Raw genomic sequence first — 72,089 nt, forward strand, 5'->3', positions numbered from 1 at the left:
TCTTTTAGCAACTTTCAACTATTCAATGCAGAATTTTTAACCGTAGTCATCATGGTGAATATTAGATCCCCAAAAGGTATTAATCTTATAACTGGAAGTGTGTACCCTTTGATTATTTTCAGCCATTTCTCCCATCCCTCCCTACTCCCACACCCTGCCACAACCCCCCTCCCCCAGCAACCACCAATCTACTCTCTGTTTCTATGCAGGGGTTGTTTGTTTTGTTTTGTTCGTTAGATTCCACACATAAGTGAGATCATACAGTATTTGTCTTTTTCTGTCTGACATTTCTCTTAGCATAATGTCGTCACATCCATGTTTTTGCAAATAGAAGGATTTTCTGCTGTTTTATAATAGAACAATATTTCATTGTGTGTGTACACAAATAATGTAATTGTAAATAATGCTGAAACAAACATGTAGATACAGATATCTCATCTAAAGAATGATGTCAGGGCACCTGGATGGCTCAGTGGATTAAAGCCTCTGCCTTTGGCCCGGGTCATGATCCCAGGATTCTCGGATCGAGCCCCACATCGGGCTCTCTGCTCAGCAGGGAGCCTGCTTCCCCCCTCTCTCTCTCTGCCTTCCTCTCTGCCTACTAGTGTTCTCTGTCTGTCAAATAAATAAATAATATCTTAAAGAAAAAAAAAAAAGAAAAAGAAAGAATGATGTCATTTCCTTTGGCTATATATCCAGATGTAGGATTGCTGGATCATATAACACTTCTATTTTTAATTTTTAAGGGACCTCCTTATTGTTTTCCATTGTGACTCTACCAACTTACAGTTCCACCAATGATGTATAAGCCTTCACTTTTTTTCATATCATGTCTCATGTTTTTGATAACTCCCATTCTAACAAGTGTGAAGTGATACATCACTGTGACGTTGAATTCAGTGTCTTTGGTGATTAGTAATGTTGTTTGTTTTCATGTACCTGGAGCAAATTGTATGTCTTCTTTGAAAAAAAATCTATTAAGGTCCTTTGTCAATTTTTAATCTGTTTTTTTATTTTGTTATTGAGTTATATAAGTTCCTTATATATTTGGATATGAATTATCTATCAGACATATGGTATACAAATATTTTCTGCTCTGTAGATTGCCTTTTCATTCTGTTTTGTCCCCACCCCCCCACCTCTGTCTGTTCAGAAGCTTTTAAGTTTGATGTTGTCTCACTTCTTGATTTTTGCTTTTGTTTGTGCTTTTGGTATCAAACCCAAAACATTGACAAAATTAAAGTTAAGGAATGTCTTCCCTGTGTTCTTCTAGAACTTTTATGGTTTCAGGTCTTACATTTAAGTTTTTAATCCACTTCATGGTTTTTAACAAAGTTTTGATATGTGTGTGTGTGGTTATCTGTGACTGTATTTATGTGTGTGTGAAAGAGAGATATTTCTCTTTTGAACAAAGTGAAATGATATGATTATAGTTCTAGTTAATTGAGACAGAGTCCACAAATCTGATATTGAATCCTTTGTCATTTAATAAAAGAAAATAAAAATTGAAAAATGCATTCACTTGGAGAAATGCTTATGTTGCTTTTTGATAAATGTAAACATATTATTACTGACTAATGTTTTGCTGTGATGTCATAACTTTGAGGGTTGTCCTAAAGCTGTAGGTGTGCAGCCCATAAGTGCTTCAGCCAATTTCTGCTTTTTCCCTTCATTCTCCAAATGCATGAAGGTTTCTACTTTCTGTACTGACCAAATGCATAATTATGTAAAAAATAGTTAAACAGCAAAGCCAGAGGCTATGGGAGCCAGGGATGTAATTAATCAAGGCAACAGAGGAAATTAGTATTGATTTTTAAAAATAATGGGTGAAGACTTTCTGAAATAGTACTCACCGTGGAAGATATTATTTTGTGTGTCTCTATTCAGTACGGTCATAAATACCTCTTCATTAACAACTTTCTATGCAGAGCCCAGCCTTTACCACCACCTGCGTAACCTCATCGGTATAGAAGAAAAAGACATGGCTCGTGGTTCCAGTTAACACACGCAGTGAACATCCTTATACTTTCCAGATACACTAGAATACAAACTCTACAAGGCAAGATGTTTCATTTTATTTTGTTCACTCACGTATCCAACACCTTGTACATAAAAGGCCCTCAGTAAATATTCACTTTTTTTCTGATACAAGTAAAAGATCAAACCAACAGCAATTTAATTTTCAGCTCAAAACTCCAAAACATAATAACACAGAATCAAAAGTATAACACAGAATCAACTATGAAATAAGAATTGGTTTGGTTTCAGTGTAGGTGCATAGACTTCCCTACACCATAAGTGGTACACACACACACACACACACACACACACACACTTTTATACCCCATTAACTACTTAGCAAACAATTTGTCATTTTATAATTTCAACTATTCCCTCTACTGGTTTTCAAGAAGTTCTTAAAAATGGTGATTCTCGAACAATTTTCCTCAGGATTTGGCAGTGACTTGAGACATTTTTGGTTGTCAGAACCAGAGGATTACTATTATCACTTAGTGGGTAGGGGTCAAACATTTGACATTTGCTAAACATTTGATAATACTGGTAAACATAAGAACAGGGGGCACCTGGGTGGCTCCCTTTTCAGCTACTGCCTTCAGCTTGAGGTCATGATCCCAGGGTACTGAGATTGAGCCCCACATTGGTCTCTTGGTGACTGGGGAGCCTGCTTCTCCCCTGCCTGACATTTCCCCTGCTTGTGCTGCCTCTCTTCTCTCTCTCCCTCTCCATCAAATAAATAAATACATATTTTTTAAAGATTACATAGAACAGTCACCACAACAGAGAATCATATTGTCCAAAAAATCAATAATGCTGAGTTTGAGGAATCCTGCTATGAAGAAACACTTATCATATTTTTACGGGGAACTCTTGACTGAACAGAAGAGACATTGCTGAATAAGACTCTGGTACTCTGGTAAGGTTATCCAAGTAAAGGACACAGTTCTCTTCAAGCATCTCATTATTACATCTAAATGAAACACGTAGACACATATAAATTTAAAATAAATTTAAAATAATCCTGGAAATTTTTCTCAAATTAGAGACATTTTGACTGTCATAAAAATCAGAATTGAAAATTTCTTTCAAGGTAGTAATTACAACAATGAGGCCATGTGAATTATGTGAAGTTGTGTCGGTATAACATATAACAGGACCTCAGTAATTGAGCATATGAATAATTGGATAGATTAAATGCAGCACTTGATTTTCTTTGAATTACATAAAATCATATTAAGACCTAATTCCTCATCTAGTTGACATCAGTTATCAAGAATGATATATTCAAAATGATATACGTTAGTTTAGTTCCTTCTAGAAGCAAAATCCAAAATGGAATGAGAGGTACACAAGATTTACTGGGGGAAGTGCCAGAGAGGATGATAAGAGCAGTGAGACTGACTTAAAGTTCTGACAACTATAAAGGAGGGAGGGATGCAGAAGGTTGTGCAGGAAGCATCTTGGGCTCCAGCACCCTTCCAAAGAAGGTTGGATCAGGCCAATTAGGAATCTTCAAGCCCAAATATTCCATTCAAGGAGTACCCTGTCTGGTAAGAATGGAGCTGCATTTGAGTTCCCGTTGACTTCCATAGGAGCAGCCCACAGGAAGCTTGACCTTGTTGTGGATGCAGTGTTAGGCCCAGAGAAGAAGCAGCAGGGCTGAGTGTCAGTCTGTTCCCTATTGCTGGAGATGGGGAGAGTCCATGGTTATAGCTGGCGTATCACTGAAGATAAGAAGAGAGAATGTTCTCCAGTGTATTTGTACATATGAGGCATCAGAAACACTGAAAATCTCTATGAGAATATTAAATGCACACACAAATAAGAATCTGTATTGTCTCTTTCCCCACCCCCTATTTTTGCTAATGTCCTATAGCCATTAATACTTTAAGGAAAGAATTATGTTGTGAGTTTCATATCAACTACCAATAACTGATACTTCTGAAGTCATTAAAGGATATTAGGAGCTAGTGTGTACTGGTTAATATAGAATCCTGCCTGAAGTTTTTGAAAGGATAACTGAAAAGAATATTTGGCATGTAGGCAATAGACACTATAGCCATCTAATAATGCAGTGATTACCTGATTTGTGTAAATGTGCTTATACCCAGTTTCTGATTGAAAGGTTTAAAAATTTATTCTGCTTTTGGGGTGCCTGGGTGACTCAGTTGGTTTAGCACCCAACCCTTGATTTCATCTCAGGTCATGGTCTCAGGTAGATGATGGAGCTGCAGGTTGGGTTGGGTTCCATGCTCAGGAGAGGATGCTGAAAATTCTTTCTCTCTCTCTCCTTCTCCCTCTGCCTCTCCACTCCTTCCCCTCTCTCTCTCTTTCTCTGTCTAAAAAAAATAAAATCTAAAAAAAAAAATTCTTTAACTTTTTCTTTTTAACCAGAAAAAGTGTTAGAAGTGGTTTTAATGGGGGTGTCTGGGTGGCTCAGTGGTTTCAAGCCTCAGCCTAAGGCTCAGGTCATGATCCCAGGGTCATGGGATCAAGCCCCGCATCAGGCTCTCTGCTCAGCGGGGAGCCTGCTTCCCTCTCTCTCTGCCTGCCTCTCTGCCTGCTTGTGGTCTCTGTCTGTCAAATAAATAAATAAAATCTTAAAAAAAAAAAGTTGTAAAAAAATAAAATTTTAAAAAAAGTGGTTTTAATATAATAATACTGGGATTTCTACCTCTGGGTTCTGTGATAAACCAGAACATTTACTGATAAAATTAGATATGAAGTTATAAGTTATATATACTGGTTTTGACACAACTTGATTTAGGCTTGAACTTTCCTGTAGAAACTAGTTTTCATGCTTCACATTTTCATGTATCTCTTAATTCCTTCCACGATTGTTCTTTCTAACAGTACTTCACATTTGTGAATGCTACATGTGCTAATCTGAATCAACATGCATCACCAATTAGATTAACTAAGGTTTGATGTAATGAATTCACCTTCTTTTGATACTCATCTTTAGATCAACCTAATTTTATTTTATCTTTCTATTTTATTTTATCTTTATCTTTCGAACCAGTGCTCCTTATATGTGTAGTGGGCATGCTGTTATCCCCGCTGAGAAAGAGATTTATGCTGGGGCAGAATGAAATCTCCAGCACTTTAGGGCACACTGAAAATAGCACCCCTGTGACAGCCCCACAAGATTAATTCCTATATCTAACCATTTACTGTAGATTGCTATCGTTTGCACTCTTGAATTTATACTGTTTCAAATACTACATTTTGTGTGCCTTTATTCTAAGGCACTTAATAACTAATAGGCCTATTTTAAAAAGGGAACCTTAGGAAGCTCAGAAGTCTGGTGGGCAATATTTTAAGACTGCACCTGCGTTTGTTACCTTATTTTTCTAAAGTGTTTAAGTTATTTTTATGTAATTTTTTGAGAAGGTATTAGCCTCATTTGTTTCATACCTTACTTTATTCTTAACTTTCTGCTTTCACCAAAGTGTAGAAGGGGTAGGGGGAGATAATCAAAGCACAGTTAAGACAAAAAGTCCTACAAATTCTAATTCATCCCTGTTAACAATAGACTTTGAGAAAGTCTTAAACTCTATACCTTACTTAAGCCTACAGTATTCTTCATGGATTACTATGGAAATCTCTCAAACTCATGTTGCATTATTCCACAGAACAGTTTCCTTAGAGACCTTCTGTCTGTCATTTTGGCAACCCTTTCTCCATTTGGTCTTTTCCTTTCTATCTTATATATCCTATATGCAATGGTTACATCCTTATTCTTTTACCCCAAAAGAGCATGAGCCTATTAGAAATAAGTATGCTAAATATTTTCTATATATTATTTAATTTAATCCTTTCAAAAATCGTCTGATACAAGAATCACTGTATCCTTACTTTGCAAATAGAGAATCTGATAGGCAAATAACTGAGTCCTGCCAAAGGTCATAAGCTAGTAAGTGACAAAGACTTGTACTCAATTCAATCAGATTTAAAGCCTAGATTTAAACCCCTTATAAAATGCTACCTTCTTGAAGTGAAAGTCTGACAATGGTGTGGATTCATGTAGCAAATATACCTATTAAAAGGAAATATACCAGGTCAAGATCAAAGTAATTTATATTACAGACAAAGTCCTTTAGATATTAATATGTAAAACTTTATCAATGAAAACAATGTAATATTCAATTGTTAGTTGAGATAGAGGAATTGTTTACATAACTTGCCCCCTCCATATAACTTCTATTATCAGAACAAGAACAAACCTATAACAAAATATCTTAATAAAGTGATTAGCTAACAACTGAAGACTTCATAGTTTCTTTCCTTTTCTTTTCTTTTTTTTTTTTTAAGATTTTGTTTATGTATTTATTTAGAGAGAGAGCAAGAGCAGGGAGAGGGTCAGAGGATGAGGGAGAGAGACTCTCAAGCAGACCCTCCTCCAAGCACAGAGCCCAGCTTGGGGCTTGATCCAACAGCTCTGAGATTATGACCCCAACCGAAATCAAAAGTCGGTCACCTAACCAACTGAACTACACAGTTCACCCACACAGTTTCATGTAAATCAAATTTGGTATAGAAATATATCAAGAATTTGGAAGAACAACATTTACCAATTTTCTAAAGTCAAAGCCACGTGTTACCCAAGTCCTTGGAATCAGTTAATTTAATTAAGTTAAATTTATGAGACAATACAGTATCTTGGTTGAGATTAACAAACTTTCTTTGGATTTAAAACCTGCAGTTATGGGGCGCCTGGGTGGCTCAGTGGTTTGGGCTGCTGCCTTTGGCTCGGGTCATGATCTCAGGGTCCTGGGATCGAGCCCCGCATCGGGCTCCCTGCTCCGCAGGAAGCCTGCTTCCCTCTCTCTCTCTCTCTGCCTGCCTCTCTGCCTACTTGTGATCTCCGTCTTTCAAATAAATAAATAAAATCTTTAAAAAAAAATAAAAAAAAAATAAAACCTGCAGTTATAATATTAATATTCTCTCCTGGAATAGTCTCTCTTATTCCAGTAATTTACCTGTGTTTTCACAGCACTGGGAGGATGTCCCATCTTTATAAAGTTAATTAGTAGGAAATTCCTAGCATTTCTTCACATAGCAAACTTGCCTTTCTCTTGAACTTTAGTAAGTGCTATTTAAAACATAAGAGTCCTTTGCTAGAGGGAAAATAGGAGATAACTATAGCTGGATATTTTAAAATTCTATTATCCTGTTTAAAATTTTTGATCACATCAATGACAGAGAAACTTGATGATGCTGTGTAAAACATTCATGCAAATATATTGTTGTTTTGATTTCAAAGATCAGTTACCATTTAAGTAATAGAAGGTTATGCTCAGAAATATGGAAAACAAGAACCCAGAATAGCATCACATTGTACTAACAAATTTGAGGAACAGGATAATCATGCTATTGTCCTAATGGATGAAGTTCATTTAAATTCATTCCCATATTCCATCATAAACATGACTCAACTCCTCTGTCTCGACTTCTCTTTGAATTTCATCTTCTAAATATCAACATCTTGATTATTCTATTTCACATTCAACCTCTCATAGAGAATTTAATTGTTAAAAACTAGTCATCATTATCCCTGATGGGCTGGGAATTTAGGACTTTAGATCATTGGACAATATACACATTGGATATCCTTGAGTCATATACTCCCAAACACCAGCTAGATAGGCAAGTATCATGATAACTGAAAATCTCAGAGCCATTGCCTTTATATGGAGACTAAGGATAGGAACAGCTGGTATAATCTTGGCAGATATCATGTTTGCCTTGATCAACTCATTGACTGCAATAAATACAACCTTAAGGGAGGCTTAACAAAATTAGTTAGTTGCACATATTTAAAGATTTTTAATCAAATTTGCTCTCTATATAATATGGATTGTTCACGATTAACTATTTTATTTGTAAAGAAATCTACAAAACTTGGCCAGAACTAAAAATGTTGTTTTTTTCAATTAGACTAGAAAATGAGAAGATTTACATGTTGAAGTCACTCTCCTTTTCCAAAGAGTGCAAAACTGTATTATTGATGCAGAGGAAGATACATCTTTTCAGCTTTGGCAAAAAAGGCAGATGTGTGTATGTCAGTGTTCTTGCTGTGACCTCACATTGCTACCTCTAGTTAATTGAAAATACAAATCAGTATATTTAGATATAAGTTAAAGGTAGTAAAAGCTGAGAAAAAGCCCTTCTTTGTGTTATTTAAGGCAAAATTGCTCCTGTTCAGTGCTTGCTTGCACACCCTGATTCTGTCAGGGAAAGACAGGCCGTTGGAAGAGTCATTACATAATCGTTTAGAAACCTGAACTTAATGTAACTCAGTCTGGGAGTGATTTCTCACAAAGCCTTAAAAGCTGTTGATCACTTAATAAGTGCTACAAAATTATCCATATTCAAGAGTAAAGCAGAGAAAATTAACATATTTCTGCATACTTATTCTGAATTTTGCAGGAAATATTTTTTTGTTGTTTTTGTAATCAGCAAATTATTTGTGTTTTTATGTTTCTGGCAATCTTAAATGAATGAAAAACTAAAAAGCCCAGTCTTTCAATTTGCTTTATCATAGAAGAGAAAGAGCCATCTAGTAGTGCAAAAGTATTAGAGGAAAAAAAAGAAACAATTTTTATAAATAAATCAACTTAGCCACTCCCCACCTTCTGGATGGGTTGCACTTACTGACTTAATTTTACATAGTGTAAGGAAAAGGGGAAAGTAACTTCGCAGTGAAAAAACCTAACCAATACTACTTTGGCCAAGTGATCAAGGTTAACATCAGTGATCGGTCACGCTGGCAGCAAATACAGACGACATGGTGTGGTATTTGGTCCCCCAAATATAATGCCCGTCTTGACTATGAGACAGAAAAATCCAAATTGAGGGGAACTCTGCAAAATAACTCACCAGGACCCCTCAAAAGTGTTCAATTCATGAAAGTCATGAAAAGTTTGAGAAATAATCACAGGCAGGGGAAAATAAGGAGACTTGACAACTAAGTGTGATGTGATATTCTGGATAGAATCCTAGAACAGAAAATAGGGGAAAAATAGATAAATGGTGAAATTCAAGTTAAGTGTAGATTTTAGTTGATAGTATTTGAATAAAATTGGGTTGTTAGTCATCGCAAATGCTCCATGCTAATTTATGTAAGATGTTCACAATATGGGAATCTGGGTGAGAGGTACAGGGTAGCTATCCATATTACGCCTTCAACTTTCTGTGAATCTAAAACAAAACAAAACAAAAAAACTTTAAATCAAATAGTTTACTAAAACCAGAGTGAGAAAATATTATTTTTTTTATTTTTGGATATTCTATTTCTCCACCTTCTTGCTCTATTTTAAATTTCTTAGCCATCATCTATCTATTCTTAGCATTCCAGTCATTGAAATAAAACCAAATCAAACAGAAGAGCTGTTTTACATATCAAGATGGCAAAGTAAGAAGGTGGAGCACAGTGATTTTTTTTTTTTTTTCACTTTGAATCCTTAGATTTATCTTTGGCTTCTGTTTAGCATAATTTTTTGTCCTTCGATCTCAATAACAAGGAGATGAGAAAGTCAAGTCCATGACATCAGTGCTATCAATTTAAGGCTGTAATCAGTGTTAAGGGTTGAGTTATGCTTCCCTCAAAACCCATACAGTGAAGTCCTAACCCCTGAGGCCCAAGAACATGACCCTTTTTGAAGATAGGGTCTCTATAGTGATAATCACATTAAAGTGATGTCATTAGTGTGGGCCCTAATGCAATATGACCCATGAATCTGGAGAATTTGGACAGAAAAATATAAAGGATAGGTAATGAGAAGAAATGCAGGGCGAAGTGGCCATCACCAAGCCAAGGAGAGAGGTCTGGAACAGATCCTTCCCTCATGGCCCTTAGAAGGAACAAGCCCTGATGACACCTTGATTTTAGATTTCTAGCTTCCAGAGCTGTGAGATAGTAAATTTCTTTAATTTTCATAAAATTGAACACCCTGATCTATGGTATTCTGTTAGAGAACTCTAGGAAATTAATATAGCCACTAACTAGTCATTGGGGGGGAAAAGAACATATTTGTGGTTCCAGTGGAGACAACTTCAAGTGTTATGCAGAGTGTCAAGGTGGGAGAGAACTTCAGGATCAATGTTCTAAGCAGGGATAACAGGTCATTGTTAAGTGGTATGGGTAGAGTGAAAGGAAGGTATTGGGGTTTACTAGGCTTATGGTTCTACAGCTACTCAGAAATAAAGTATCAACTCCAGGGTGGAAGAATCAAGACTCAGCTCTATCTTGGATATGCAAAGGACTGCTAAACAAATGGGGGGAACATATCTGTACAGGGTACCTAACTGGTGGACGATTGCTAAGATTTGTACGTTGAGATAATCTAATATAACTGAAGATAGAAGAAATAAAAAGAGAATCTTAGGTACTAAAATCAAGCTGAAGGGAAAAAAAATAGATTCAAAGTTTTAAATAACAGAAGGGTTCTTGATGGCTTGTATCATGAGAAATGAAGAGAACTAAAGAAATCCAGACTTAGGATAGTTGTGGGAGACATGGCTACACTATCGCCTGTTTTAGAGGGGTTTGATAAGTATGTGCCCATTGTTCTTACCTGCTCATGTGCGCATTCTTTATTTTTTCAAGATTTTATTTATTTGTTTGACAGACAGAGATCACAAGTAGGCAGAGAGACAGGCAGAGAGAGAGAGGAGGAAGCAGGCTCCCCATTGAGCAGAGAGCCCGATGTGGAGCTGGATCCCAGGAGACCGGGATCATGACCTGAGCTGAAGACAGAGGTTTTAACCCACTGAGCCATCCAGGCACCCTCATGTGAGCATTCTTGTTAGCCAGGCCCTTAGCTCTCATGTATTTATACACTCAAGAAAGATTTATTATGGGGTGCCTGGGTGTCTCTGTCAGTTAAATATATGCCTTCCGCGCAGGTCATTATCCCAGGGTCCTGGGATCAAATCCTGCGTAGAACTCCCTGCTAAGCAAGGAAACTTCTTCTCCCTCTACTCCTCTACCCTGCTTGTGCACGCTCGCTCTCTCTCTCTCACTCTTTCTCTCAAATAATTTTTTTTTAAAAATCTTTAAAAAAAAGAAAGAAACAGTCACTATTACCTTCTACTACATTTACAGCCCCAATGAATCATGTGGAGGACAGAAACAAAAGAGAAATCACAGTCCTCCCCCTCAAGTTTTCCAAAAAATACTTCCAGGAAACAAACAATGGTTGAGCATCGGCAGTGTATAATAAACCCTGGTAAGAACTACACAGTGCATAGTAGTATGATTCAAGAGATTCTTAGTTATAAATTAGCAGTGAAACAAAATAACCTATAAAGAACTATAATACAAGCCATTAATTTTCAAAAATTGATTGTAGTAATTTACGAAATTATACTATATAATAGGTAATTTAACTTCTATTTTTGGTGTGTGTGCGTACATGCATAAGCATGTGCCTTGAGCTAAAGGAATTTCATTGACTACATAGAAAAGTTCTAATGAGTACAACTTCTGCATCTATAACAAGAGGTTAGTACACATTTAAGGTGATATATTCTAAGTAATGCTAAAGAAATAACTTGATAGATAAATGATAGACAGATAGATAATAGATAGATAAAGACTCAGATTACATTTTAAAATAGCTTAATTACATGACAGTGAAAAACTATCCAAAAATGGAATGAAAGCAAAGTCAAATTCCTTATTAAAGGCACATTTGGCTTCAGTGTTATATGACCAAATAAAGAAAGAAAATATCTTCAGATTTGGCAGCTGAATAACATCATGTAATACTGCTCACAAGCCCACAGGTCGAGTGGACATTTCATGCTCTGGACCAGACTTCTCTGATCTTAATGAGGTTCGTGGTAGACAGGGAGGAAGCTGATAACCTAACTTAATTCAAATGCCTGGCACCTGGTTGGTGGTCTGCTAAGGTGTAAAGGATGACAGGGTCTCCTGTCACTTGTCATCCAGCAGGGGAATCGCTTTTGTTTAAGGGGGAGGCGAGTTTGAAGAAAGAGAGATGTGCACAAGGTTTCTGGAGGCCTGGGCTGGAAACTGGCAACAGTGTCACCTTTGGTACATTCTATCAGTCAAGGTCAGAGCACATCCAAAGGCAGAGAAATGCAGATTCTACCTCTTAATCGAAGGAGTGACAAAGGGCATAAACATTGTAAAGGATGAAGGATTGCACCCATTTTTGCAATCTACCACAGCTATTAACAAAATAATGTTCTGCATTGCCACATTTAAACAAGTAATCCTGGATGGTCTTTTTCTATTTATGTCCTCAACTTGAAGAAATGTGGCCCAGGGTGGTGCCATACATACACTAGATAGAAATGTAAAACATACCAAGATCAATACAAATACTTCACCCTGTTGTAAAAATTGGTATTCAACTTTTCTAGAAACTATACATCTGGGGATATTGCTATAAAAATTGAAAAAGACAAGAAGCTATTAGTTTTTTCAGGCTGCCATTACAAAGTACCACATCCTTTGTAACTTAAACAATAGAAATTTACTTTTTCACAGTCTTGGAGGCAAAACTGAAGTCAAAGTATTGGTAGAGATGATACTGTCCTAAAGCTTCTTTCTTTGGTGTGTAGATGTCAGTGTTCTTGCTGTGACCTCGCATTGCTACCTCTAAGTCTGTGCAGCTGTGTCCTCAACTCCTCTTCATTCAAGGACAGGGGTTGAATGGGTTTATTCATCTCACCTTAATTACCTCTTCAAAGACCCTCCTCCCAATACATCCACGTCTGAGGTAGTGGGGGTTAGGACTTCAATATATAAATTTGGATGGAGAGGGACACAATTAAGGAAATAACAACTTTTATACAAATAAAACTAGACAGTCTTTTCGTTGTTTGGAACTATATTATAGAGTTCTGCAAGTAGATTATTTGTATTGGTATTAATATTCCCTCCACCATTGTTGTGTTCACACCTCTCTCACTTGAGACCATTGGGAATGAATATTATTTTCTACTTATTTTATTGAGAATTATTTGTATCTTACTTTGATATACAGGTTTTTCTTGCCATGCTTCTGGAACATTTACGGTTTGGGAAATATCTATATGGATAAAATATTTCATCACGTATCATCATTAAAAAAAAAAATTTAAAGGCTTTATTTATTTGACAGAGAGAACAGAAGTAGACAGAGAGGCAGGAAGAGAGAGAGGGAGAAGCAGGATTCCTGCTGAGCAGGGAGCCTGAGGTGGGGCTCAATCCCAGGACCCTGAGATCATAACCTGAGCTAAAGGCAGAGGCTTAACCCACTGAGCCACCCAGGCCCATTCAGCAAGTAGTATTTGAAACTTCTGGAAAGACTTAACCTATTACATGTATATGGAAGTATTTATAAATGCACACATAATATAAATGCATTTATATTTATATATATAAATATAAATATATATATTGTATATATATAATTAATTTAATTAAATTTATATATATATATATATATATATAAATGCATTTATATGCATTTATTTTACTCTCCTCATTCCCCAGAAAGAGGTAGGGATAGTAAAATTCCTTTTTTTTTTTTTTTTTTTTAGTATATAGATACAAACAGATTTTGACAGAGATAGAGTTAGTGTAGGGATTGAGATTAAAAAGCCCAAACCTCAGTCTTTCTTCTACTACCATTTTTATTCTGTAATAATTAGGGAATGGCAGTTGCCTGGTGCTATAAGGATCTATATCCATCAGAGAAAAGAAAACCTTATTTCTACACCAGGCTGTATTTTTCTATACCAGGCTGTATTTATAGACTTCACTGTGTTAAATTAAATTTTCAACATGCAATTATTTATCTTGATGACTATATATATTATTTTTTTTTTTCTACAAAGCTGAGATTGTTCTTTAATTAATGGATACTTACATATCCGTCCTGAAAGTATTTCCTAAAAGACGATTACTTCTTACTCTGAGGAGATGGGGTAAATAAAGCAAAATACTCTACAACTAGTACATTGACAATTAGAATTCTGGGATTTTCTCCGAGCTACTCTAGAATTAAATGCATCCCCATCTTTATTGCTCCATCGATGACATGTTTCCCTTACATTAAAATATTCTTTATATAATTTGAAAAAAAGTACAAAAAAAAAGATATGAAAGATGCCATATGTAGTTAAAAAAGAAGCATGCAGCCTTTCTAAATTTGCAAAGAGGGGATTCTAAATAGCTATTTTTTTCCTGCAAATCTCAGCATATTTATTGACAATTCTGGATCTTGAGTTCAAACTCAGGGCTTTTTGGCACCCAAATCTGTGTTATTTTTACTATGCCATATTGCATGAAGCATCAGACTTGGTCATGTTACTTTCCTGACTTATCTCTCTTGGCTTAGAAATTCAGCTCAAGGACAGGTAACTATCTTCCCTTCGACAAAAAGAATGAAAATAATGTACTGGACACCTAGGATGTTGTTTTCTAATAACTATGGCATTTTTCTTAAATTGAAAGACTTCTGATAGAGACCTGACAATCTTAAAAAATGTTCAACAGGAACTTCCTATGGTACACTGAAAATTTATGTGCCACAAACATTTGTAAATCTATGGACTTTGATATTTTTTTTAACACTTGACAACAGACATTACCTCACTTCATTTAAGTCTAGCATTTTTTCTAGATTATTTATGTCTCAATTCAAATTTTAATGACTTCAATTAAATTTTTCATGGTTATCTCCCCAAATTCACTGACTAGACTTCTTTGAACTTATGGTTTCTCTTAGTATTATTTTTGTCCCCGGGGCAATGACCATTTAAAGCTAAGACAACATTACCTTGATAATCTGTCAGTCTGAGGTGGTGTGCTTGGTTTGTTACCCATACACCAATATCATCACAGAAGACTGGGATATTTAACAAAAGAATTAAGGAATGGTACCATGTAGATTATACATTTGTTTTATTTCCAGTCTTGTCATCTTTCCTCCAAACTCTAAGAAACTCCCAGTTGATGGTAAATACATCTGTATCATCTTTCTAAATCAGGTAGGGTTTAAAGTTTTTTGTTGTTTTTGTTGTTGTTTTTGTTTGTTTGTTTGCTTTGTATTTATTTATTTGACAGAGATCACAAGTAGGCAGAGAGGTAGGCAGATAGAGAGGAGGAAGCTGTCTCCCTGCTGAGCAGAGAGCCCGCTGATGGGCTCAATCCCAGGACCCTGGGACCATGACCTGAGCTGAAGGCAGAGGCTTTTTTTTTTTTTTTAAGATTTTATTTATTTATTTGACAGAGAGAGATCACAAGCAGGCAGAGAGGCAGGCAGAGAGAGGAGGAAGCAGGCTCCCCACTGAGCAGAGAGCCTGATGCGGGGCTCCATCCCAGGACCCTGGGATCATGACCTGAGCCGAAGGCAGCGGCTTAACCCACTGAGCCACCCAGGTGCCCTTCAGGTCGGGTTTAAGACAATTTTCTGCATTACAAAGGATCCCAATTTCTAGTTGGCTCATAAAACAAAGTGTGTTTTTGCATGTGCAGCTTGTCTAGCTAAGTTCAGCAAGGGTTGTCTGCTGATTATTATTAAGGAACCATTAACTGATGGAGACTTCGGTTTGAAACATGCTTCCATATTCTACTACAAGGGAAAGAAAGGTCTGGCAAGCTGCACACTGGCTCTTCACCCTCCAACAGAGGTGCTAATGTCACTTGTGCTCCTATTTTACCAGTCAAAGCACAGCCTATAACCAGAACTGAGGCCAGTGAGAGGTGAGTGCAATTATCCCCCAGATAAGAAGTCAATATTTGCCGAGAAAAATGGAACCTATGTAGGCTACCACAGGTTTACCCTTCCTGTGTCAAGTGTTCTAATTCCTTTACACTTGACGAGCACATTCCCTCCGACTTCCTCCACCCACCAACAAAATCCTCTTTCAGTTATAGCACTAGACTCAAGATCTGGGGTCTTTAAGTCCTCCTCAATGGGTCTTTATGTTCTAGTAAACAACAAATAAAATTGTCAAGTTATATGTTCCCTATTTGTATTCCCTTCAGCACCTTCCGTCCTCACTTGCTGAAGATATGCTGAGAGAAGAGGGTCATCATAGCCACAATAATCACACTCACTGACTTCACGTATAAGTGGAGTCTAACAACACAAAACAAAAAACAAATGAACATTGAAACAACAGCAACAAAAAGAAAGAGTCTCACAACTATAGAACACACGGGTGGTAGCTAGAGAGGGGATGGGTGAAACAGGTGAAACTTCGGGTTATAAAACAGATAAGTCGCAGGGATGAAAAGTATGGCTTAGGGGAATTTTTATCGATAATATCATAATAACTTCGTATGACGACAGGTGGTAACTACACTTACCCTGATGAGCACAGTGTAAAGTACAGAATTGTCCAATCACTATGTTGCACACCAGAAACTAATCTAATGCTATACACTGGCTATAACTCAGTTTTAAAAAGCAGAGAAAATGGGATTTACACAGCATCTTAAGGCACATGACGATTCTAAATTCTTGCTAAACAGGCAGATATTTTGAAGGTCTTTTCCTTCAACGTGTCACTAGAAATGTTAGTTGTGCCAAGAAAACATCACACCATCAGTGCTTTCATAGTGCAAAGATAAATAACACAAAATAAATGTTAGCAGCAAAAATGAAAGCAACGTAATTTCCCTGAAATGGTATCTAAATTAATTGATAAATTAAGTAAGGCAATTGCCCTAAGGGATGTTAAATCCTTTTCAGGCCCTTTGGAACCTTTCTTTTTAGAGAAGCTACTTTAGCAAGGCTATTTTTAAACATCTTATTGCTTATTACTTTGATTTTCAACCCTGACTCCTGCTGCTCTTTGCCTAAATGGCTTCTTTGTTTTCTTCCCTGCTCTGTGGTGCACCAGAGGCTGCCTTCCCTCTGACAGGAACCTTTTACCTGAGTCAGGACTTGAGCCTTTGCTCTTTTGTAGTCAAACCATAGATGCATTGTTCACTCTCATTCCTACTTGATTTTTATCATTCATCTCACACCCTTTCAGTGAACATCTCTGTGGATGGTCTTTTTTCTTGAATGTAAAAGCACTTTTTTTTTTTTTTTTAATTGTCCTGATCCAGTTTGGATGTACTCATCTTCTGATTTTTGTTTTCTTAGTTGTTCGTTTTTTGCTTGTTTGTTTTCCTGAAGTCTCTGTTCTGTTTTACTAAGAGATAACTCTGACTGATTTGCTGAAGAATGTTTATCACTGTTTTCATTATGCATCTTTGAATTGGAAAAATCAGCCTTGATATCATAGGAAATCTGAGATGCTGACTGTTTAATGCAGCCTGGGAAGACTTAAAAGCAATACCATTGCAACACACACACCCTTGAAAAATGCAGATATCTGAGTGACTTGTCATCTGTGATCTCTGTTTCTCCTCCCCCACCCATATGCACATCTTGATTTTTATCCAACTGGATCATGGACTATAGAAGAATGTTAATTACTCTCCCACTACATTGTGTTCCATAGCCAGGAAAGTAACAGATAATTCCTGAAATTGTATTTTGGTTGTACTGTAAAACATCTTTAGAAGACCAGTCACATCTGTGGCCTTCCTGGTCACACATTCATCTGTTTTGTACATCGAATTTACTACCTTTATTTGGGAAGTGGGAAGCCTATTGCGGTTATTTGAAATCTGAATTTGGGGCACCTGGGTGTCTCAGTGGGTTAACCCTCTGCCTTCTGCTCAGGTCACGATCTCAGGATCCTGGGATCGAGCCCAAAATCGGGCCCTCTGCTTGGCAGGGAGCCTGCTTTCCCCTCTCTCTCTGCCTGCCTCTTTGCCTACTTGTGATCTCTGTCTGTCAAATAAAAAAATAAAATAAAATAAATAAAATCTTAAGAAAGAGGGAAATCTGGATTTGAAATATTTGTCTATATCTCTTTTCTTCTCACTTAGTCGAATTCACCAGGAGAAATTAGATGCAAAGAGACGGAAGGTAGGCACCAATTTATTTCCACTGGATATTCTTTTAAGCTCATGGATCTAGAAGACTATTTAAAAGTAACAGTCAGTATAGCATCTTATGCACTTACAAGCCATCCCCACCTCTCGTTGCTTTCTTCCTATCTCATTCTTACTAGCAATGAGAAGATTTCAGGGAATTAAAAGCAATTTCTTCCTAAGGCGATGTTGAAGGTATATGCTACAAAGTTGAGAAAATAGATGTGGATTATTTTCCTGGACAGAGTAACATGGAGAAGCCAATATCTTAGAAGTCTCAGATTCATTCAGCTTAAGTAAACCATTCCATTGAGACTTGACCAGGTTTTGCATGTGAATTTTCTCCCTTTAGCTTCTGTCTGGTACTTTAAAAGCCCAAGTTGCATGAAAAACAGAGGGTTATGAAGGTACCTCTATTAAGAAGGAAGTATAAAGGGTTTTTTTTTTAATTGCTCTTTAGGCACAGATTATTAATGCTATAATGACACTAAAGAGTATTAAATGCAAATTTGCAAAGCTCTACAGAGTTTTATTAAGATAAGCGACATTTTGTTGAGTCAATTCAGTTGTTATTTTAATGAAAATCTGGCTAAATAAATCTCCATGGAAGCCACCACAGATGTTGTATCATGCATTCTGGGGAATCAGCAACAGAATTTGGCAGGATGGCGAGAGAGGAAAACCTGTAAGGAGGAGGAGAATGTTGGGAGAGGGGAAGTACAGGGCTCTGATCTAGGCTTTAGAATGATCTGCTCCATGTAAGTTACGGAAATTGCAAAATAGCATTGAGTCATTAATACTAAGTGACATCTCTTTTTTCTAAGTAAAAGAAGGCATTTCTTATCTTTTCTAAGTGAAGTAAATTGTGTGTGAATGTGTGTGTGTGTGTGTGTGTGTAAATTTGAACATCAAGAGAGGAGGGAAGGAAAGAAGAAAAAAGAAAAAAAAAAGTAAAGAGGGAATTAAAAAGAGGAAAAGTAAGAAAAGGAGCAAGGAGTAAGGGAATGGTAGAGTAAGGGAGGGAGAGAAGGAAGGAAGGAAGAGGGAATATAAGAAGGCAGTGTTTTGAATGGTGGTACTTAACAAGATGGCCATAATGTTTCCCTCAACTTGAATAAGTCTTAACAGGCTTCTTTTTAACCTAATGCAGTGGGTGGGGGCCTAACTGTCCTTTGCTTAGAGCATTTACTATAGAAACGTTGCAGCTGTGATTTTTTTCTCTGTTCCTCTGAGATAGATCCTCTACAGTCTAGGAATGTCTTTCTCAAGGACCTGAGAGCCATCATTTCTTTTTTTTTTTTTTTAATTATTTTTTTAAGGATTTTATTTATTTATTTGACAGAGAGAAATCACAAGTAGATGGAGAGGCAGGCAGAGAGAGAGAGGGAAGCAGGTCCCCTGCTGAGCAGAGAGCCCGATTGGGGACTCGATCCCAGGACCCCGAGATCATGACCTGAGCCGAAGGCAGGGGCTTAACCCACTGAGCCACCCAGGCGCCCCGAGAGCCATCATTTCATATGTATTCAAGGAGAGTAAGGTCCTTATCTCCTAACCTCTGTGGAATGAAGGAGCCTAGCTTCAATAAGCCACAATTACTGAACACAGATGGTCTCATCACATTGACCAAACTCTCACTATCTAAATTTTCTGGTACTGTTCCATTAGCTCACCACAGTGTTTAAAAATCTTCTGAGTACGGGATTCCTGGGTGGCTCAGTCAGTTGGGCTTCTGATTTTTGATTTCAGCTAAGGTCATGATCTGAGGGCCCTGAGATTGAGTCCTATGTGGGGCTCTGCACTCAGTGGGACATTTGATTGAGATTCTTTCCCTCTGCCCCTCCCTCTGTGCCCTCTCTCAAAATAAATAAATAAATCTTAAAAAGAAATATATATATATTTCTTAAAAAGAAATTCTTAAAAAGAAATATATATATATATATTTTACAATATATTGTAAATATTGTATTGTAAATATTATATTGTACAATATTACAAAATATTATAAATATATATATATTTCTTTTTAAGAATTTCTTTTTATATATATACATATATATATATATACACACACACACACATATATGAATAGATAGATAGATTATCTATCTATCTATATATAACAATTCCTCATTGGTTTGCTCTGACCAACACATTGCACAAGGATTAGTACTTCTGTAACCTGTCCACCAAATGACAGGAGTGTCCCAGGAATTATGATAATATAAACTCTATCACCTTGCTATTCAAAGGGTGGTCCTCAAAGCAGAAGCATAATTACCTGGGGAATATATTAGAAAAGCAAAATCTTAGACCCTACCTCAGACCTGCTGAATCAATTTCCCCAGATGTTGCATACACAAATTAGAGTTTAGGAAGTATGTCTTCAGTGTACTTTTTCAAAAGATGTCAGATTGTGTGTGTGTGTGTGTGTGTGTGTGTGTGTGTGTGACAGAGAGAGAGATTAGATTGAAGACTACTAGATCCTTGCTGATTTCTAAGGTTTCTTCTGTCTTTGATTTAGTTCTTTTTAAATATATATATATATATTTTTTTAATTTTATTTATTTATTTGACAGACAGAGATCGCAAGTAGGCAGAGAGGCAGGCAGAGAGAGAGGAGGAAGCAGGCTCCCCACTGAGCTGAGAGCCCCATGTGGGGCTCGATCCCAGAACCCTGGGATCATGACCTGAGCCGAAGGCAGAGGCTTTAACCCACTGAGCCACCCAGGTGCCCCTTCAAATATATTTTAATGATGTTTTATAGTTTTCTGTCTGGTCATCTTACTTAGTATTGTTAAATTAAATCATTTTTATTTTATATATTACTGTGCCTACCTATTTTTAAAATGTTATTTTATAATTCTATATTGCTAATGTATACAACTTTTGTATAACAACTTGTGCAGCCAGATCATCATGTTTACTTAAGATTTCTAATGGTGCGACTGACAATTATTTAAAGTCTTTTGAAAATAATGACATTTTTATTACTTCTTTTCAAGTCTTTCTATTTTTATTTTTTCTAGTTTCTAGAACTGTTTTGAAGTGATTATGACAGGCATCTTTGTTTTACTTCTATTCCTAAGAGAAAAAAAAAATATCCTTTTGCCATTAAGTAAGGATATAAAAAGTACCTTTTATTCTATCAAGAAAGTTTCCTTAAATTCGTATTTTTTTTAAGATTTTATTTATTTATTTGACAGAGAGAGACACAATGAGAGAGGGAACATAAGCAGCGGCCGGCCGTGAGAGAGGGAAAAGCATGCCTCCCCCAGAGCAGGAGGAGCGGGAAGACCAATGCAGGGCTCATCCCAGGACCAAACTGAGCTGAAGGCAGATGCTTAATGACTGAACCACCCAGGCTCCCGGGGCGTTTTTGTTTTGTTTTGTTTTTAAGATTTTTTTTTTTTTTTAATAAAGAGTATGCACAAGCAGGGGGAGCAGCAGGCAAAAGGAGAAGTAGGCTCCCTCCTGAACAAGAAGCCTGATGTGGGACTCAATCCCAGGATCTTGGGATCATGACCTGAACCAAAAGCAGATGCTTAACCAACTGAGCCATCCAAGTGTACCAAATTTCTAGTTTGCTTAATGTTTATTATCATCAACTTTGATTAATAGGTATTCAGTTAAGTTTTTTTCTGCATCCACTGAGATGAATATAATTTTTTCCTTTAAGTTCGTGAATTAAATTGATTCATTCTCAAGTATTAAATATATCTTATGTTCTCATTATAAATCCAGCCTGGCTATGATCTATTTTTCTTTATACAAATTGCTATATTAGGTTGCCAATATTTTGCTTAGAATTTCTAGTAAAAATAGTCTCTGATTTTTCTTTCTTGCCAAGTCCTTACCATGTTTTAGTTCCATAAGATGCTGGTATCATAAAGCCACTTGTGGAGCACTACCTATTTTTATAGACTATGGAAAAACTTTCATAAGATTAGCCTTTTTAAGTTGTTTTTGTTTTTCTACTGCAGAATTCGCTTGCAAAATTAACTGTACCTACTATTTCCTTGATAGGAATATTTTATTGCAATTGAACTTATTTATTATTTACTAAAATATTAAGATTTCTATTTCTCTTTCATTTTGGCAGATTTTGCTTTTGTAAGCATTTGTCCATTTGTCTAATTTTCCCAAATAGTGACATAAAGTGATATTACATAATAATATTATTTTATTGTCAATATTATTTAATACTTTATTTTTAATTGTTTTATATACTCTATTTATTATTTCATTTTTATAAAGACTGAAGTACTGTCACAAATTCTCCATTCTTACTGTGATGATAATTACTGATCTTTTTCTCTTCCTTCTTTTTTACTTGATCAGTTTCAGAATGTCTTGTTCTTTGCAATATTCTTTTACAAGCTTCAACATTTGACTTATTTTTTCTCTCTCTTATGTACATAATTGCTGCTGTGTTCATCTCTAGTCCTTATTTTTTCAGTAATTTCTTAATTCAATTTGCTGTTTTGTTTTGTTTTGTTTTGTTTGTGGTTGCTCCTTTTCTAATCTTTTGAGATAGATACTTAGCTTATGATTTCAAACTTTTCTACCTTCTAAAAATGGTATAGTAACACTATAGTTTCCTCTAAACGTGGTTTTAGTTGGATCTCACAATTTCTGATATATATTAATTCAGTTAAAACCATTTAAAAATATTTTATTTGAGAGAGAAAGAGAGAGAGAGAGCATGAGTGTGAGGAGTGGTGGGGGTAGGGGGAGGAGCAGATTCCCCACTGTGCAGGGAGCCTGACATGGTACTTGATCATGGACCCTATGAAGGGTCCTGACATGGTACTCGATCATGGACCCTGAGTTGAAGTCATCAGATGCTCAATTGATTGAGACACCCAGGTGTCCCTAAAATGATTTTCTATTGATAACTATAATTATATTTACTATATGAGTTAGTTATATTTTCTTTTTTTAAAGTGAAGAATTTTTTTTATTAACATATATTATTTGTTTCAGGGGTACAGGTCTGTGGTTCATTAGTCTTACACAATTAACAACACTCACCATAGCACATACCGTCCCAATGTTCCTCACCCCGACAACCCATCCTGATCAGGGCCCCACTCTTCAGTAAGTCCTCAGAGAAAAACTGTCAATCACACCCGTATCCCTGGTCTCCAGCTGCACTCTGAGCTAACTCAGCCTGCCGCACAGCCCTGTTTGGAGTCTCCAAACCCAACAGATTCCTGCAGTGTGCTCCCATGCCACTCCTCCCAGTGGAGGAAATGGGAGGGTCTCCACAGATCTTTCACTTATGGGGTCCCTATTCTAAGAGCAGTGGCCCGACTGTGTCAGGGATCATGGCTTATGTCAACCCCAAGCTGAGATCCCACTCCCTGGTTCCAGTTCTGTCTTTGCAGCCAGCTCCCCTGAGAACTCTGCCACACTCAGACACACTCAGTCTTTCTGTGACCCCACAGGTCCTGTGACCACACTGTCCCAGCAAGGTCTCCATCCCCCCAGTTTAGCCTCTGGAGTGACGTCCCACCGTGGAGCAGACTTCTATAAGTTCTTATTTTGTGCTCTGCTGCTCTACCACTTTCTGGGAGCCAGCCCCTACTCCTGTCGTCTATCTTCCCATATATCTCCTCGGGTCCATTTTTTCCACACGTCCTACTTTCCAGAAGGTGGTCGTTTTTCTATGCCTAGAATTGCTGCTATCCTTTTCTTTGACCTCCTGTTGAGTTTGTAGGTGTTCAGAATCGTTTGATAACTATCTAGCTGAATTCCTGGGACCTAACGAAATTTAGGTCTCCTACACTTCTACCATCTTGCTTCTCCTTTTTTTTTTTTTTATTTTTCATTTTTAAACATATGGATATTTTAGCTTTTTGTTTAGTTTTCTGTTATCCGTTTGTTATTAAATCTAAGTATATTGTTGTAGAGAATTTATTCTACATGATGTAGGTTCTTTGGAATTTGCTGAGATTTCCTGTGGGCCCCAAACAGAGTCAATTTTTGTAAATATTCTAATATGCACCCTACATTTGGGAATGATATTTTACGTATATCCATTAGAGAAAATTTGCTGATCAAGTTGTTCAAATTGTCTGTATCCTTACTGATTAAATTTCTTTTTTTTTTTTTTTTTACTGATTAAATTTCTATCAGTTGCTGAGGCAGATGAAGCTTTCTCTCAATGATTTTTGTTTCACTGATATCTCCCTCTATTCTTTGTCACAGTTTGCTTTATATATTATGAAATGAAATATATTGTGAAATGAAAGGTTATATGGTACATATAGACATAATTTGTATAGTTAATCTTTTCTATTCACTCGTCAAATTTTAATCAAGCCCAATGTTAATTGGTACTTGTTTTGAAGGTGAAAGAAACAAAAAACAGTTTAACTCTAGTTAACACTCTTCCCAATATATTCTATTATATTCATGTAATTTAGTTCCATATAAAATTTAAACCCAACTAAATATTACTCAATTTTCATTGGTATTTACTCATACATTAGCTATTTTCCCCCTCCTCCTCCTCCTTCTTCTTCACCCTCTTCCTCTTCAACCTTCAAAGATCATTTACCTTTTCTGTAAAACTGTCTGTGGTATTTTCTTTACTAGTATGTATTAGTTTTGTTCACTTCCCCCTAGACTGTAATTGTAATATTTCTCCTAACTCCATGAGGTTTTCAAAAACTGACTTGACTCTCTAGGACTTTGCCCTCTCCCACATCCTGAACCAATAATTTTCCATGAGCTTATTATCAAATACCTTTAATCAGATATTTTTATGCATTTTTTTTTTTTCCCTTGGCAGGAAGGTCCAAATTATCCCATTCACCACTGCCGGAATTGGAAGTCCCTACTAGATAATGTTTTACCAAGTGGCTCACTCTGCCACAAAGGCTTCAGGGTTTCACTTTTCTTTTTTCTTTCTTGCCTGCCTGTCTATTTGGTTTAGTGAAGCATATATCCTAGCAGTTCATACTTGGATTTCTTGTTTTAGCTTCTCTTCAGTCTGTACTAATGGACATTGTGAGTATACAAGCTTGCTCTAGAGTTGCTTGGAATGCCACTGTCCAAGTCACATTCTCAGGAAATACTAAATTCTCTAACAGTGTGTGTGATAATAAAAATTAGGAAAAGTTTTGTCATTTGATAGGAACAATGATTAGCCTAATCAGTGCAGAACCTCTAAAATATTGCATGCCAAACTTTGGAAAGTATTGTACAATCATAAATTAATAAATGTAGAAGGGGTATTTAAAATTCTATAGCCAGTTCTTTTATTTTTAGTATAGAGATAACTCTTTTTTTGTGTGACAAATTATGACTATTAGCCAGCTTTTCATGTTGGAAATATTTAGGTGAGTGAATGAATGATAAAATAAATGAATTAAATTAAGTTAAATTAAAGGGTAGATATTAAGTATATTATATGTCAAACACTGTCATGTACTTTAGTACAGCAGTCATGTGAAGAGCTATAATTTCCTAAATTTGAAGACTAAAAAAAAAAAGCTTTCTGACTCCAATATAACAGTTTTCTAATATTTTCTGGGCAGAGTAGATGAAGAGATCAGACATTCAGGCAAAAAGTATACATGTTATATTACCTCTGCTAGTAATAATGATGGGAGTTATTATTAAAATAATGACAGAATGACATTTTTCATGATGCAGCTGAGGGTATAACATTATATTAAATTCTAAAGTAAATATTGCCAAATTGGTTCACACACTGTGTTCTCAAACTGTCAACCAATTTATGTTACTATTAGCAGTGTATGGAACTATCCCACTTTCCTATTGCTCCCCTCTGATCAAGAATCCATACATAATCAAACTGTTTCTGATATTTGTCATGTAAGAAGTAAAATAATAGCAACACATTATAGATTCTATGTGAAGCATGTTTGAGAAATTTTACATATGCTTAAAAGTTGTTCATATTTTCTTTTCTAGGAACTATCTATTCATATATTCTGTCTATATGCCATAGAGATTTTTGTTCTTATTAATAAAGAATTTTTAAAAATGTATTGAATAAACTTCAGCTCTTTGTGATATTAATTGCAAAAAAAATTTTTACCTCTTTGTTCTATATCTTTTACCTTTCCTTGTGAGATTTATGTCAAGAATCATTACTATTTTTAATGTAATCTTTTCTTTTGCAGCTTTTTATGTAGCTTTTTATTTTAAAAAATATTCTCTACTCTGATATAATAATAACAAATCCCCCATGCTTTCTTTTTGTATTTTACAGATTTCTTTTTTTCTTGGCTAAAATCATATGCCAATCTGAAATTACTTTTGTACAAAATTAAAATAGATGTGACTTTTTCCAAATGACTTTCTAATTGCTCTAATACCACTTAATGAATAATTCATCTTTTCCTTGCTTATTTGAAATGAGTGGGTTACCATTGTTTTCAATGCTTCTTTGGATCCATCTCTTAGAACACTAATGCATATCTACTCACTCTTTGTAACCACAAAAATCCTTGCTCAAAAAGACCAAGGCATTTTAATTTTAGCTTAAATCCAATAATACAAGTTACTTTTTTCATAAAATTTGGATTTAGGAGGTTTTTTAAAAACTATTTTTATTTGATATCTGCCTAACTACCCGATTAAACCAATTTTATAGATTGGCTATATGCTAAGACAAGGTTTGGTTGATGCAGATCAACCATTCCTGTTTCTGCAAATCATAAGTCTCTCTACTTATACTTACCAAAAACTAGCCCTGAATTTGAAACAATAAGTAAATTTGATAGAGGAATATATGGCTTCACATGGTACAAGTGAAGACAGTGAAAAAGTGATCAGGGTTGAAATTAAAGCTCTGCTATTTAATATCCCTGTGAATTTGGGAAAATTATTTTACCTTTCTGAATCCTCATTTTCATAATTGCAAAACTGAAATGTTAATAGATCCCTCTCGGAATCTCCTTAGTATTAAAGTCAGCATATTACGCAGTATAGAAATTTTTTTCACGGATTATGATAATGTGTATGTTCCATTGCAAAAGTTAAATGTATCTGAAATGTATAAGTTTAAAACAGAAAATTCAAATTTTGTTCTGTAGATAAGTTATGATTAACGTCAGTATCTACCTTTCAAATTCTTCCATGTGTTTACAAACACATATATAAGACATTTTGCCAAAAAAATGAGATTATCACCATATATTCTTATTCAGCTAGCTATTTTTATTAAATAACACACACATACACACACCCAACACACACACACATTTGTCTCCACCTAATACAGTAATTTTTGTATTATTAGTTGCAAGGCATTTGTCTTTCATTCTGACAACAGGCATTTGGTTCTGCTCAATGACAAAGCATTACATGAGGGTAGAGATTGAAGGTGGAGTGAGTTCTTTATTTTTTCTTCTTATTCTTCATATATACCTCAACTACTTTTCTTAAAGGCCAGTAAATAAATATTGAAACACAGGTTTCTCAATTTAGCTAATTATAAGATATCATGGTGAAGTGAGAGTCTGGGGTTTAGAGTGAGACTAGGACTTAGTTATTTCATTGAGAACTCTATGATCTTGGATGAATTCCTTCAATAGTCAAATGGGGATAATAGTGCTTCCATGGACAAAGTGGTCTTTAGAATAGTTTTAGGGCCATTAAAATGCTTACCAAATGTTAATCACACTTTCTCATTTTGACCCATTATACTCAGAAAATTTAGTGTTTTACTTAAAACTGACTGAGAAAATAGGTCAATATGAAAGAGATATTCTGGCTTATTGCAAACTGGTGCTTAGTTTTTACATAAGCATTAATACAGTTGTGTGAACATTGTTGCTCCAGATATAGTCAAGGAAGTTTAGAAGGGAATATTTGAGGATAAATACTTCTATTTTGTTTTTTCCACCTGGGCAGATTCATTTGGAAAGGATGCTTTGTTGAGGTGATGGAAGTATTTGTGAACGAATTTATATTCACAAGTTTCGTATTAAGTCATGAACCCAAAGAGATATGTTATAAGCTTGAGGCTAAATCCAAGAGACTATTATTTTTTCTATTGGTGTTTGTCATGGTAGTGATATATGTACTGAAGATGGGGACATAGTTTTTTGTTGTTGTTAAAATAAATTCAGAGAAATCAGATTATAGCTAATGTAATTTTAGATGTTTGGAGGTGGGTGGGATTTTCTGATAGCAAAATCTAATATATGCAGCTCCCAAGATGGAAAGCCTCTCTCAAGGGGATGACCTGCATCAGGGAATTTATTTTTTCAATGTGATGGTGCTGACACCAACTTTAAAACTGATTTTTTAAATGGAAGTTTTTTTTTTTTTTTTTTGATTGAATGGAAGTTTTTTGAGGTGACTCAGATTTTGTACTTAGCCTTAGATGGGAGTGGGAGTGAGTGAAGGAGACACTCTTTCTGTACCCCACAGGCTTTAGTCTGAATTCATGTCTTCAACACTCAGTTATGCTGCTTCAGTTTCTTTATATTAATATTTCATATGCAATGGATACTATAATATTTTCCTTAACACTTGCTTCACTTATTGGTGCTGTACTTGGTGAAGGAAGTGTTATCCTGCTTATTTTATAGAAAAGAAAACTAGAAACTTAGGAAGTATAAATTTACCCTAAGTCACACAGTTTAAAGAAGGTAAAATCAGTCAGATATTTCTGACTCTGGAGTTCATGTTTCCAGTCACTCACTTCCAGTCCCTCAAATAAGGCTGAATTGTAGTGGTCACTGTGTGTTACACATAATTTGCTGCCTCCAGAACTTACTAATTATCCTTTTTGTGGCTTGTCATCTTAGTGTCACCAGAGAGCCAAGTCAGTGTCTAAATAATTGTTGAATTCAACTTGTAACAGCTAGAAATTCCTAAACTCTACTTGGGAAAAAGTCAGGATTTACTTTTTAGTCATTGGTTTCTCAACAAGTGGCCATGACCTCTGAAAAAGCATCAGCTATTGTTTACTGTTTTTGTTGTTCCAAAAACCCTGTTGTAGTGGGTTTTTGTTTGTGTGTGTGTTCGGTTTTTTTGTTTGTTTGCTTTTGTTTTTGTTTTTTTTTTAAAGATTTTATTTATTTGACAGACAGAGATCAGAAGCAGGCAGAGAGGCAGAGAGGCAGAGAGAGAGAGAGAGAGAGAGAGAGAGGGGAAGGGAAGCAGGCTCTCTGCTGAGCAGAGAGTCTGATGTGGGGCTTGATCCCAGGACCTAGGATCATGACCTGAGCCTAAGGCAGAGGCTTTAATGCACTGAGCCACACAGGCGCCCCGTGTGTTCGTTTTAAACACTGGTGTTTCATTTCCTCCATCCTCCACTTGAACATCTGGGAAAGGCAAGTTTTAGTCTTGAGAATGGAAGTTCATAACTCTGTGTTCCTATTAAATTTCATGTAAAACTTAAGCTCTTTGCAAACATAACACAATCCTTTGGTCAGTTTTGTGTAGAAATCATCAAACTTGCCATATCTTGACTATTGCTAATTTGGTTTGGATGTTCTATTCCTTCCTTTTTTAAGACTGCATGAAAACAACTCCCCATGAAAGGTACAACTTGTTAAAATAATCAACCCGTATATAAAATAATCTTAAGCTTGGATATATGATGCGCAGTTTCAAAGAAGTTTCTAAGCTTTTGCGTTTGATATGAACAGTTATGTATATTATCAGTTTTTAACATATATCCTGAGGAAATACCTTTCAGCTCTATCCTATATTCTTCATTACCCACAACCATTCCTGTAGAACTGCTTAATCTTTTCCACAAAGTTATCATGAGAAACTCTCATGCACTGCTTCCTTTGGAACCATATGTTCTCAGTACACTTATTTTTATTACTTAAGAGACAGAAAAAGCTTACATAAAATTCTAAATATATGCACTGTACATTTTAGATAATCCCCCACCTCACCCTTTTAAGGATTTATTTCTCTAATTGGCTTTCTATCCAACTCTCCACATGGCTATTTCCAACTTTCTGAATTCTTAAATTCCAAGTCTTTTTTTCTCCTACCTTATTCTTATCAAACAAGCTCATCTACATCTTAGAAAGACATAGGAATAAAACAGAAATCATCAGAAGACATTTCCCTCAGCCTCCTGTTCCTAAAGTTTCAAATTATATGGACCTTCATTTTATCTTTCTTCCTGATTTCCTATTAGAAAAAATCCTTTACTCCTTAAGCTGCAAAAAGTTCATTTTTCTGTCTGGGCTCTTCATTCCTTGCTTCCCACATTATCAGAGGAAATTAATTGATTTCCTCTATGTGTATTTAACCTATCACTCTCCATGAGTATTTTCTTTCCCTTGAGCTTTTATACATGCATATATGCTTGTCTTCTAAAAACTTAGATAAAAATATGTAGTAAACAAATTAGCAAAACTATCTTAGACATGGCAGGTCCTATTGCCTAACAATCTCTCCCCTTTCTGACACAGCTAGAATTCTCAAATTGAAAGAACCCATACTCAATGTTCTACTGCTCATTTGCTTGTCCTCAGAAATCAGACATGCTCTCTGTGATTCTACTCACACTGATCTTATTAGATCAAAATTGTTTGCCTGTTGCTAAATTTAGTACAATTATATCATTCCTTATCATAGCTGCCCTGAAACAACATTTAACAGCAAACTCTTCCTCTTCCTTTATTATTATTATTATTATTATTGCATTTAAATTCAATTAATTAACATATAATGTATTATTTGTTTCAGAGGTACAGGTCTGTGATTCACTAGTCTTAAAAATACCCAGTGCTCATTACAACACATACCCCCCTCAATGTCCATCACCCAATTACCCCATCCCCCACTTTCCTCCCCTCCAGCAACCTCAGTGTGTTTCCTGAGATTTAGAATTTCTTATGCTTTGTCTCCTTCTCTGGTTTCATCTTGTTCATTTTTCCCTCTCTTCCTCTATGATCCTCTGCTTTGTTTCTTAAATTCCACATATCATGGGATCATATGATAATTGTCTTTCTCTGATTGACTTATTTTGCTTAGCATAATCCATTCTAGTTCCATCCATGTCATTGCAAATGACAAGATTTCGATTTTGATGGTTGCATAATATTCCACTGTATATTTTTTTTTTTTTAAAGATTTTATTTATTTATTTGACAGAGAGAGAAATCACAAGTAGGCGGAGAGTCAGGCAGAGAGAGAGAGAGAAGCAGGCTCCCGCTGAGCAAAGAGCCCGATGCGGGGCTCGATCCCAGGACACTGAGATCATGACCTGAGCTGAAGGCAGCGGCTTAATCCACTGAGCCACCCAGGCGCCCCTCCACTGTATATTTTTTATGTGTGTGCACACACACACCACATCTTCTTTATCCATTCATCTGTTGATGGACATCTGGGCTCTTTCCATAGTTTGACTATTGTGGACATTTCTGCTATAAACATTGGGGACCATGTGACCTTTCGAATCATTACCTTTATATATTTGGGGTACTACCCTGTAGTGTAATTGCTAGGTTGAAGGGTAGCTCTGTTTTCAGCTTTTTGAGGAGTGGTTTCCAGAGTGGCTCCATCAGCTTGCATTCCCAGCAAAACAATAGGAGGGCTCCCTTTTCTCCACATCCTAGCAAAACATCTGTTCTTCTCTGACTTATTAATTTTAGCCATTTTCAATGGTGTGAGGTGCTCATTGTTATTTTGATTTTGATTTCACTGATGCTGAGTGAGGATGAGCACTTTCTCATGGGCCTGTTGGCCATTTGGATGTCTTTTTTTGAGAAATATCTGTTCACATCTTCTGCCCATTTCTTGACTGGATAATTTGTTCTTTGGGTGTTGAGTTTGACAAGTTTTTTAATAGATTTTGGATACTAGTCCTTTATCTGATATGTCATTTGCAAATATCTTCTCCTGTTCTGTCAGTTATATTTTGGTTTTGTTGACTGTTTCCTTTGTTGTGTAAAAGCTTTTTATCTTGTTGAAGTCCCCATAGCTCATTTTGCCTTTGTTGCCCTTCCCTTTGGAGACACTTCTAGCAAGAAGTTGCTGTGGCTGAAGCAGAATTCACCTTTTCCTCTTTCTTGAATGAAATGTCTTTGGCTTCCAGAAGACCATTTCTTTTGTTTTCGTTTGCTGTTCTTTTGTACAAACATGTCTGTTTATTATGATGTTTTAATATCTGAGGTCTTACTGATTCTGGGGAGAGTGTCCTCTCTCCTGCATACTTCTGCCCCAATCCTGCATACTTCTTAAATGAACTGCCTAGTATACATAAAAACTTAATAACTTCATCATAGAATCCAATTGTTTTATATATATATATATACATATATATATATATATATAATCCAATTGTTTTATATATATATTATATATATATAATATATTGTTTTCATAGATTTAATTTAGTGGAATTCTCCAGAAATAAAACTATGTCTTAATTTGAGGAAAAATATTCAATTCAGTACTTTACCAAGAGTTGTTCCACCATTTTGGAAAATCATGTCACAAAAGGCAACAACATTTGTGGCTAGTATCATTTGAACTGCTGATGGTATGTAGCTTTATCAGTTTACATTTGTAGATGCTTGGTTCATCATGATCCTACAAAGAAGAGTAAAATCTTGATTACTCCTTACTGTTTTCTTTGTGGAGAATTGTCCCAGAATTTACATATTGAAAGATGTAGTTCATTATAAATTCCTTTCATGTCTCTCTAATATTATATCTAGGTCATTCTACTAATTTTGTTTCAGTTTATGCAAAATTGTAGGTTTTAGAACTATGTATTGCATGTTTAGATATTAAAGGGAGAATAACAATACACTTGATACAAAAAGCGAGTGTTGGATCTGACAGTATCGAGAAACAACATCTAAAATTCTGATTATCTTTGGGATTTGGTCTAAGACTTAATCTCTTCCCTACCTACAGTTGTTCAGACAACTCTATCTATTGAAATCATAGTTGTTTTTCAAACTGTTTACTCATTGAAAGCACATGGTTTATCCCCTACCCATGCTTTCTACATAGCTAGCTCTAGACCCTTTTTTTCTTCTGTCTTGCTAGCATATTCATCCCATGTCTATACTTTCAAGCTGAGAGAAAGTTAAGGATAATGTAATCCTCCCAGGAATTTTGGAAACAAGGTTTACGGGATCCTGGGGAGAAAGTCATTTATTGTTGGAGAAAGTAATTTATTACTATTTAGTAAACCCTCAGTCATGCGACCCTTTGCATGTAAATCATTGGGTCATATGCTTGGAGGATGATTGCCAACATCTGTCTTGGGGAGTAGAGATAAAAGAAATTTCCAAAGGAATTTTTATATGTCAAAGTAGATTTACAGGGTCCTAGGGGTTGGGCTAAGATTGCTTCTGCTCTTAACAATGTATTAACATGAAAGCATCTGAGTCCCTAGAGGAATGTCACTTTGCCTGTTTCAAGGACTTGTCAATGGGCAAATAAGAAATTTAATAATATTTCTTATGTCTCTATTTCCCACATTACCTTCACCGTCTCTTCTCTACTTTTCTTTCTCTTTCCTGCTTTTCTCTTCTCTTTCCCTCTGTCTCTTTCTGTGCCTCTCTGTCTCTGCTTGTCTCTCCTCAAACACACATTGACTTCCAATTGTTTTCATCTTGCAACAAAAGAAAATCGCTAAATCTTTCTTCACTTACTATGTTTGAAATAAAAATTTATTTCCTACTCACAGACAAACTCCTTAGGAAATAGACTAATCACTGTCATTGCTGTCTAATAGCACACTGATGCTTCAACACACTGCAATATAGAATGAGTTCTCACTGTTCACTGAAAGTATTTTACTTTTTAAAATTAAATAATTTAATTATCTAAATTATTTTATTAACATATAATGTATTATTTGCCCCAGGGGTACAGGTCTGTGAATCATCAGGCTTACACATTTCACAGCACTCACCATAGCACATACCCTCCCCAATATCCATAACCCAACCACTCTATCTCTACACCTCACCCCCCAGCAACCCTCAGTTTGTTTTGTGAGATTAAGAGTCTTTTATGGTTTGTCTCCCACCTGATCCTATCTTGTTAAATAAAGTTGTCAATGTCTTCTCAAGTGCTAAATACAGAGTGTACTTCAGGCCTTTCTTGCCTGACTTCTTGCAACTTCCAGTACCATTGATTAAATATTTGCTTGACACACACACACAGTTTATATATATATGTATATCTATAATATACATATATATGTATATTATTTATTTATTTGACATATGAAGAAAGAGGGTGCACAAGCAGGGGGAGCAGCAGGCAGAGGGAGAGGGAGAAATAGACTCCCTCCAGAGCAGGGAGACCAGTGCAGGACTTGATCCTAGGACCCTGGAATCATGACCTGAGCTGAAGGAAGACATCATGGTGAGCTACCCAGATGCCCTTCTTCTTCAATACCTTATTTCTTGGAACATCCTAAATATCTGGCCCAGTCAACTTTTCATACAACTAGTCTCTAAGTGTACTTGATGTGTTACATGGCTCAGTCTTCTCTCTGTCCTTTTAAATTCATGGATTTATTTGAATTATCTCATGTACACTTTAAGCTTCAACTACCACATGACAAATAGTTACCTCTCTTTTTCTCCTGTTCTGGTCAGTTATCTCTTGAACGTTTCTATATTCCATAGCATCTTCAAGCTGAATTCAGTATTTTTATACTACCTCCCAAGCCCATATCATCTTATGTATTTTGGAAATTGGTGAAAGTCTTCAGTATCTAACATCATCTCTCAGACTTTCTATACTCAATCTGATTCTATTCTCTTTGTTTATACACTAAAATATCTCTAAGCTTACCAATTTCTGTTATTTCTCTACTGTATCTCTCCTCTCTTTTGGTTTAGACCTCCATCTTCAATTAAATGGAATTTTTGCACTAGTTTATTCTCATTCTTTTTGGTATTATCTTCTACCCGGTTATACTCTGTACATATTCAAGAATTATTTTCTAATAGTCAATACTGATTATATCATTTCCATCTTAAAAATGTTGAGTTGTCACCAATTCTTTGCTGCCTATAAAATAGTTTATTCGTACTATGCATAACATGGCATTCAAAGTCTTTCCTTCTTAAGCTCCTGGCTTTCAGCCAAGCTCCAACATTCCATTTGTCTCCATACTTCTCTTATACTCTAGTGATGCCAAGGACTTGCTTTTTTTTTTTCCTATACCCATTTCCTTTGTTCTACACTTCTTTCAGATCGTTCTCTCTTTCAGGAATATTTTTTTCTTCCCTTGTCCGCCTGATAGTCATGCTTGTTTTTCAAATTCAGCTTAAGCATTACCTCTGAACACTTCTTTGGCTTTTCCAAGCAACTTAGAAGCATTTTTCATGGTCCAATAACCTTAGTCCAATTCCATGTTAGCATATATTGCTATATTATGCAGAGAAATTTGTACATTTAGAGTCAACTACAAATAACTCAAACTCCCAAATGATGTATAATAAAAGACCTAGCATATTTTTCATTTTAACAAGGAATTTTTAGAGAAAAGATGGGGGAGATTATAATTCTTTTAGTTACCTAAGACTATTTGCTTTTAAAACATAATTATTTTGTGTTTGTGTGTGGGGGGGGGTCATTTAAATGTTTCACATGTACCATCTGAATGTTATCACCACTGGCTAAACAATTTACTAATTCTTTTATTTTCCCCAAATAGATACATTTCAAGTGAATTTTCACTGATGGATTAGGACAAAGTAACAGATTTATATCACATCACCTCTGAAAACCTAAAGCAGAAATATCTAACTGGGGGCACCAGGGTGGCTCAGTGGGTTAAAGCTTCTGCCTTCAGTTCAGGTCATGATCCCAGTGTCCTGAGATAGAGCCCCGCATTGGGCTCTCTGCTCAGCAGGAAGCCTGCTTCTCCCTCTCTCTCTCTCTACCTGCCTCTCTGCTTACTTGTGATCTCTGTCAAATCAAATAAATAAATAAATAAATAAATAAATAAATAAATAAAATCTTAAAAAAAAAAAGAAATATCTAACTGGTCACCTTCTCTATGAACTCCACCTTCCTGCTCTGTTCCAGGGATCTCCTCTTTCTCATCTTTTATTGTCACAAAACTGTTCCTACCCTCAAATAATTATAAATGGCTTATACACAGAAATCCAGCTGTACCCATTTCAATGTTTTGTTTTGTTTTGTTTTCAAACCCTATATTCAGGACATCTTGTTCCATCACTGAAGGTTTCAAGGTATTAATCTTTAACAAGGATCATTTTTCCCCTAAAATCTACTATTGGGCCATTTTTAACCTATTTACATAGACTAAGATCTTCTTGAGGTCACAGAAAGGAAGTTCTCAATTTTTATGCATACAATTTTCACTCTTTCCAACAAAGATTTCTTCAATTAAAATTTATGGGAATATAATAAATTTCAACTCAAGATTTGAACAATAGCTTTTGATCATTATTCAATTTTGTTTCATTAGGTAAATTAAACTAATATTGTAATATCAATATTTAAAAATTATTGTTAAGGACACATTTCCTCTATATTATTAAATGTCTTTTAAAATTTTATAAATTTCAAATATTTAATTAATTGCTACTGCTACTTTGGATCTTGGTCAAAACCAATATTCAAAGTGAGTATTAAATAATGTTCTGTGTCCCTGGTGTGTTTCCATCAAATTAGACTCTTAGTATAAACCTAAATAAAATACTAATGTTTTATAATTATGTCAAAAGGTCTAGAACTCTGATTATTTTAGACATATTTGATAATATATTAATAATAATAATGATAAAATAATATAACAATGATTATAACAAAATCATAATTATGATAATGAAAGCTACCATTTGAAGTACTATTTCATGTACTCTAAATACTAATATGTAATATAAGGATTATTTTCACTTTTAAGGATACTACTAGCAGTTGTAGCTCTTTGAGGACCCTCAGTTTAATTTACAAGAAGTGATTTCTGGTCTAGGTAGGATGGCATAGTTCTGTCTTTCCCTAATTCTCCCAACTAAATGAAAACTTATAAACATGGGAAATATTGTCTCAGCAACAAAAAGAAAGATAAGCAAAGATTAGTGATTCTGGGACTGGAGAAACAACACCATTGTATTGGGCCTTTTGACTCCTATATAACATAAGAAGACCACCTGGGGCAAATATTTTCCCATTCCCAATTTGAGAATAGCAGGAAGCTCAGATGGATTCATTCTTCTTCTAGACTGAGCAAGAGTTTCTTCCATCAGCAGCATCAGCAACAGGGATTAATAATGATCCCAACTGATGGTAAAAATAGCCAGGGGAAGTGATTTTCTTACTCACTAGACTGAGATGAATCTTTTCTCACCCTACATACTCATACACACACATCCACATGCAAATACTAAGAGACAACTAGGTGGCCTGGCAGCACTGGAAGGGGAAATCATGTCACTAAAAACATTCTGGCCTAGGAAGCCTTTTTGTCCCCATGGTCTGAGACTCCCTCCCTTAGCTAGAGATAGTACTACTAGGAAAATATAACCATCCTAAATGTGTACTCCCCCCCAAAAAAGAATATCAAAATCCAAAAAACAAAACCCACAGCCTAAAAGGAGATATAGGAAAATCCAAAATTATAATTGATACCTTCCTCATATCTTTATAAGCAACTGATGAGTATTTAGAAATCAGAGAGGATATACAAAAACAGCACAATCAACCAATAGCATCAAATTGGTATATCAAAAAGACTTCAACCAATAACAGCCAGTAGCAGAGTATGCATCTTTTCAGGAGCCTGTGGAACATTTATCAAGGTAGGCAATATCCTTACAATATTTAACAGAATTGAAATTGTACAGATTATATTCTATGACCACAATGGAATTAAAATATGAATCAACAGGAAAATCTCCAAATGGGTAACAATTAAACAACACACTTCTATTGATCTATAGATCAAAGAGGCAGTCTCTAAATAATTTAAAACAAACACATAGAACTGAATGAAAATGCAAGTTATAAAAATTTCCAGAATTTAAAATGTGCTGAGAAGAAAATGTTTACTGCTAATAACTCATACTAGAAGAGAGAAGAGATCTCACATCAATACATTCCTACCTCAAGAAATTAGAAAAAAAATAATAGAAAAATAATCCCAAGTAAGGCAGAAGTAAAGAAATGGGAACTTAATGAAAATTGAAAATTGATGGGGAAAATCAGTAAAAAAAAAATGTGGTTCTTGGGGGGGGGGGACTAATAAAATTGGTAAATCTCTGGCTTCATTCAGGTTGCTATAACAAAATATCACAGCTCTGGTGACTTAAAAAGAACATAAATTCACATCTTATGATTCTAGAGTCTGGAAGTTTGGGATCAGAGTGCCCAGGTGGTCAGCTGAGAGCCCTCTTAGTCACATATTTGCAACCACACTGCTGAAGGCTGTAGGGAGCTCTGTCAGATCTCTTTTATAAGGGCACTAATCCCATTCATGAAGCCCCTTTCCTCATGTCCTAAACACCTCCCCAAAGCCTCACCCTCTAATAATATCACCTGAGAAGCTATGTTCTAACATAGGAATTGGACAGTAATAGAACAACCATTTAGTAAATAGCGACTCCTAAGACTGACAAAAATAAAAGGTACAAATTATCCATATTTGAGATGGAAAGAAGAATGTCACAAGAAATCCAGAAGCCATTAAAAATATAATGAGGGAATACTATAAACAACTTTATGCTCATAAATTACCTTTGAAGAAATGGACCAACCTTAAAAACAGACCACAACAGTGCAACCAAGATGAAATGGTCAGTTTGAATATTCTATAATCATAACCAAAATTTAATTTTTATTTGATAGCTTCTCCCAAATTATCTTCAAGCCTAGTTGAGTTTCATTGGTGAATACTATCAAATACTTAGAGAATTGGCACTAATTTTACACATCTTTTCCAGAAAATAGAAAATGAGAATGCTTCTATCATTTGTTGTATAGTATTTATCCTGATACAGAAACCAGAAAAAGATAGAGCCAAAGGAAAAACTCATTATCTTTCATGAGTTTAGAAATGAAAATCGACAAAATATTAACAAATTGAATCCAGCAATAAATAAAATGATTATATGCTAAGACCGGTAGTGGGACTTATTCCAGATATGCAAGACTGGTTAAACATGGGAAAATAAATGACTGTAATCCATTTTATCAACCAGCTAAAGAAGAACAATCCCCTGATACACAATTGCTCCAAAAAAATGAAATACTTATATTTAAAAAGACATATAGGAACAGAATGCTGAAAAATATGAAACTCTGATAAATATATCAAAGAGGACCTGAATAAATGTTTTGGGAGACTTAATATAGTAAATATGTCAATTCTCAACAAATTGATCAATGAGTTTAATAAAACTCATCAAAATCCTAGCAAGTTTTTCTGTAGACATTACAGACTTATTCTAAAATTTATATGGAAAGGCATAGACCCTGGGAAACCCAAAACAATCTTGAAAAAGTAATATAAAGTGGGAGAAATAACTCCATCTGGTGTTATGTCTTACTACAGCTACAGTGATCAAGACAGTATGGCAGGTGAAGGGATAGATATATAGATACATAGATTGATAGAAAAGAATAAAGAATCCACAAATAGACCCACACAAATAACACCCAAATATTTTTATATATAAGCATGCAAAAGTCGTTTAATGGAGGAGTTAGCCTTCTCAACTAATCATACTGAAGCAATAGGACAACAATAGGCAAAAAAAAAAAAAAAAAAGAAAGAAAAAGAAGAAAGAAAGAAAGAAAGAAAGAAAGAAAAGAAGAAAGAAAGAGAGGAAGGAAGGAAAAAATATCAACTTTAACCACACCTTACACAGAAAAAGAACTGATTATATAAATATTTAAATCTCTAAAGTAAAACTAAAAATTTTGGAAAATATAGGAGAAAATACTCATGATCTGGTGTTACACTTGCAGAGTTCTTAGAAGCTCTACTACCCAAAACGTATCTTTGAAGATAAAAACTAACTGTACATCATCCAAACTTTGTTTTAATTTCACTAAGAATGACTGCGTGAAGATTAGATTCTCCCTCCCTTCAGAAAACAACTCCCAGACCTTAATTTTAGGTTAGAACTATATCTATCACCTCTAAGAGTATCCTTTTGTCTCTTTGTTTCTCTCTCTCTCCCCCTCCCTTCCTCCCTTCCTTCTTCTTCTCTCTCTCTCTCTCTTTTTTTTTTTCCTTCCATCCTTCCTTCCTTCCTTCCTGGTTGGAGATACACACACACACACACACACACACACACACAAACACACACCACGTTTTAATTATCTGTTCTTTTGTTGATGAACATGTGTGTTGTTTCCGTATCTTGGCTTCTGATTAGTGTTATAATAACATAGAAGGTCAGATATGTCTTTGAGACCCTAATTTTATTCTTTGTATGTACATCTATAAGTGGGATTGCTGGATCATATGGTAGTTCTATTTTACATTTTTTGAGGAAACTTCATACTGTTTCCCATAGTGGTGCTACCATTCACATTCCCACAAACAGAGTAAAAGATTCTAATTTCTCCACATACTCACCAACATAGTTGGATTTCTGATTTTATGTTAATAGGCATCTTAACAAGGGTGAGGTAGTTGATAACTTATTGTAATTTGGTCTGTATTTCCCTCATGATAGAAACTGTGAACACCTTTTCAGGTACTTGTTGGCAATATGTATGTATTTGAATAAATGTCTATTCAAGTCTTTTGCCCATTTTTAAATTTGGTTATTTGTTATTTGTTTATTAAATTATGGTTGTTTCTTATATCTTTTGGCTATTAAACCTTTTCAGGTATATGGTTTATAAATATTTTCTCCCATTCTGTGAGTTGCTTTTTCACTTGATTGATTGTCCATTTCCTATGAAGATTTTAGTTTGATGTAGTCCCACTTCCACTTGTCTATGTTTGCTTTTGCTGTGCTTTTGCTGTCACATCTATGAAATCATTATGGTAACTACCATCAAAAAGTTTCCCTCTAAATTTTCTCCTAGTTTTACAGTTTCAAGTCTTGTGTTCGAGTTTTCAATCTGTTTTAAGCTGATTTTTTTTTTGGTATGGCATAAAATAGGGAGTCCAATTTCATCCTTTTGCAAATGGACAAACTCTTTTTCCAAAATCATTTATTAAAGAGACTCCCCTTTCCTCACTATACATTTTTCACACCCTTATTTCAGAACAGTTGACTATAGATGTATGGATTTGTTTCTGGTCTCTCTATTGTGTTCTACTGGTCTATATGTCTACTTTTATGCCGGAACCATATTGTTTTATTTTATACTAGGTTTGTAATATATTTTAAAATCAAGAAGTGTGATACCTCCAAATTTGCTTTTCTTTTTCATGATTACTTCAACTCTTCTGGGTCTTTTTCTTTTTCTTTTTCTTTTAAGATTTTGTTTATTTGACAGATGGATAAATACCAATGGTATCACAAATAGGCAGGGAGGCAGACGGAGGGTGGGGGGGAGCGGGCTCCCTGCTGAGCAGAGAGCCCAATGTGGGGCTCAATCCCAGGATGCTGGGATCATGACCTGAGCTGAAGGCACAGGTTTTAACCCACTGAGCCACCCAGGCACCCCAGGGTCTTTTTGTTCCATATGAATTTTAGGATTTTTTTTTTCTATTTATATAAGAAGTGCTATTGAGATTTTAATGGGAACAGCACTGACTCTGTAAATTGCTTAAGGCAGTATAGACATTTTAACAATATTGAATAAACCCATGAATATAGGACATCTTTCCACTTATTTAGCTTTTTTGAATTCTTTCATTAGTGTTATATAATTTTCAGTGTATGAATCTTTCACTTTTACTTCCTTTGTTAAGTTGATTCCCAAGTATTCTATTTTTTATGCTGTTTTAATGGCCCCATTACATTTTGTTGATATTCTATAAGAATATGTTTAAACACCTTTATAAGATTATAAATAGAAATCTTAAATTTGGTAGTTCTATTTTATATTTTTTATATCTATCATATATTTCTGTAAAATATAGTGAGAAATGGTAATTTTTTAAAAGTATTTTTCCAGATACAGTTATGGGGGAGATTACCTCTCTTAAGAACATAAGAACAGGGACACCTGCATGGTTCTGTCAGTTAAGCATCTGCCTTCAGCTCAGTTCATGATCTCAGGTTCTGGGATTAAGCCATGAATCAGGTTCTGTGATCACCTGGTAGTCTGTTTCTCTATCTCCCTCTGCCCCTCCACCCCCACTTCTTGTGCTCACTCTTTCTCTATCTCAAATAAATAGAACCTAGGAAGAAAGAAAGAAAGAAAGAAAGAAAGAAGAGAGAAATAAATAAAGAAAGAACATGCATCTTAATTTAGAAATTTTATTTCCATTTTGTTAGTGTAGACAGTAGCAAATAAAACACATTTATTGACATGATTGGAATTCAAATCCATATATCTTTGAAAGGCTTAGGCAAAGTCTAATGATATGGTATCAGGTAAGTTTTTTAGTCTTTACTAAGTAACATTTAGATTTCTCTATATTTAAGAAAAGAGTATGCTTAAATCATTAATAGATATCTGCCTCATTCCAAAGCCTTTGATTTCAACCACTATACAGCTGAGCTCCTATAATAGTCGAAAGGTTGCTTACAGAGGCTAAATGAAATTTATATGAAAACATAGGCATTAATCACAAATTTAATTTGCTTGATAGTTGTTTTTTTATATTCAGCTTCCAGTCATTTTCTTGTGTCAACTGGTAATTAACCAGTAGATCCAATAACTATTCAGGATTCATGTAAATTGCAAGATTATAGTCAAGATTATAGTTTGCAGCAAGCATGTATCTTAGAGTGTAGAGTATTAATAAAGGGATTTCTTATTATGAAGTAGGTTATGATTTTTTTAGAAATTATAATTTTAAAACACTCTTACAAGAAATTTTGAATTGATAGAGGAAAGGCTAGAGAAAATAATGTTATAGAGCATTTGAAAAGTTAAATATGATCATTACAATTTCCATGGATAGATGAACAGGTAAAGAAATACTTATATATAAAAGGTATATAAATATCATGGAATAGTGTTTAGCCTTTAAAAAGAAATAAATTCTTCAATATGTGACAGCATGGATGAAACTTGAAAACATACTGATGGCTGAAAAAAAAAAAAACAGTGACAGAAAGATAAATACTGCGTGATTTCACTTCTATGAGTTAACTAAAGTAGTCAAATTCATAGAATCAAAGAGTGCAAGGGTAGTTGCCAAGGGATGGGGGTGGGTGGGAGATGGAGAGTAACTAATCAATTGGCATTAAAGTTTTAGCTAAGCAAGATGAATAGTTTTAGAGATCTATGATACAACATTTTACCTATAACCAACAAAACTGCATTGCACAGTTAAAAATTCGTTAAGAGGGTAGATCTCATGTTAAATGTTCTTAGTACAAAAAATATTAAAAAAATAAATCATTAGAAAATTAAAAGAAAAATGGTCATCAGAAAAATAGAAGGACTTGATAGTTATTGGGAAATCTTTTCCAGTTACAGACAATGCAAAGTATAAGTTAATAATAATAGTAGTAACATAGTGAAGTATGGGTTCAATATCTGTAAATTTCATCAACAGATGCTTAACTTAGAAATGAGGAAATTAATTTATGAAGAGAGGTCAGGACCATAGATGATCTCAACATGGCTATGAGCATTTGCATTTAGCATGCAAGTCACATGAAGGAGAATCAAAGTTTTAAGTAGACATTGGTTATACATAATGTAACTCTTGGGGACTTTCTCTGAAATTTTTATTATAAAATGTTTTTTTTATTGATTTCAAAAACATTTAGTAGATAATGAATTCTATAAGAAATAAGAGAATATGTAAGTTGAATCAAAATCCTAAAAAGCTTTGGAAATTCATCAATATAGAAGTGCTGACCATGAAGTCAGTAGGGATTAAACAAATGTTTCTTGAAATCCTGTAGAATAGCTGAGAAGAGAAAGGCCTCATCAAATTTTTATATATAAATCTCAGAAGACTAAAGGAAAATGATTGAATTAAAAAGAGGCAAATGAAAATCAGGCAAACCAGGACAGGAAATAAAAGGTAGGTCACTAGTGGATTTACAAAAACCTAAAAAGAGAGAAAGGAAAATGACTGATAAAAACAACAACAAAAACCCAGCAACAACGAGGATTCATGTAATGACATGGAGCTAAAGAGATCTAGTACTAAAAAAAAGAGAAATGAAAATAAGGCAGGACCAGGACAGGAAATAAAAGGTAGGTCACTACTGGGTTTACAAAAAACAGAAACAGATTATATGATTATTCATCATTCTCTGACTAATATGTTGACTAAAGTGTATTTTGGAATACTGAAGAGATCACACATTATTTCAGTAGTTGACAGTGGGATGTAGGAAAGCACAAATGATGTATAAACAAAGAAGTAAAAAATAAAGAGAGATTTTGAAATCCAGAGATGATGTGGAAGTTTTAACAACCACAGTTCATAGAGGCAGAATACAGCCTTATTGGTCACTCTCTAGAGGCAATTTTATTTCCAATTACCAAAAGTTATAATTTGCATCATTAAAAAAATTCTTAGTCGTTAAACTTTAGAAATTTTCCAACATTCAGCATTTAGCCTAAACCACACTGAAAGGGGTGATTCATTCTTCCACTAATATTTACAGTGGCTCTGTGTACCAGATCTAGTGTTGGATCTAGGGATATATCGGTGAAAAGATGCAGAGATAGCGTTCCTCCATCATAGAAGTTTGAGACTAAGTAGCAGAGTTTTATCGTACTCAGGGTTAAAGAAATATGTAAAATCATAACTGTGTTAAGTTATACAAAGAAAAAAATACATATGGTGCATTGAGATTCCATAACAGAACAGGAAATCTGAATTCTTCTGAGATTGGGTGTAAGAAATCTTTCTTGAGGATGGGACACTTGAGCTGAATTCAGAAAGATAAGTAGGGTCCAAAGAGGAAATAGAAACTAAATAGCAGTTTGAACAAGAGAAGTTAATGCAAAGAACTCTTAACTATAAGAAGGGATTGAAATAATAAGAGATTATCTGGTAAAAAGTAAAAGAACTCTAAAAACATAAGAATATAAGGTACAATGGACAGCAGCTACCCTTAAGATAGGGTACAGAAGTTAAGTTTCTCACCTCTCTGCCAGCACTGAAAGCCAGACCCTGAGGGAGAGGGTACACCCTCACTCAACAGAGAAGTAGCTGAAGGGCCACATTAGTGGAACTTGCAAAAATATGCGCTCTAGAGTGCCAAGGGAAGCTGTTTAAGGAAAGTGTCTTATGGGAGCCACTCATCTACAAAAACACCTGTGAGGGCTGTGAGGTAAATCTCTTGGCCCTGGACTGCTGACCTCTTTCTCCCAGAGGAGCTGTGTGCTGAAGAAATTGTGTGTGCCACAGTACCTGGAACCGGAGAAACCATCCCCACTGCCCGGAGCTGGACACTGGAGACATATTGTGTCCTGAAGGAACCTGACAAGAAGAGTGGCTCAGACCAAGAAGAAAAGCTCTTTCTTCAAAATATGTTCACCATTCTCTACCGATAAAGCTAAAGTGTGCCAACTGGCTAAGGAAAAATGTTTAAGGGGCCAGTTTTATTCCCAGAGTACATTTGGACCCAAGAGACAGTCAATTGATAACCAGCCAGGAAATTGATTTTGCAAAAGCCCTGGGCAAGTAAATAAGACACCATCGTGGAAATAATTCACAGTTTAATACATGTTATTTAGTTATTTAATTTATTAGTTATTTAATTTATTATTTATAGTAATGATGATAATAATAATTTATAATAATAATATAATTTATTTTACATTATTAAATAATTGTTTATAATAATAATTTATTATAATAATATATAATATAATAATAATAATTTATGTTATTTAATTCACGTCTGAACTGAAATCAACTTCCCATACCTTGTAAAGAGAGTTAACACAAAATGTAATTGTGCATATGTTACATCTGTTTTGAGGAATCTTTACAATCACCTTAAATTTGGCACAAGGATTTCCCTATAGTTCATGAACAAAGAATGCAATCTTGACGTAGCTGCTGCCAAAAGCCTTCAAAGCACTGTCAGCCTATCACAGAGCTAGAAATGTCATTGCGGTAGTTCACTAGCTGATGGATAAGACCCTGTACCTGGACTTGTACCTGAAACAAGGATTCAACTGATACTTTTAAGTGACCACCATGGACAATACAGTAGATCCTTTCCTATTGTTTATTCTCTAGAAAGTAGACATCAAAGGGAGAGTTTAACCTTATGTTTTGGTTTATAATAACTTTAGTTAAGTCAGAGATGTAGTCATTGTAGTGTTATGTGACATTGTAAAGTATTGCCATTGTAGTGTTCAGTGGCATTTTGCCCCTCTGATTTCATCAGTTTCAGAAGATGACATCTTCCAGTTCCTGAGATTGTGAAGACTGTAATTAGTATTCAAAGCCACCATCAGTTTGTGAGCTTATCCTTAATGATACCTTTTTTATATATCTGATTAGCAAGAGGATAATGAATCTTAACAGTTTTATAAAAAATTTTCCCTGAGATATCTCTTCACATATAAGCTCTGATAGTAATAGAGAACTTTAGTTAAAATTACAAATAAGTCTTCATGAAAATCATGAATCTTTTAAAGCTGTATTCAGTGACACTCTTTATCATAGAATTTTTTCTTAAACCTTGTTGTTTTTGGTTTGCAAATAACCTAGTAGAATGATGTCAAAAGACCAATCAAAATTCCATGAATCTGGGGCTCATAGAATTTTGGACAGCACACAGAAATATTTTCAATAGATTTCATGTCATAGATTTGCCACATATGAACATGCTAAATTTTATAAGTTGGTTCTTTTAGGGAGATGGAAAAGGGAAGGAAGAATATTCTGTATCTCCATAACAATATTTAATGCCAACTTCCTTTCTAGAATAGCAGGTTATGGTTTACATTTAATTGACATAAATTTGCTCTTTTCTTTCCCCATTTCTCTCATAATTGAGAGAAAATGGCTATTTTTAGAGGTCATGGAAAACTACTTCCTAAAATTCTAGTTGTATCTAGCTGATGCATTAAATATTTTTTTCTACTTAAAGAGATGATTTTAAGTTTTTCTGTTCTTTTTTTTAAAGATTTTATTTATTTATTTATTTATTTGACAGAGAGAGAGACAGAGCAGGCAGAGGGGCAGGCAGAGGGACAGGCAGAGGCAGAGAGAGAAGCAGGCTCCACACTAAGCAAGGAGCCCGATGCAGGGCTTGATCCCAGGACCCTGAGATCAGGACCTGAGCTAAAGGCAGTGGCTTAACCCACTGAGCCACCCAGCAGCCCCTATTCTGTTATCTTTAAGATAAATTATTCTCTGAATGTTTCAATTTGCATATCCTATCAACTGCCTCAATGTTTTCACAGGGATGCTCTATGAAGGACATATATGTGCCAGAACTTATTTCTGAGCAGCCTTTCCATATTGGTGCATGTTGTGCAGTATAGTGTATAAGTAATATCATTGATTGATTCATTAAAATATTTGTTCACCACTTGCTAACTTTGCCAGATGCTGAAAACACAACAGAAACCCAAAATACAACCTCATGAAGCTTCTAGTCCAATGGACATTTTTTTGTACCTAGTCTTTAATGGAAATGTGAAGAAGAGAAATGCAAGATAACTGATATTTGAAAAGAATCCTTAAATAGGATACAGTTGCGGTCTAAGTTTTTGGCTAAATGGAGTGGTTGAAAACTGAGAGGCAAGGATAATGCATTATAAAATCTAATACAGCGTATTATTTATTTATGAAGTCTTGGAGAAGTAGTAAATGACAAAGTCAGGCCATAAAAGTATTTTGATGATACAGACAGATTAGCCTAAATTTGTTTAATGAAATATAGCTAGACGTAATTGAAGTTCTTAGATCAAAAACAGGACAATAAGCAAACATTTAACATAATAACTACACAAATACAGAGGAAGAGAAGCAGCATTAGTTTAAAAATCTTGACAGTTTACTGACAGTAAATTCAATACCCAAGGCAACTGTGAGTCATGTTAATAACGTGAGTCATGGTAAGTCATACTGCCAAGAAAAGTCATTTTGATCTCAGTTACACTGATAGGCTTAATGATTGAGAAATGTGATGGGAACCCGGAACAAGGAAAATGATAGTACTTTGTCATTTGGTTGAATCTAAGTTTGTTCAGTCAAAGCACCAGACTTTAAGAGAGATATTGACAAGGTGGAAGAGCTTCAGAGCTGACAGGGCCACGTTTGTGAAGGTAACCAGCAGCATGACAGATGATGCCCCCCCAACCCTCCACCAAAGGAAGCCTCCTTAAAGGAATTACAGGTACTAGGCCTGTGCAAGAGAAAATTCAAAGGGAATTTGAGAGCTCCTCTTAAACAGACCAAGAGCTTCTGGTGCAGGAGGTATTCGATTTGTTCCTTGTGGCCCCACAGTCTCAAACTGGAATGAAAAAGTGGTACTCTCAGAGTTCATCATTTTTCTAAATGTAAAGAGGAATTTTATACCACTCAGTTATCCAAAGATGCCTCACGTGTACTCTGGAAAGGGAGGGCCTCAGGCCGTAATATTTTCTGCATTACTGAAAATGTTCAGGCACAAGCTAGACAAGCACACATCTGGTAAGTCGTTAGTTGGGGGATTCAACACCAAACAGAAGCTGGGCTAGATGTCCCTAAAGATCTCTTATTCCTTTCCACTCTGTACAAAGTATTCTTCTGGCCATTGAGCATGGACATTTTCCTACTCACCTACATTTATCCAATAACGAAGTCTTTGATTTTTTTTTTTCTTTAGAGATTGAATTTATAACATTAAAATCCCTTTATTTAGCAACATTATCTAAGAAAAAACTTCTATATAGAGCTATCTACATTTCTATCTAGCTATCTAGCTACCCATTCATACCTGTTATCAGTGTCTTAATTGCTGTCCCTATCCCTTTAAGACATCACTATAACTTAACTCATGAAAAATTAATGAATTTTAAATATTTTAAATACAGCTAACTTGATGTCAAGACTTTTGTTTTTTTAGCAAGGTTAGCAAAAGGAAAATATCACAATAATTTTTAAAATGCCAAAATCTTTTATCCCCAATCATAGAACTAAGGGAGTTTGAGGGAAGTTGAATCTTTGGTTGTTAGACCTCTAAATGTCCAGTGAAAAAAGACCTATGTTGAGGCCTGGTTCAACCATGGGAAATGTCATCATTGCTGAGTCTTCTTTTGCACTGCTGTGTGGACTCCTTTTGTATTTCCAGTCAATGTGTCCTAGAGCTCTCCGAGATGCACCCTGCTACCAGCAACTTTCTTTTGACCCCAGATGTGTCTCTAGGGATCCTGGCCACTTTTCTCAGGGGGGTGGCAACTGTCCTGCACATAGGCAGTCTAGGTCTTCACCACTCCCAGTAAACTCACAGGTCTTTCAGCATACCTGTGTCAAGGATACCCCACTCTCTCACTTGGCATCAGACTCTTCCATTAGCTTCAATCCTTTCTACCTATGGATCGAGCCAGCTTATTAGTCATCAGTAAATTTGAAAATCAATTGATCTTCATGAACCCTTTGGAGGGAGAAATGGGGTCAGGAGTTAATGCATATCTACTTGTTTTAGAAAAGTAATGATGACCTCCATCATTTTTTTCTTGTATTGACAAAGATTCCCTCTCTGACCAAACTCTAGTCAAGCAGCACTGAGGCCTCTTATGGACTAGGTCTCAAGGCTGGGCCTACAAAGGTTTGAACACACTAACATAGCTTCCAACAGCTGGAAGCTATATGCTTAGGAGGATTCTGGTCTCCCTGACAGTGCATGCCTAAGACAAATCAAGCTTGCGAAAGGAATTTACAATCTGTTCCAGCCAACACCCAAAGATAGGGCCCCTCTCTTCTGGATTCCGGGATGTGAAGAGCCAGTTAACAGAGGAAGATGGGTTTTACATGGCCCAAACTGCCTTTCCTGCTTTACGTAATTTTTCACTTTTTTGACTCTGCTTAAGTCATTCCCCCTTACTAGTCCCTCATGATCCCTTTAAAAGAACCAGCCACCTCTGTTTAAACTGAAGCTGAGTTCAGTTCACATTGGAGCCTCCACACATTATGGTGGTATATATTACTGATTAAAATCAGTCCTTACCATGTTAACTAACTAGTGTCTGCCTTTGTCAGTCATCTGAAAGGGTGTAAAGAATGGACATGATGGTTACTTTCTTAACTCATCCTGTTAAAAAACTAATCTCATTTATAAATAGTAAGACTTCTATGTTTCAAACCATTCTTCCCTGAAGAGCATGGTCCAAATCAGAGTTAATTATTGCTGGAGAATAAAGCTTTTGATAGGAAACTGAAATTGAAAGTATAAGTCTTAGTGTGCCTGGGTGGCTCAGTGGGTTAAGCCTCTGCCTTTGGTTCAGGTCATGATCTCAGCAGGGAGCCTGCTTCCCCCTCTCTCTGCCTGCTGCTCTGCCTACTTGTGATCTCTCTCTCTCTGTCAAATTAATTAATACAATCCTTAAAAAATAGAAGAAAGAAAATATGACTCTTTTCCCCTCCCTTCTCATCTGCTTTCTTCTCCCTTGCCTTCTTCTCTTCCTTTTTTGCTATTAAATTATTTTTAAAGTGCTAAACCTTTTGTTCTCTGAGGTAGATAGATACACTACATGGCAGTTGCTTTGGAGCTGAAATGAAATGCAGACTGGAAGCCTGTTTGTCTTACAAACTAGATACTAGGTTATCCTTTGTGCTTATGCATTTCTAATTTTCAATAACCCAGTCTTCAGTACAGTTTTTAAAAATATTTCATTTTCATGTTATGTTTTCTATAAGTTTTAGGTTTTAATCTAAATATTAATCTTTAATATTTTAATTGTAATGCATGTAATGCATTTAACATAACAAAAACAAAAAGGCACTTCTTTATAAATAAAAATTGAAGTCCGTAATGCTTAAAAGAAGGGCATTTAGAGTACAAGGTGCAAACATAACACGAGAGTTTGGTTCATTGACTTTTAAAATCTAAATTAGTAAATAGATATTGTATGTTTAAATTGTAAGACATATAATTATTTCTATTACTGATCTCTAATTTCCATACAGTCATTTTTTAAAAGCAGAATATTAATATATTTCAATACATAACTTCTAGAGAAACAGAAAGTAAAATATCTCTGTAAAATGTTGGCCAAAAAAACATGGTATTACATTTGCAGTACATAGTAAGTGATTAACATCTGTACTCGTAAGTGATCTCTTAGAAACCAGTAATAAAGACACTAATAGGGACGCCTGGGTGGCTCAGTTGGTTAAGCAGCTGCCTTCGGCTCAGGTCATGATCCCAGCGTCCTGGGATCGAGTCCCACATCGGGCTCCTTGCTCAGCAGGGAGCCTGCTTCTGCCTCTGCCTGCCATTCTGTCTGCCTGTGCTCACTCTCTCTCCCTCTCTCTCTCTGATAAATAAATAAAATCTTTAAAAAAAAAAAAAGACACTAATATTCCAAGGGAAATTAAAAAAAAAACACACAGAGGAAAATTAAATAACAAATGACATAAAACATATAATTTTAAGAAATGCAAAGTAAGCTCTTAGGAAAAATAGTAATTGCTGACACGCACAAAACGCAGGGGCCAAAAGATGGAAGTGCATCCCAAGTAAGATCAGGCTACCTTATTTGTCATTTTAGGCAAGTCATGTCTGCGTTTGAATTTTGAACCCTGTGCATGAATCATTTGCTGCTAAAGTCAGGAAAAAGTGTGGAAAGGATATGTATAAACTGAGGCAGCTAATCTCTTTTTTGTTCTTGTTGTACTAGATTAATTATCAGTCTTGTGGCACTAAAGAAACACCTCGTGGCATTTTGCCACCCCAAGTGTATGACGAAAAAGACATTTACAAAATCAAGTCTAAGATCTGTCTGATTTCATGGATGTGAACCTCATGCTTGAATGCTCCTTCCCCCATGTCCTGCTCATTTAATCGTTCCGACTGATATAATCTTTGTATATTTCTTTTTATTCTCTTCATTCCCACTTTCATTATTCTTGTTTAAGTCTCAATATCCAAAATGGTAATAGAGGAAGAGCTGATGTACTTGTCTCCCTGGTGCCTCTGTTTCTGCAATACTTTTTATACTTCACTGTCAGATTAAGCTTCTTGCAACACAGGTCTGATGGTTTCTTTATTTTAACAACAACAACAGAAAAAATTAGAGTACCCTTTTCCCAAGACCAACAGCAAAAATATTTAAATCCTTCAGCATTTAAGGTCTTCATTGCCCAAATCATAAAATTCTTTTTGCTATCACCGTTCTCTTGCAGTATGTTTCTTTTCTCTTGATGAATTGAACCACTTGCATCTACTGTGTATTTCATGTTCCCTGAACCCTGGTTCTTTCTTTATTTTGTTATCCTCACCTGAAGAGTCTTTCTATTTTATCCTCAAAAGTATAAATTGTTACCTTTTTTATTAACTTTTCTCTTCTTTTTTATGTTTTTATTTAAATTTCAGTTAGCTGTGCTCACTTCAGCACAACTAGATGCCAGTTAGTAAACATACAGTGTGATATTAGTTTCAGGAGTGGAATTTAGTGATTCATCACTTGCATACAATAACTAGTGCTCATCACAAGTACCCTGCTTAGTCCCCATCACCCATTCAATCCTTCCCCCACCCACCTCTCCTCCAGTAAATCTCAGTTTGTTCCCTATAGTTAAGAGCCTGTTTTCTGCTTTGCTTTTCTCTCTTTTTATCCCCCATGTTCATGTTTGTTTCTTAATTTCCACAGGTGAGTGAAATCATATGGTGCTTGGCTTTCTCTGACTTAGCCTACCATTTTTAATAAAATCTCACTCAATTCATCTTCCAAAACTAAATATTTTTGTTTAGAAGTAAATTCCAAGTCAGGTAATGGCAATAAGGCATGCTCTTAGAATTACTAATATATCTATGTTTGGGTTATCTATATACATAATAAGTGTAGTATCTGGTTGACTAAGGCACCTTCTCTGGGCAATAATTGGTGATTGTTTCAGTGTAAATTTTAGCTAAACTTAAGGGGAAAGCTATATCTTCTAAGATAAATAACAAGTGGAAACTTTATAGAGTAAGACTCAAATACACATGACTACTGAATTACTTAACATTGTCATCATCATATCTCATTTCCCTTTCGTAGCTGCCCATAACATTCATATAGTGTCCTACAACAGTTGCTTCAGATGGTGCTGATGATGAAATCTTAAAATCACAGCATTTCTAGATACAAATATACAATTACGACAGTCTTATGAATATGCTTTTCTTACATAGCCCTTTCTACATGAGTATGACAGATCAAAGACATGCATGACGGAGAAGAAATGAAGCATGAGGCAGAAACTTCATTACAATGTACGAAAACTTCCCATATAACCCATAAATTTAAGGTGGTATGCTTGAACTGAAAGTTCTTTTCTTCTTGATGCAGAGGGATTATAAAATCATTATCACAAGGCAGATTAGGGTGGCACCATGTTGCTTACAGGAGCATAGTGTTTTGAGAATAGTTAGTTAAGTAGATATCTCCTTTAGTATTTCCGTAATTTACAAGTTTTACAAGTTTACTGAGGAAAAATCAAATATCTAGATAAGAAAAAGGAAAAAATGACATAATTTCCATTGAATATATTTCCATTTTTAGTATGCAGTGTGTAGTTTTCTGGACTTTCTAAAAAATATGTAAATATAGGGGCATCTTGGTAGCTTAGTGGATTAAGCCTCCGCATTCGGCTTAGGTCAGGGCTCTCTGCTCAACTGGGAGCCTGCTTTCCTCTCTCTGCCTCCCTCTCTGCCTACATGTGATCTCTGTCTGTCTGTTTTTTTTATTAAAAAAAAAAAAAAACCTGTTTCCCCCCCACTATTTCATAAAACTAATACTATCATCTTATATGAATTAAATTAAAATTTTTAATAATTTATTCTAAAATTTAATTAATATGCCCTTTTTCATTTCTTGGTATGCTTCATTTTTTATATTGCAAAAAAATGTTATCCTTTAAAAAGTATCTAATATTAATCCGTTTTCAAAAAGTTATTATATAAACAAAGAATAAGTAACTATACAATATATAGGGCTCAGTGACACATACACAATGCCCTATCCAAATCTAAACAGAGCTATCCAAAAGGATATTAATTTGATTTTGTTGCTAGGTTAATTTCTTAAATCAACTTGGTATATAGTGCAATTTATATTTATGAGAAATGACTGAAATAATTCATTTAAATTCTCATTTCCCTACTTACATTTCACTCATGTTTTCTCACAGTGAAGAAGCTTTATGTAATTCCCTAATTTGAAAATGCTGTTTTTATGTAGTAAGCCTTCTTTAATTAATATGTAAATCACTCAGAACTTTTTAGTATTACCTCTAAAATTATATATTCGTGTCTCACAGGAATGTCTCATTGCATACATATAAACCAATTTTTGGAAAGTAAATCTTCTCCATCTGGCTGATCACTTAGTCTAAGACTTCTCAAAAAAATGCACTGACTTGGACTTCATGTTAATTTAAATTAATACACCACAGCTTCAATATGGATATGAAAACTGAAATGGTCAATAGGAGACATCAGGTTTTTGCCAAATGCTTTTTCCAAACTTTGTTGGAATATATGTGTGTGAGCATGTGTGTGTGTGTGTATTTGTTTATTTTGAATCTCAACCACAATTTCATTACTTATTTGGGTGTTGTTCTAGAATTTATTTTGAAATAACTTGAAAAACAAATAATCTAGTCTCTGATCATGTAGAGTGAGTATGAATATATTCTTTATTGTTAAAATAAATAAGGGAAGATGTAATGTAAAAGATATTTATTTTTTCAATTCCTAAAATATGTGTTTCATAAAAAAAAATAAAAAAGAATGAAGCACAAATAGGTAATGTCCTTTGTCAGTATTTATAAGGAATTTTTTTAATTATCAAAATATTTTCTTTAGGGTAAATACCCAATAGTGCAATTGCTGGGTCATAGGGCAGTTCTATTTTCAACATTCTGAGGAACCTCCATGCTGTTTTCCAGAGTGGCTGCACCAGCTTGCATTCCCACCAACAGTGTAGGAGGGTTCCCCTTTCTCCACATCCTCGCCAGCATCTGTCATTTCCTGACTTGTTGATTTTAGCCATTCTGACTGGTGTGAGGTGATATCTCATTGTGGTTTTGATTTGTATTTCCCTGATGCCGAGTGATATGGAGCACTTTTTCATGTGTCTGTTGGCCATCTGGATGTCTTCTTTGCAGAAATGTCTGTTCATGTCCTCTGCCCATTTCTTGATTGGATTATTTGTTCTTTGGGTGTTGAGTTTGCTAAGTTCTTTATAGATTCTGGACACTAGTCCTTTATCTGATATGTCGTTTGCAAATATCTTCTCCCATTCTGTCAGTTATCTTTTGATTTTGTTAACTGTTTCCTTTGCTGTGCAAAAGCTTTTGATCTTGATGAAATCCCAATAGTTCATTTTTTCCCTTGCTTCCCTTGCCTTTGGCGTTGTTCCTAGGAAGATGTTGCTGCGGCAGAGGTCGAAGAAGTTGCTGCCTGTGTTCTCCTCAAGGATTTTGATGGTTTCCTTTCGCACATTGAGGTCCTTCATCCATTTTGAGTCTATTTTTGTGTGTGGTGTAAGGAAATGGTCCAATTTCATTTTTCTGCATGTGGCTGTCCAATTTTCCCAGCACCATTTATTGAAGAGGCTGTCTTTTTTCCATTGGACATTCTTTCCTGCTTTGTCGAAGATGAGCTGACCATAGAGTTGAGGGTCTATTTCTGGGCTCTCTATTCTGTTCCATTGATCTATGTGTCAGCAATGTCCACAATAGCCAAACTATGGAAAGAACCTAGATGTCCATCCACAGATGAATGGATCAAGAAGATGTGGTATATATACACAATGGAATACTATGCAGCCATCAAAAGAAATGAAATCTTGCCATTTGCGACAAAATGGATGGAACTAGAGCGTATCATGCTTAGCGAAATAAGTCAAGCAGAGAAAGACAACTATCATATGATCTCCCTGATATGAGGAAGTGGTGATGCAACATGGAGGCTTAAGTGGGTAGGAGAAGAATAAATGAAACAAGATGGGATTGGGAGGGAGAGAAACCATAAGTGACTCTTAATCTCACAAAACAAACTGAGGGTTGCTGGGGGGAGGGGGTTTGGGAGAAGGGGGTGGGATTATGGACATTGGGGAGGGTATGTGCTTTGGTGAGTGCTGTGAAGTGTGTAAACCTGATGATTCACAGACCTGTACCCCTGGGGATAAAAATATATGTTTATAAAAAATAAAAAGTTAAAAAAAAAAAAAAGGAAAAAAAAAATTTCTAGCTAAAAAAAAAAATATATATTTTCAAATGTTTATTTTTTTAATTTTAAAAACAATTAATTAATTAATTAATTTGATGGACAGATATCACAAGTAGGCAAAGAGGCAGGCAGAGAGAAAGGGGGAAGCAGGCTTCCTGCTGAACAGAGAGCCCAATGCAGGCTCGATCCTAGAACCCTGGGATCATGACCCGAGCCGAAGGCAAAGGCTTTAACCCAATGAGCCACCCAGGAGCCCCAAAATATTTTAAAATATTTAAATATGTTGTTGAGAGTGGTACCTCAGTGGCTAGTTGGCTAAGTGTTCAATTCTTGATTTCAGCTCAGGTCATGACTTCAGAGTCCTAAGATCAAACCCTAGGTGGGGTTCCATGCTCAGTGCAGAGTCTGCTCGATGCTGTCTCTTTCTCTCCCTCTGTCCCTCCCTCCTCCCACTTAATCTAAAATAAATACGTTTTTTGAAAAAAAGAAAAGTTGCTGAGAAGAGAACAGGGAATTCTTCACTTGGAGATACAGACCATTAAATGTGAACAAACTACTGAAACGGTTAATAGTAGTAACAAGTTTCACCAGTATAAATCTGACTATAGTCTTACAATTAGTAGATGGGAGTGAAAGAAATAAAAAACTGAGGGAGAAGGGAGTAGTACAAATAAAAAGTTCAATTAATTATACATTTACGCTTATGTGAAACAGAGCTAGGTGAGGACTACTTATAAAGAAAAGAAACAAAACAAAACAAAACAATGCTTCACTACGCCATGAAAGCAGAATGGAAAGAATGGATGCTATCCTAAAATACCACTAGAAATTAGAAACCAGAAGAGAAAAAGAGAGGTTATGCTAGAAGGTATATAGAAAATCAGCACCTTTATGAAACAAGACAAAATCAGAGAGGGAGACAAACCATAAGAAACTTAACAATAGGAAACAAACTAAGGGTTGCTGGAAGGGAGAGGGGTAGGAGATGAGGTAACTGGGTGACAGACATTAAGGCGGACAGAGATGTAATGAGCATTGGATGTTATATAAGACTGATGAATCACTGAACTCTACCTCTGAAACTAATAATATGTTATATGTTAATTAATTGAATTTAAATTTAAAAAAATCTATGTTTTTAATATAGCTAGAAACCTGAGTTTTTGCTTGGGTTAAGAAGGAAGACTCCATAAACTCTAAGACTGTAATGCTACCTTAAAGTAATTTTTTGACTAAGCTTTAATAGTCACCCATTCTGTCAGATGAACTGTGACAATGTTATTCTTTGCAACCTGTACTTGATCACGTTGCAGTCTCCCTAACAGGTCATTTATTACCATGACTTTGGGTCACCCTTGTATGAGAAAAGTTGGGGCTATGTGTAGGTTGTCAGGTTTCTGAAACTCACCTTTGATGGAATTAGTGAAGGAATAATCTAAGAAATCTTCTTGAATTTCATTTGGCCACATCAGTTAAACTAGGTGAATTGAAGGTTTTCTTCTGGTAGTGAATTCACCATTCAAATCATTACGATAGATGTACCACAATCTAGCACTTTTCATTTATCTACCTCTTCTCAGACTGTAACTATACAGTATACATGCAAAAACTAACAAAATAAGTATTGATGCAGCACTTCAAAGAGTAATTTAGGGAATAACATGCAAAGACCCCCTCCAATAAAATGTTTAGCAAAAGGATACATAATAAAGTTCCAGGCAAATAGGCTGAATGTCTAGGGGAAATTGATATTATTGGTGCAGAATCCATGTTGTCTGAAAGATATGTAGAAAGTCAATTTTGGGAAATTCTTCCAAAACAAATGTTTGTCCTATTATTGGTATAAATCTCTATAATTAGAGTTGCACGGGGCTCTTATTATCATTTATTCATGTTAAATGGTCATTACAGTGTCATAAACACTCGAGATGGCTGCAACAATTGCAGTGAGTTGAAAGGAAATCCATACACGCAGGACTGCATTTTACCCAGTAGAAAAAGTTGTATAACACTTAATTTTATACAAAGCACAAATCTGGTAGGAAATAAAAAAAAAAAGTCTTGGATTATTTAAGGTAATTTTTCAAATAGAGGGGAAAAAAATGACTCTACCTCAGAACTTCCATCTGTCTGAATGGTAAAACAGTCAATACCTGGTTTCTCCGTAAGATCATTGTGCCTACAACCAAGGTCAAAATTTCCATTCCAAAACTCCTTTTCATCTGTATCTTTCTTTACCTCAAAATAATAAATCATGTACTATGGTGGTCAAAATAAATCCCCTATCTATGTGATAATGATTAGAGGAAATACTTCAAGAAACAGCCAGGGTGGGTTGGTTGCTTTCTGATGCATTGTTTCTATGTGACGTAAAAGAGATGGAGGTGCTGTAAAATAGACAATTATCAACATTTACTTTATACCCACCTCCAAGACATGATAGTACCAGTTCTGCTGCTGCAACAGCAGCTCAGACTCTACAGCAATTACAATATTGCTTTAACTACAAGATTGCCACATTTTGGGATTTATCCCCAATTTTGCTTATGACAAATGTGTGTGGAGAAATATCACTTAGGCATCCAAGAATTATTTTATAAAACACCTGCCTTTTTCACTTCATAATATTGTTTTGGAGGCTCAATGAAATGATGTAAGTGGTAAGGTGGGCGGGTAGGTCTATGTGACTATTTTGAGATACCCAAAGCCATATCCTTCCATGTCTAAGTGGAATTAGTCACCTGGCTTTCATTTATAACATTATCTTATTCTGTACTGTATATTGTGTTCATGATAAGGAAGTCAAGCACCTGGTTTATTCAAGGTCCAAGGATGGAATTTATTTGAAATATCTCCAGTTCTTTCTATTATAAAGTAATAAAAAAGTGATCCTTATTTATCATTGAAGTTTTTCCCACTGATACCCATGTTTTGTCTATATCTACCCCTTAGCCACATTTTCAAACACATCTTTCTGAATTTTATAGAATAATGACCAATATTTTTTTTTAAAAAGTACGCATAGCTACATATTTTTCTAGGACGGACATTATTTTAAGACAATTTTAGACTCACAGTAAAATTAAGAGATGATATAGAGTTCTTATGCACCCTCCCTACCCTTCCCTGTACATAGTTTCCTACATTATTACATCTTACACTAGTATGGTCTATTTGTTAAAATTAATGAATTGATACTAGTACCTTATTTAATATAGTCCCAAGTCTATTGAGATTTACCCAATTTTTTTATCATGCTTTTTTTTTTTTCCCTGTTTCAGGGATCCCTCCAGGATATCATAATACATTTACTTGTCTTGCTTCCTCAGGCTCCTCTGGATGTGACAGTTTCTGTCTTATTTCTGATGACTTTGAGAGCTCTCTGGTTAGAAACAGTATAGTATGTTCCTCTAATGGAATTTGTCTCATGTTCCTCTCAGGATTAGTCTGAGATTATGGGTTTAGGGAAGAAGATTAGAAAAGTAGAGTGTCATTTTCATTATTATCAATAAGCTTATGCCTGTTCGTGTTGACCGTGGTCACTAAGCGGAGGTAGAGCTTTTAGGTTTTTCCATTATGAAGTTACTCTTCTTTTCCCCTCCTTTCCATACTGTGCTCTTTGGATAGAAGTCCACAAGGTACAACCTACGCTTAAGAAGAGAGGAGTAATACTTCCTATTCTTGATGGGTGAGTACATTATATGGAATTCTCCTGATGAGAAAATTATCTCTTTTTTCTCTTCACTTCCACTCATTTATTTATTGGGCATTTACTCAGATCAGTATAAATGGATATTTATTTTATAATTCAGGTTATGATTGTATTCCTTTTATTTAATTTTATTGTTCAAATTGCTCCACTTTTGGCCATTGAGATCTCTTTCAGATGGCTCTAATGGTCCCTCTCCCCAACACATCACTTTATGTTTTGTTTTTGTTTTTGTTTAACATTTCTTTATTTTCAGACACTACAAGAGAGATGCTTCTGGCTCAATGTGTAAATTTTCTTCCCTAGCTCTGGCATCAGCCTTTTCTCCAAAGAGCAGTAGTTACTTTTATTATATAGTGGTATCAAACTATATACTTTTATTATATAGTGGTATCAAAAACTATGATGTGGACCCTAGATGTACTCCATGTTACTAGTGTGTCATTCCTTTCAGACATTCTCAGCTAACAGAAAAATGAAATGTATGTGTGCATACCAACCCATGTATGTTCACATATCCAGAAATGTTTCTATATGTAAGCATGTATATCCATATTAAGCTAACCATGAGTTTTTACTTATGTCTACAACTCTTAATCCCTTACTCATAGATCATTCTAGACTTTGCTCATTGCTTTTCTGTAAAATCCCACTCCAATGAGAGAAACTTGGCTCCCACCATCTGCTAATCACTGCTTTAATTATTTAATTCCTGTATACATATATAGCGGCATCAGAACTGTAAACTTTATCTCTGGGGGATCTGTTGAATGCTTATGCAGTTAATTCTGCCTTCAGTCATATAGACTACTTACTTACAAAGTTACTTCGGTCAGCATGTTTTCCTACATATTCTCTTGTGAGATTATTTCATATATTTGTAATAAAGCTGGATAGTCTTGCCACAGTCTATACTCTTTCCTGGGATCTTTCCAGATCATAAATGATTTTTAATTTGCATACATTAAGGTTCACTATGTTATAAAATTCTATGAATTTTAAAAAAGCGCAGATCCTCTATCCATCATTGTAGTAGCTTACAGAACAGTTTCAACACCTTAAAACATCTTCTATTTTAGGGCACCTGGGTGGTTCAGTGGGTTAAAGCCTCTGCCTTCAGCCCAGGTCATGATCCCAGGTTCCTGGGATTGAGCCCCACATCAGGCTCTTTGCTCTGCTTCCCCCTCTCTGCCTGCTTCTCTGCCTACTTGTGATCTCTGTCTGTCAAATAAATAAATAAAATCTTAAAAAAAAAAATACTCTGTTTCACCTATTCAACCCTACCCCCTCCCACTGGACCTCTGGTAACCACTGATTTTTTTTCACTCTGTCTATAGTTTTGTTTTTTTTCTGTATGTCATACAGTTGGAATCATATGATATGTAGCCTTTCCAGATTAACATCATTTCTTTAGCAATATGCATTTAAGTTTCCATCATGTCTTTGCATAAAGTGATAGCTCATTTCTTTTTGTTGCTGAAAATGTTCTTTGTCTATATGTCTAGTTTGTCTTTCCATTCACCTATTCAAGAACATCTTGGTTGATTCCAGTTTAGGGCAAATATAAACAAAGTTCTTATAAACAGTCAACATGGAAATATTTGCATAACCCTAAGTAAGGGCACCATTTGTGAATCATATGGTAAGACTACATTTAGTTTTGTAAGAAACTCCCACACTGTCTTAAAAAGTGGTTATATCGTTTTGCAGTCCAACAAATAGAGTTCCTATTGCTTCACTTCCTCACCAGCATTTGGTATTATCTAAACTCTTTCTAGATTTTATTCATTATAATGTATATTTAGGGACTTCTAATTGTTCTTTCAATTTATAATTTCATATGACAAATACTATTACATTTTTTTCCATTTGTTTACTTGGCACATCTATGTGTATAAGGTGTCTAATTTTTTTTTTTTGCCCATTTTTAATTGTTTTTTGTTTTGTTTTGTTTTCTTAACACTGAACATTGAATTCTTTGTAGGCTTTCTATGTGAGTCTTTTAACAGATATGTATTCAGCAAATTTTTTCTTCAAGTCTGTAGCTTGTGTTTTATTTCCCTGATAATCTTTAACAAAGCAGACTTTTAAAATTTAAATTAAGTCCAATTAATCAGTTTTTCCTTTAGTTCATTGTGTTTTTGGATTTTTATAAAAACTCATCACTAAAGGGATGCCTGGGTGGCTCAGTTGGTTGAGCAGCTGCCTTCGGCTCAGGTCATGATCCCGGCGTCCTGAGATTGAGTCCCACATCGGGCTCCTTGCTCGGCAGGGAGCCTGCTTCTCCCTCTGCCGCTGCTTGCCATTCTGTCTGCCTGTGCTTGCTCTCCCCCCCCCCCTCTGATAAATAAATAAAATTTAAAAAAAAACTCATCACTAAACACAAGATTATGTGGATTTCCTCCTCTAATATCTTTGATCACATAGAAGGTTTGCATATTATATATTCCTAGCCAATGGCTGAGCATGGAATAGTTACTAAATCTGCAGGACTCCTACTCAACACTTGTTGTGGAACTTCTCATATGATACCCGTTCTTCCATCAAAACCTCTTTTTACTTAATCTTCCTATTTATTCCACACACACACACACACCCATTTCACATGCCTTTCTCCACAAGACTTGCTTTCAGGTTCAGGTCTGAGGGCTCTCACTAGCTACTCCCACTGCCACCCCCCTTTATCATTCATCTGAGTTTCCCCTTTTTCCAGTTCTACATCATGTTGGCAACTGCTAAGAACAAAAACCGCTTTAACATTGATATGGAGAGAACAGCCTAGATACTTTTCTTTGGTTTATGTTTGAGTTTCTTGGATTAAAAGATACCAGGAAGAAGATGGAGTTTATTTATTGTTTTCAAAAGCTTGCCTTATTCCACTTCACTTTTACAGAAGACCTACATTAGTATCTGTTTTTCCTAGCCAAACAGCATTTATTTTCAGTTCATGGAAACCAATGAGAATGAAGACACTTCAGCCCCAAACCTATGGGATACAGCAAAGGCGGTCCTAAGAGGGAAATACATAGCCATCCAAGCCTCCCTCAAAAAAATTTAAAAATCCAGAATACGCCAGCTGTCTCTACACCTTAAAGAACTGGAGAGTCAATAACAAATTAAACCAACTCCACACACAAGAAGGGAAATAATAAAGATTAGAGCAGAGATCAATGAGATAGAAACTAGAGATATAGTAGAACACATCAATGAAACTAGAAGCAGTTTTTTTTTTTTTGAAAGAATCAATAAGATTGATAAACCATTGGCCACACTAATCCAAATGAAAAGAGAGAAGGCTCAAATTAATAAAATTATGAATGAAAAGGGAGAGATGACAATTAACACCAAAGAAATAGAAACAATCATCGGAAGTTATTAACAACAGTTATATGCCAATAAGTTAAGCAACCTAGATGAAATGGATGCATTCCTGGGAAACTACAAACTTCCAAAATTGAACGAGGAAGAAACTGACAACCTGAATAGACCAGTACCTAGTAAAGAGATTGAAGCAGTGATCAAAAACCTCCCAAAAAACAAGAGCCCAGGACCTGGGGTATTGTTCTAGAATTCCCTGGGGAATTCTATCAAACTTTCAAAGAAGAAATAACACCTATTCTCCTGAAGCTGTTTCAAAAAAATTGAAGCAGAAGGAAAACTTCCAGACTCTTTTTATGAAGCTAACATTACCCTGATCCCCAAACCAGGCAAAGACTCCACCAAAAAGGAGAATTTCAGACCAATATCACTGATGAATATGGATGCTAAGAGTCTCAACAAGATCTTAGCAAATAGGATCCAACAGTTACCCATCATAACCGGGTGGCATTTATCCCTGGGTTGCAAGGATGGTTCAACATTTGCAAATCGATCAATGTGACAGAACAAATCAATAGGAGAAGACAGAAGAACCACATGGTCCTCTCAATCGATGCAGAAAAAGTATTTGACAAAATCGAGCATCCGTTCCTGATTAAAACACTTCAAAGTTTTCATTTCTTTTGATGGCTGCATAGTATTCCATTGTGTATATATACCACATCTTCGTGATCCATTCATCTGTTGATGGACATCTAGGTTCTTTCCATAGTTTGGCTATTGTGGACATTGCTGCTATAAACATTCGGGTGCATGTGTGCGAAATAAGTCAAGCATAGAAAGACAACTATCATATGATCTCCCTGATATGAGGAAGTGGTGATGCAACATGGAGGCTTAAGTGGGTAGGAGAAGAATAAATGAAACAAGATGGAATTGGGAGGGAGACAAACCATAAGTGACTCTTAATCTCACAAAACAAACTGAGGGTTGCTGGGGGGAGGGGGTTTGGGAGAAGAGGGTGGGATTATGGACATTGGGGAGGGTATGTGCTTTGGTGAGTGCTGTGAAGTGTGTAAACCTGGTGATTCACAGACCTGTACCCCTGGGGATAAAAATATATGTTTATAAAAAATTAAAAAAAAAAAAAACAAAAAAACAAAAAAAAAAACACTTCAAAGTATAGAGATAGAGGGAACATTCCTCGACTTCATAGAATCTTTCTACGAAAGACCCACAGCAAATACCATCCTCAATGGGAAAAAGCTCACATCCTTCCCGTTGAGATCAGGATCACAACAAGGATGCCCACTCTCACCACTCTTGTTCAACATAGTATTAGAAGTCCTAGCAACAACAATCAGACAACAAAGAGAAATAAAAGGTATCCAAATTGGCAATGAAGAAGCCAAACTCTCTCTCTTCACTGATGACATGATACTTTATATGGAAAACCCAAAAGACTCCATCCCCAAACTACTAGAACTCATACAGCAATTCAGTAATGTGGCAGGATACAAAGTCAATGTACAGAAATCAGTTGCTCTCTATACACTAACAATGAAAACACAGAAAGGGAAATTAGAGAATCAATTCCATTTACTCTAGCATCAAGAACTATAAGATACCTGGGAATAAACCTAGCCAAAGAGGTAAGGGATCTGTACTCGAGGAACTACAGAACATTCATGAAAGAAGTAGAAGAAAACACAAAAAGATGGAAGACCATACCATGCTCTTGGATTGGAAGAATAAACATTGTTAAAATGTCTATACTGCCTAGAGCATTTATTTTCAATGGGCCGTTATAAAGGCATCTCGCATCCAAGCTGCGAGAGCAACCCCACCAAGCTCTTTCCCCGGGAAATATACTCAGCATCTCAGCACCAAGCTTCCAGAGCTCTGAACTTTGTGGGCATCTGTGCTTTATCTCGATTTATTTTGCATACTTATGTGTGTACAAAAGATGGGTTTTATAGTATCAGAAAAGCCTAAGGGAGATTATTTTCTGGTCTGGGAATGCCCAATAATGTTTTCATATAAATTGATAGTGATTGCTTCTTTGCTTTAGGGTCATTGGACTTGCAAAAGTTTTCATAGGAATGGTCTACTTTTGGATAACAGGGTACCTGCATATATTATCATATTAGTTCTATCTTCTTGGATTTTCTTCAGTATTTCAAGGGGCCATAGCTACATTTTATAAACAAACTAAAAAGAAATAAAAAAGGTTGTATAATATTTGCTTATACAATTTTTTGACTAGAATTTTCAGAAAGCATATTTGGACATGTAATGTTTGAGTCACATTGAAATGACAAAAGGTGCACTACAATTGTTACTTTTTTTCCCTAGTTACCATGAGAACACTGAAAGAAATGTTATGCCTTTAGATTTTCTATGTCACAGCATGTAATAGAAAAATCAATATTATTTGGTGGAACAAAAAATATATAAATTATCCTGATACAATGCTGGAAAAAAATAGCAATAATAAACACAATGACAAACACTGTTCTGCCAAACTCAAAGCTATTTTCCCCAGGTTCATCTTTTTTTTTTTTTTTAATTTTCAGATAAGCTGTATATAAGATATAACTATCATGTAAAAATTTTTATTCAGTCAAAAACAAATTATATATCATATTAATATAATAAAAATACATGACAATCTTAATGAATATAGGTAAAGTACTTGATCATATTCAGCATCCTTTTTGGTTTTGGTCTAATATCTAAACATAAACAAGTCATGACTCTACAATTAAAAGGTGATGCTGATGCTAATGATCATAATAATAGGTAAAGGATTTCAATATTCATTACTCCAAGGACGATGATAAAAAAGCTACTCATCACTTGAAAAAATGCTCAACACCATTAATCTTTAGGAAATTTAAATAAAAAATATAATAAAATATTCCTTTCATCCACTAAGGTAGCTAATTTTTTAAAGCCAATAACAACACTGTGGAGAAACTACTTTTTTTTTTTCCATTTTTTTTAAGTTTATTTGAGAAAGAGAGAGAATTAGCAGTGGGGATGGGCACAAGGAGAGAGAGAAGCAGACTCCCTGCTGAGCAGGAAGCCTGATGAAGGGTTTGATCCCACTCTCCCAAGATCATGAACTGAGTGGAAGGCAGATACTTAACTGAGCCATTCAGGAGCCCCTAGTGGGTGTGTTTCTAAAGTGATGGAAATAATCTAAAATTAGATAGTGGTGATAGCTACACAACTGTGAGTATACTAAAATACCATTAAAATCTACACTTAAAAATGGTGAATTTTATGATAGGTAAAAGAAAAAGGAGAATATACAAGTAGACAACAAACACATGAAAAGGTGCTGAACAGTTAATTTTCATGTCCGCCCCTGACATATAACGCCACAGTGTCACTCTCTGAAGGGGGAAGCTGGTTAACTGTTGCCAAGCAGCATCTTTGAGTCATAGAAATGTTTCCCGTAATTTGCCTGTCAGCAACACCCACCTCAGGTGATGACGGAGGACACATTTCTCGTACAGGTTTACATTTCTCTCCCAGGATTCAGACATCCAAAGGCCTCTCTTCAGGAGTCTGCCTTAGAGGCATCATGTCACCATAAATGAATGTTTCTGAGGAGGTTGGATGAGTCTGCTGGAATCCTCACATGTTGTCATCTGCATACTTGACAGATTAAAAAAATCTTGTATCTTCCAAATTCCCCCACGTCACCCTCCACTTCCATTTCTTTAAGGAAACGAGCTGTTGCTAATGCTCTATTCCTAAGTTAGACTTAATTATTTGCCCTATTTTCTCACATCATTCCTCTCTGCTGAAGGAATATTGTGTGTGTGTGTGTGTGTGTGTGTGTGTGTGTGTAAATATGCTCCACATCTCAAAATCTGAACTCCTTTTCCTTTCCTCTCTCCCTCCCCTCCCTCTTCTTCCTCATTTTTGTTCCTCTTTCTTTCTCTTTGTTCTCTTCCCTTCTTCCCTTACCCCCTTCTACCCCACTCCACCTACCTCTTTCTCTCTGCTTCTGTCTCTGTCTCTGTATGTCTTTATATACATGTATATATATATATAAAATTTAGATGAAGACACTTTCATTTATATCACGTGATCAATTTTAGCAATTAGGGTGGCCCTTAATTTTATAGGAAAAGGAGGAAAGATATTTATTGTAAGATCAATTTTTAATAAGTAAATCTAAGATTTACTGTATAATTGAATACTTTTCTTAAGGGGAAAGTTTGCTGGGTGCTAAAATTGGTGGTTTTGTGTTTAACATTCCTGCTCATCTCAACCAGGGGAGGAGATTTTAGTTTGGGGATCATAAAACTGAGGTGTAATACAAAACATGTAACTTTCCTTTTTTTTTTTTTTTTTTTAAACTCCAAAAAATTTAAGAAAGAGTAGTTTGCTTATCTTGAAATGGTACTAAGGACTCAGAGAACTTAGGACAATCGACTCCAGCAGCCCTGATGTGATATCATGTTCACTCTTCCTGGAAGCAGGTGGGCTTTACTAAGAAAGCTTCAACAATTTGGTAGCATGGCACGCTTTGGGAAACAAAATCTATAATGACAAATGGAGTAATAAATAAGCAAAGATGAGTAATTCTAATAGATTTATAAAAGTAGAAATTGAAAGGAAGGAAATAAAAAATATTGATTAAACATGACTTCTAAAAAATATCTATTACTCTAGTGACTTTCTTGAATATTTTATAATGCAATTATTCATATGTATTAGAAGTTAATTTTCTAAAAGTTCTGTTAGCCATGCATAATTCATGGGATTTTACAGAAAAAAATAGGGGACTTTTATTAAAAAGATAACCATTTATATGAGCTATATAGAGTCATTTTTCAGTTTATTTATCTTTATATTCTATGTGTTACTAGATTTCATTATCAAAAAATGACATGCCCACTGCTCACAGCAGCTGCAATCTATTAGCCTAATGGGTTGGAATTACAAGCTGCTTTAAGAACTGTCTACTGTGTGGCAAAAACGAATCTAAACCCTATCATGAAAAGTCTTGCCATTATTAAATGTGAGAAGTACAATGTGTTCCAGAAGATGTTACTACAGAGGCTTTACCATATTTGACTAACCCCCCAGGAAGCAATTTGATGTTTAGGCAAAGTAGAAGCTATTTGGGTTTTCTTGTTATTCTTTAGTAGAGCAATTGCACACTGTTAGTCATTGCCTAACAGTGTTAGATATAAAATGGGTACTAATTAATTATCTTCTATTCCTATCAAATACTGTACATATGCTGTGTGCACATATATTTTATTATTACTAAAAATGGTACCTTGTGAAATTGCTTTTATTCATCCACTCAGAAACAACTACAACACCACAACGAAGTACTGAGTGCCTGTTCTGTACGCAATATTGGAAAGGTATATTGCTTATAGACATGACCAGATCCCACAAATAAATAACTTTCAAGGAAATAATCTTACATTCACATTCTCATAACTAATATGGAAGTATTCTTACCACGTCTTTACAATCTTGTATTCTCTCTGCTGTATACGTCTCACTTTTACCATATGCATTATCAACATTTTTTGTTTTATGAGTTCCCTGATCGGGACTGGCAAGTAGTAACCCCTGGAGTTTGAACTTTGACATTCTTAAATCCAGTTTTGAAACAAAGAGAAAAGGGAAGAAGGAATGATTCCATTTTCATTCTAAGAGTTACCCAATATTGATATAGGGAACATCTGCCTCGTAAGGTGAGCCACCTGCTGACAGGGAAAATTAGTGCTGTAAGAGAACCTCTAGAGGAGAGAGCTTGTGTGCAGCCAAATTTCCAAGAGGAAAGAGTCACCATTGCCACTGCTGCTGAGGATAGTTAAGGCAACATGACTCAACCCTTCAACCCTATGAAGATGAAGTGGCACCTGGGTGGCTCAGTTGGTTTAGTGTTCAACTCTTGATATCAGTTCAGGTCTTGATTTCAGGGTCAAGTGTTCTAGACCCACACTGAGCTCAAGGCTGGGTATGGAGGCTACTTAAAACAAACAGACAAAACAAAACAAAACAACGTTACAAAGATGATAGATCTCTGGAAGCTCATTTGTGATTGAGCTACCACTGGTATTAGCTATTAGATCAAATAGAACTTACTCTTCAAACATTCAAATTTTCTTTGTGCATGTTAGTTATTACTCTATGGATAGCTCCTTCCTTACAAATAAATATAAATCATTGCTATGGACTAAATGTTTGTGTCCTCCCAAAATTCATATATCCAAGTCCTATCCCCCAAAGTGGTGATACTAAGATGTAAGGCATTTGGGAAGTGGTTCAGTTTAGATGAGGTCTTAAGAGTGAAGCTGCAGGGTGGGATTAGTGTCCTTGTACAAGAAGGGATCAGAGTTCTCAGCTCTCTCTGCCATATGAAGACACAATGAGATGCAGCTATCTTCAGGGAAGGAGGAGGGCTCTCATCGGAAACTGAATCTGCCAGTCTTGATCTTGGACTTCATAGCTGCCAGAACTGTGAGCAATAAATGTTTACTGTTTAAGGCACTCAGTGTATGGAATTTTGTTACAGAAGCTGAAGCCAACTAAGATGATCATTTATACTTAAACTAAAACAAATAATGAAAAATGCTTAGTTAATTGAAGGTTTGTTTTTCATTATTAATATTAATACTATCAAACATAAGAGGAAGTGATCTTATTCTGAAATGTAAATCCTGGAAAGGGGTCAGGGAAATAGGAAATTTTTTGTTTGTTTGTTTGTTTGTTTTGTTTTGTTTTGTTTTAAGTAAGTTCAATGTCCACGGTGAGGCTTGAACTTAACAACCCTGAAATCAAGAGTTGTGTACTGTACTGACTGAACCAGCCACGTGCTCCAAGAAGGGATATGTAATAAGTTGGACAGAATGGTTATCATAAAATTATGGTAAGCATTGAACTAAGTGTTAACATTCAAATTAGTAATGCTGAAAGAATAAAAATAAAGCAGCTTTTACATATGAACATTTTCTTTTCTTTTCTTTTTTTTTAAAGATTTTATTTATTTATTTGACAGAGAGAGATCACAGGTTGGCAGAGAGGCAGGCAGAGAGAGAGAGAGGGAAGCAGGCTCCCCGCTGAGCAGAGAGCCCGATGCGGGACTCGATCCCAGGACCCTGAGATCATGACCTGAGCCGAAGGCAGCGGCTTAACCCACTGAGCCACCCAGGCGCCCTACATATGAACATTTTCTTATCTAAGTATCTTAGAAAAGGGGGAAAAAGACCTGAATCATACTATCATAGTGTCTAATATTAGTTCCAGAAGAAAGCTAGTCATTTAGAAACCTAAAGTATCTGCACCAGTTCTCAAGGACATTCTATTTTCTATCTCATTTTCTTCTCTTTGTCTCTGTCTCTCTTTGTCTTTCTCACCCTCACACGCACTTAACCTGTTCATCTTTTATCTTTTTATTTATTTATTTTTAGTAGACTCCTCCAGTGGGAGTTTGAGCTCACAGCCCTGAGGTCAAAACCTGAAGTGAGGATCAAGAGTTGGAAACCTAACCACCTGAGCTACCAAGGCATTTTTTTTTTTTTTAAGCCTAACAACATTTAATAGTTCTCTGCCCATGTGCTTATAGTTTAGTTTGGAAGACAAAATATCTGCCAACTCGTTCATTCAACAGACATTTAACCAATGTCATTATTGTGTTGTATATATGCACACGCTAGGTAAATAGCAAGAATAATTGAAGCAGTAAAATGCGACATCAGACTCCAAAGAGAATAGGAGAATTGTAGATACAGTGAACTGAGATGAGCATTATTGAGATTTTATTGTAAATGAAACTTAGAAAGAAGATATAAATTTAGATATAGGTAGGAAAAATGAAAGCTCAGTCTATTTGTGTGTTATGGTGAAAATTGGGCATGGGTCTAGAAAGGAGAAAGCATATTGACATTAAATATCAGAGGACACTCTAGGAAAAAAATATGGATGTGACAGGAGGACATTAGTTACATATTAACTCATTGAAAAAGACATTTTATATGGATTTCTACTTAAGGAAATGAATGTGTACATTATTCCATACAATCTATGAAACTTAACAGAACCTATTGCCTATCATTTTATGAAATCAGTTTAAGTAGATCTCATTTAGGAAAACCCTTACTCCATCGTCCTGAACAGGAACAATTATGGGTCAGAGTACATAGATGTGGCAAGAGAGTTGGGGTGCAGATTCCATTTTCAATTCAATGTCCTAGGAATATAAACTAAGGGTAAAGCATTCTGGAAGTTGTCTAAGATCTATGATTCTTCACTGGTCAATTTTTCCCCCTATAGAACATGCCTCATTAGGATACATAATTATTGTCAAATTCTGGTGACTAACTTGAGGGTCTGTGACCTGACTTAGAATCACTTCATCCCCAGCTGAACCATCCAGCTTATGTCAAGTGGAACCACCCATTCCCACGTTGGTACCCCAAATCACATACTCATAAATGAAATAAAGGACTGTTGGTTTTGCAGTCCACTATGTCCTGTGGTGGTGTTTTACACAAAAATTGATGCTTGGAACAGATTTTAGTACCAGGAATGGGACACTGCAATAAAAAACAAAACAAAACAAAACAAAACAAAAAAAACCACTCAACTTGGGAAAAGCAGTCAGAGTTACTGGAAAAACTTAAAGTGAGAAGACCTCATATACAGAATG

Source organism: Mustela nivalis (assembly GCF_964662115.1).
Source record: "Mustela nivalis genome assembly, chromosome: 1".
Lineage (NCBI taxonomy): Eukaryota > Metazoa > Chordata > Mammalia > Carnivora > Mustelidae > Mustela > Mustela nivalis.